At 45.0% G+C, this 72,089-nt stretch overlaps 1 protein-coding gene across 1 annotated transcript; it reads right to left on the bottom strand.

Annotated features, from left to right (window-relative positions):
- Positions 1–27,578: 27,578 nt before the first annotated feature.
- Positions 27,579–62,790, bottom strand: LOC147747827 (tumor necrosis factor ligand superfamily member 6-like). Its single transcript, XM_086936366.1, has 4 exons — positions 62,536–62,790; positions 53,518–53,566; positions 31,076–31,132; positions 27,579–28,599 (listed from the first exon to the last, which is right to left on the bottom strand). Exons 1-4 carry the CDS (start codon positions 62,773–62,775, stop codon positions 28,205–28,207), a joined length of 741 nt encoding a protein of 246 aa, XP_086792492.1. The 5' UTR covers positions 62,776–62,790; the 3' UTR covers positions 27,579–28,204.
- Positions 62,791–72,089: the final 9,299 nt, after the last annotated feature.

Raw genomic sequence — 72,089 nt, 5'->3', positions numbered from 1 at the left:
CAAATTGTGATCTTTTTCCCTTCAGCACATAGGCCCTCAGTAATTGCCCATCTGCCACAAGAATCTGCAGCAGATCTTGTAAAACGTACTCCACCACCCCGTGTTTAAAATAGCCACCCCTGTGTTTTATTTGCCTGAGTTGTAGCAACAACTAGTTATAACCCACATTTTTTAATAAGTGTCTTTGGGACCCCTCAATATGGGTCTCCTGCAGACAAATAATATCTGCCTTGATTGATTGGAGGCCAATTTCTATTTTTTGTCGCTTCCTAAGATCATTAAGCCCACATATATTGATAGTCAAGATTTTTAGTTTAGCCATTTATAGGTATTAAAGATTTTTTTTGTATATATTGGTATTTGCACTTTTTAATAGTGAGCAATACCCATTTTTTCAATTTTCTCGCAACTATATCAGTCATAGATTCTGAGCTGATTTGTTGCCTGTTTGGTTGCCCCCACCCTCTCCCCCTAAAACCCATCTACATTTACCCCCCCCCCCCACACCCCGCCACACCCCTCCACCTATTTGTGAGGCAACCGGGTTCCGTCGGAACCAGGTTGTGGGCATCGTGTGATTCGATGCAGCTGGCATCTCTCTGCGTCCTAACCCCTATTACTATTGGGAGTGAAGGATTAAATGTTCATTTTAAGCAATGCGTTTTCTTGTAGTCATTTGGCACAAACATAACATCTGTCTATGCTAACTAAATTGCCCACGACTCTCTCTCTTTCTCAAAAATATCTTTTCGCTTCTTGCCGCAGGTGTGCTGTTGATTAGCATTTAGTTACACATTAAGTGTTATGTTTTTTTCCCCCTTTTTTAAGTTTATCTTTGCCATCGCTGTTTCTTGTGATTTCCTCTAGATAGGTTTGTGCCTGGATTTCACTAATAAAGGTTCTGGTGTTTCCGTTGTAAATGACCTTCAGTCTGGCAGGATTCTGTAGATATACAGTGGCTCCCAGCAGTTCAAAAGGGGTAAAAAGTTGTCGCAGCCGCCATCTTCTTTCAACTGTTGCATGGGCAAAGTCAGATCGACTGAAGAACTTATACCCTTTGTGTTCTCTTTTGTGTGTAGGACGAGCCAGGTCAAATACTGCTTCCCGTAGAAGAAAGTTGCCAAAATAAACCAAGAATACTCTTGGGTATTTCTCTGTTGAGTGAGATCGTTTATTTAAAGTAAAGGGAAAACGATGAGCCCGCTAAACCTCTTTATCCCAGGCCGTTAATTCCGGGAAAGATTCTTTAAATAGAGAGATCATATAGCCCCTGGGGTCGTCCCCCTCTGCTCCCTCCGGGATTCCCAAGAGGCGTAGGTTGTTCCTCTGGGCCCTGTTTTCATGATCCTCCACTTTCATCATTAAATCTCGCACAATTCCTTTGTGTTCTTTCCCTTGTTTCTGGAGGACAGAAACATCCTTTTCAAGATTCTCTGTCCTGTGCTCAACAGACGCCATTCTTTACGAAATTTCTAGGAAAGTTTGTCCCACCTTGTTGATGGAGCCTTGGAGTTTCTTATTGTCAGATTCGACGATATCTTGAAATTTCTTAATTGAGTTAAATACATCGCCCAGAGAAGGTTCACTGTGACCGTCCCCTTCGTCAGATGATTTGTGTGCGATCATATTTATATCTCTTTGCAAATTGTATTTTGAATTATATTTTGGATCGGACGTTGATTGTCCTTGTGTTGATGGATTCCTATGGCGATAATCGATCCGATCTGTATTATTGCCTTGATCGGTAGTATCCTCATCTATTAGTTTATGATGTCTCCTTTGTCTTCTTTTCTTTTTATCTTGCTTTTTCCTTGCGCTATTTTCTTTAGGAGAGTAATTCGTCTTTTCAGAGTTAGTTGTGGAGATGGAATCAGAGAGCTCTGGGCTTTCAAAATGTATCTGTTCTTGTCTCAATCCATAAGGTTCACTTGAGGTAGACATCCCCGCCTCATATAGTCCGGACTCTGTCTCTGATTCTAGTTCTGATTCAGATCTCGGGTTGTCTAGGAATGGAACTGTAGTATCAAGTTTTAAATCGAGACTTTGAGAATGCTCGTTTTTTTCCACGACTGCGCTGGTCGAGCTTGAGGGCGATGATGATAAGGGGGTTGGAGCGACTAGGCTGGTAGTCTGTGCGAGTTCTACAGGTAACATGGCTGTCAGGCCCTCTGGAGGTCCTTTAAGTTAAGTCGAACCGCACACCTTGGTTATTGGTCCTGTCATGGCTTTTCCATTAGTGGCTACAGAGTATTTGCTCCAATTGCCGGGTATTTTAGATGGATTACTTGAGTTGCTGTCGATTTCTGTTAGCTTCCCCTGGTCGGATTGCCCTTTGGTTGGTGGAGCAAATATGGTCGAGATCCGGGGTTGAGCATCATTAGCCTGGCCACTAGTTCTGGCGGCAGATTTTACATTTTTTATAGTCTGTAGCCGCTTGGCTTTTTTCGCCAATAATTCCATCTTGGCCACTGTCTGTAGATTATCAGAACCAATGTCTGTATCATGCTCCTTATCTTTGATTTTGTCTTTAGCCTTGTCTTTAATATGTTCCTGTATGTGAAGTGGCATTTTGTTTGGTAATGTTTTCGTAGCTGTTTGTTTTATGGTGGGTGGGTGCGTAATATGCATTTTCTGTGTTTTAGATTCTTTAGGTCTCCTAATTGTATATGGTTATGCGATTCAGGTGTTAGTGCATTTGGGGTAATTTCTTGGATTGGTCAACTGCAGTGTTTTTATCTGAGGCCCCTTGGTCTTGCAAATCTTCAGAGCTCATTTAGCGCTTAGAAGTCTGTTCACTAAACCACCAGAATTGCATATTCACAACCTCTTCCATACTTGCATCAGCTGGTCTGCCAAATTTAAAGGTGCCTAGGGCAGTGAAAGACATTTTCCCTCTGAAACCATTGAAATGACACCCATCTGCATGGGTAATCCACTTCAAGAAAAAAAGATTGTAGTTCTAGGTACACAATCCCTGCATCCAGGACTCACTTACAAGACATGCCAATATTTCACGTAAATGAGTCCTGGAGATAGAATGCCAAAGTTACAGTTCTCACATAACGAATACCTTCCTTGAGTTGGGAGGTTTCCACCACTATGTTAGGGGCATTTCACAATTTTCAGAGTGAGTCAGCATGGTGCCAGTGGCAGTTCCAAACAGAATGGATACAGATGAAAGGGGCATCTGACAAAGTGCTCTAAATTGGACAACCTACATTATACCTTCTCTGTTGGTACCCGGCGTACCTCAAGGGTATTTTTGATGTTGGGACATCTGCAATTCTTTGTTTAAGTCCTATTAGACTCCTTCATCTGAATATGGACTTCAGATTCCCGTTAGTGTAAAGTTGATAGATAATTATAATAACAAACTCCAGTAGTCAGTTGAAGTTGCAGGATGAATTTATTATCCTCATCCCCGAACAGCCAAGCAGTAACTGCCAAATCCGAACCATACAGTGTTCTAAGGATGGCATCATAGGTGAGAACAACATTCTAAGAGGCACCAAGTATAACTGAGCAAAGCGATATATCACACATCTCCCTCTTATACAATAACAATTAACATAAGCACAAAAATAAGAAAAAAGATAAATATAATGAAGATACAGAAATCACACTTAAAAGTGAGAACAATAAATGATCAAACATAATCTTTCATGTAAGCGGGTGCCCTACGTAACCTCTGACTTCTCACGCGAGAAGAAGTGGCATTGTTGAAATGGGACAAAGGGAGTCGGGAAGAAGAAGAGAAATCACAAACAGTGTCAGAATCATCTTGAGAAGCATTACTCGATTTAACCACAACAACTCTACTTTTATTTCAGATCCGACCATCTTGAGTCTTAATGGCATTATCAAATACCTTGATAACAGGTCTGACATTGGTATGCTTAGACCATGAACTTCTCCCAACAGGTGCCTTTATTTTTACAAAATCACCTACATGGATTTTCTGAAAACGAACACATTTTTTTTTATCAAAATAAGACTTTCTACATGCTTGCTTCTCCAACTCCCTCTCCCTCCATACACCAATATGATTGTCAACAAACCCTTTGTTTAGATCCATCCAACCAGGACACAATAGTGTGTTGGGTGCTCTTCCTTTGAATAACTCAAAAGGAGACTTACCAGTGGTAGAGTGAGGGGAGTTCCGGTAGGCCTCAATCCTTTCTCTAAGTGCTTCTTTCCAATTTAAGCCATTGACCCTAGCAAGTTGGATACATTCTTTTAGTGTCTTATTTACTCTCTCTACTGCCCCATTAGTTTCAGGGTGATACAAAGAGGACAGCTTGTGTGAAATTCCACATTTAGTGAGATAAGCATCAAACTGTGCAGAACAAAACTGAGGACCATTGTCTGACAAAATACTGTTTGGAAAACTTTCCCTCATAAATATTTCAGATAAAAATTTAATAACAGATCCTGAAGTTATCTCACTTACAGCACACACCTCAATCCAACGGGAATAAAGGTCAATTAGAACAATAAGATAAGGGTGTCAGAAACGCAGGATAGAGGACCCAAGATGTCAATAGCTACTTCATCCCAAGGATGATTGGGTAAAGCTCTACAAACCATTGGCATCTGTCTAGTTTTCAAAATGTTGTCACTTGCACAACATTCTACACAATCTCTTACCATTCGTTCTGTTTCCATATCCATGCCAGGCCACCAAAACTGGGAGCGCAACATCTCCTTAGTCTTTACTATACCCTGATGGCCAGAGTGCGCATGTAACAACAATTTCTTTCGTAAAGTAGTGGGAGGGATTAGTCTCAAACCTCGTGTGAGGAGATCATCAGACAAAGATAATTCATGTGAAACTAATGACCACGGTTTCTCTAGACGCTTATTATCCCTCATCAAAGATATAACTTTACACAACTCATCATCCTTTTTCAACTCTTCCTTCCACTCATCCTTTCCCACAACACCTTCAGTGACCTCACAAACATCCAGAAAATCATCCTCATCTATATTTATTTCATCATTGTTCGGATCATTTCCTTTGACTAGTCTAGAAAAACAATCTGCCGACTTATTTGATACACCAGGCAAATATTGCACCTCAAAATCAAACTCTTGTAATGATATTATCCATCTTCTAATTCTTGATGAAATAGAATCTAGCCCTTTCTTACAAAAAACTTCCTTCAAGGGCTTATGGTCAGACTTCACAACAAACTTTGTTCCCCAAACTAAATTCTTAAATTTTTTAAGTGCCCAAAAAATAGCTAATGACTCTTTTTCAATTACAGAGTAATTGAGCTCCGGACCACGAAGACATCTAGACGCACAGGCAATAAGGGAATCATGACCATTCTTATTTTGTACCAGAACAGCTCCTAGACCCTTATCACTAGCATCTGTATATACATACGTTGGCAGACCAGGAACAAATGCTTGAAGACATGGAGCATTTTTCAACTCATTCTTTATCTCGTCAAATTCTTTTTTACAGTCAACTGACCAATCAAAAATCACATTTTTAGCGGTGAGTCTCCTCATTTTCTTGGTTTTATCTGCAAAATGTAAAATATATTTGCCATAGAACTCAACCATACCAAGAAATGATAATAACTCATCTTTATTCACGGGCTCGACCATGTTATCAATCGATGTGACCAGTTCCGACTTGGGAAAAACACCTTGACTCTTAATACAGTGACCAAGATAGTTCACTTCCTCCACACCAAACTTGCACTTCTCTTTCTTAAGAGACAATCCTGAATCTGATAATCTCTTTAATACCTCACACACACGTTCATTGTGTTCTTGCATGTTGGCACCATAAATTAGCAAATCATCTTGATAGCATTTAACTCCTGATAGATTCTTTAATATGTGAGTCATAATTCGTTGAAATACAGAGGCTGCTGATATTAGTCCGAATTAAGCATGAGCGAATTTTGCGGATCTCGCGTTCGCGAATTTTGCGGATTCGCAATCCGCAAAATCCGCGAATTCCCGCGAATTTGCGGATTTTTTTTTTTTTTGTGTTCGCCCGTGTTTCTGCCAGTTCGCGAGGGTTTTGTACACTTTCGCAAATTGCGAACTTACCTGTCGGGTCGCAAGTTTCGCGAACTTGTTGTTTCTACGTGTCCAGCCTGTTTGGGACACTCTTCTTCATCACTGCCACTCTCTGTCACCACTGCCACTCTCTGACTACTCATGCCACCCTCTGGCCCACCCATGCCACCCTCTGTTTCATCACCACACCCTCTGGTTGTCCAGTGTACATTATTTTCGGCAAAGCAAAGCACACCTTCCCTGCCTCAAGTGACCTGAATTAATTTGGGGCTGATTAATGTGTCACAGAATATTTTTTTAGCTGGCACCTGCTTCCTTAGTGCGCCCTGATTAGTGATCTTTTGCACTTGCTAAGTGCTTTCATTGTTGCAAAATTAGTTACAACACCTGCCCTGCCCCAACTGACAATAATGAATTAGGGGCTGATTAATGGATTTTAACTTCCAGCCTGGCTCCTGCTTGTCTCCCTTAGCTGTAATTCAGGACCTTTGTGGCATATGTGTAACTATTCTGAGGTTCAGAGCAGGGTCACATAATAGTTTCAACTGGCAACTGAACTCTGGAGGGGCCCCTCAGGAAGCACTATAGGAAATGGCTACTAATGATGAGCCTGAACTTTTGAACCTGGTAAGTAGTTACTTTCAGTTTTGCTAAAATCGTATTTCTGCAATTTTGCACTTATTCGCGGGGCGCGAACTCACGCGAACTCACGCGAACAGTGCGAGCAGTGCGAGCAAAATCCGCTGCTCGCGGATTTGCGGATTTTGCGGGAGATTCGCAAATCTCGCGGATTGCGGATTTCCCGAAAATCCGCAAAATCCGCGAGCGGAACGGATTTTCCGCCCATGCCTAGTCCGAATGGCATCCTTTTAAATTGGAAGGTTCCCATAGGAGTAATAAAAGCAGTTAGATCTTGGCATGCGGGATCCAGCTTCACTTGGTGGTATGCTGAAGCTTGGTCTAGAGTGGTAAAGTACTTCGCACCCTCTAATGTCCCTACGATCTCATCAATGTTGGGCAAAGGAAACCTGTCTACGATCACCTCCTTATTCAATGCCCTCAAATCAATACATAGTCGAATTTCCCCAGTGGGCTTCTTAGCAATAACAATTGGAGCCACCCATTCTGTTGCTTCTACTGGTTCTATTATGTCATTACTAATTAATTTCTCAATCTCTTTTTGCACTTTTCCCTGTTCAGCTAAGGGAATCCTCCTTACTTTTGCTACAATTGGCACAGCATTCCTTTTTATTCTTATACTGTGTTTATAACCCTTTAAACATCCTAACTGTTCTTTAAACACCTTAGGAAACTTCTTTGAAAACATTTCAGATAAATTCTCAACTTGTTTTTATTTGCACTTGAGGTGAAGCATTGGGATCAAGTGTTACCCCTAAATCTCGCTGATCTCTCCAACTGATCAAGGCATCACCAAAATTAGTCACATAAATTTTACCTGGAATGATGCGACTGCCCAACTCAAGAGTGGCTGTGAAATAACCATATATTTTAATTGGCTTTTCACCATAACCTAAGGGTATAATGTCACTTTTGAAAAGTTTGACATTATCTCCAAACGTTTTGCGTAATAACTCTTGATCAATCATGGTGATCTGGGAACAGGAATCAAATTTAAATTCAATCATGGCATGATTGACTTTTACCAAATGTGAGGGATGTTCCAAGGGACCACCATTTACTTGGAAAGTCACAGTCCTCACTTGCGGTTGTGACCATTTTTTATATACATTATCTCTCTTACCAGATCTAGTCCTACAACATTTAGAGAAATGACCTCTTCTGCCACAGTTGTTACATATTGACTTCAAAGCCGGACAATTTGGTGCATTAGCTAAGTGCCTAATATTTCCACACCTAAAACACGAAAATTTATTAGAAGAATTAAAGTTAGAATTGGGATTATTCGTTCCATTTTCATTTTTCTCTCCAGACGATTTTTCTTCTTTCTTGACTTGACACACAACTTCCTCTACTTTAGTTTCACCCTTTTTTTCTGGTTCATCTATTTTTTGTTTTTCTTCTTTTAATTCATCAACGCATTTTGTCATGTGCTCAACTTGTTTTGCTATCACGAGCACCTCATCTAGTGGTGGTTCATCTTTTAACCACAGTTCCTTCCGAATACTGTCATGCGCGCACTTCAACACAAATTGATCTCTTATTCTCTCATCCAAAGTCTGTCCAAATTTGCAGGATGACGCTAGCTTTCTTAGCGCAGAAACATATTCTTCAACTGATTCGTCTTTCTTTTGCCCTCTTAAACCGAAATGATATCTCTCCATTATTGTGCTTAGTCTAGGAAGATAATGTCGGTCTAATTGTTCAATAGCAACTTCATATTCGTTTAAATTCCTCTGTTCTGCTGCAGTGAGATCAGGTAAATGTTCCAACACATCTTGGCCTTCTCCTCCAAGACAATGCAAGAGCAACGAATGTTTCCTTTCTGCACTTAGATTCGTGCCACATACTCTTGCGTAGTTAGCAAAAATCTTTTTCCATTTCTGCCATTTTACGTTTGGCTCACCTGGACTAGTTAAGAAGAAAGCAGGTTGTGTTACATTCTGCATTTTCTTTTATTTATGAAGATAAAAACAAAATTGAATTTTTCTCTCTTTTTTAGTCTTGTATAGTATGTTTCTTTGTCAATTTATTTTTTATAATAAAAAATGAATCGGTAATCTAGTATTTATCTTATTTATACAAAGAATATGACAGAGAAGAATGTATTTTTTTTATAAATGTCACAATACATATATTTGTTTAAAGTGTTAAAGTATTCTTCTTATTAATGTTTTCTTCTTTGTTTAAAATTCTTTTGTACTTCACAAAGGCCTCTTTATTCCCAATGAACAGGACGTTCTTTATTGGACTCTTTATTACAATACAATGCTCTCTTTCTCAACCAGGAAAGCTGCGTTCTTATTTTGGAACAAGAAGACGTCACAATGCCTCGAGAAATGATTAGGATCGTCAATGTTCTTTTTTTTTTTTGTCCTTCGCGTTCTATTGCTCTCTCGAAACGAGGCTGAAATATTTTCCAAAACGAGGCTAAGCTTTTGTCTTGATGACACGTAAACGGCGTGTCACTGAAACGCATAGCATCGATGACACGCAAACAGCGCGTCACTGAAACGCGTATCCATTTTGTTTTTCAGAACGGATAGCGAGGGCGAGGGAAATGTGCTGCGTTTTAAATATTTACGAACACGTCTAATTAAATAAAGTCTTTTCCCGCTTTTGGTAATTTAAGTCCCTTCCTTCAAAGAAAACCTCCCGCTTACTCCTCACCGAGTCAGTTTTAGGAGTTGAAGTTCTTTCTCGGCCGCTGGGAAGACAACGCTTCCTTTACTGTGAAAACAGCCGCTGGAGAGGTGACAGGGACGGCCGCGTGTTGAGGAGATGAGGTAGGATCGTCGCCAATGTAAAGTTGATAGATAATTATAATAACAAACTCCAGTAGTCAGTTGAAGTTGCAGGATGAATTTATTATCCTCATCCACGAACAGCCAAGCAGTAACTGCCAAATCCGAACCATACAGTGTTCTAAGGATGGCATCATAGGTGAGAACAACATTCTAAGAGGCACCAAGTATAACTGAGCAAAGCGATATATCACAGTTAGTTGTGGTAAAGATTGTCTAATTGCAAACTTCAGGGATGATTTATTAAGTATACCTTGGTATCCGTTGGCAAAGATGGAACATTTTGTGGTGATGTCCAAAATGCCTACTTCATCTTTGCTATTTTTGGTGATTCTCAGACAAGCATGAAATCATGAATTGATTATGAATATTTATAAACATGGGCGTGGCCAAGATGCTCACCAAGATGGCCATGTAGGTTTGCAGCCCCACTGGCTTCCCCAGTAATCTTTACCACTCCTGAGGGGCATGTCAGGCCTGCTGTAGGGGCGTAGTTGTGTGATCCCCTCGGGATGGGGTTGCAGAGAGTTGCTGCTTCCGAGTAGCAGGCTGCTGGGCCTGGTCCCTGTTAGAGCCTTGCGAAGGGAGAAGAAGTGTGTACAGCATCCCGTGCCAACTGAGGAAAGCCGTCATTCAAGCATGAATGAGTCTGGGACATGACCTGCCCGAGGCCTGCTGCAGCAAAAGGAGAGACAGGAGTCCTGCCGTCCATGCTGGAGAGCAGAGAGATGCTGGCAATCACCTAACCTTTGACAAAACTAAACGCCTGGAGTACCACGCAGCGCCTACAATGGCGGAAGGGGGAGAGAGCCAGAGACATCCACCACACAGCTGGCTAGAATTGACACCTTCATGGCCAAACTGTGCTCCGGATTTCAGGTGATGGAGGACAGCTTCAGCGTCCTTGACAGGGGGCTGGTTGCAATGGGCGAGCGAATAGACCGCCATGAGCATAGGATGGATGCTGATGAGGGTAGGATATCAGATCTGGAGGACGGGATGTCACAAGCCACTAAATAACCCCAGCAGCGAGAAAAAGTCATGAAAATAATAGCTCTAAAAATTCTGATTTAGAAGCAAGGGGCAAAAGGAACAATATCCAAATTCTTGCCCCCATCCAGGTCAAGAAGCGCCTGGGGCACACCGCCGGATGCTCCTTCCAATGCTGATAGGATCCTCGGCTCGGCAACATAAATAGGACATGTTGCAGAGTGGACGCACCCAAGCTAATGCCCAGAGACTCGGAGAACAGCACAGGAACTGGGGAAATATTGCAAAACATAGTTCTGGACTCAGCGTGTGGTGTACCATGATAGCTCTCCTTAGGCTACAAATCCATAACTCTGAGGGGAGACTGGTGAGGTGTTTCCACCCTCCGATAGGGTTAAGCACAAACTCAGACTGATCACGCTTGTTGGGATCCAATTGGAAATGTTTCTGTTGCTTTGGTTTTGGGGCGATGTCTTCGGAAAAAGAAGTCTGGGGATGGGAGGGAGGAGGGGGAACAGGAAGTTGTTCTACAGTGAAACAGTTTGCAATGCTGTTACTGTTGCTCAAGCAGTGTCCTAAGCCACCACCATATCCATTACTCCACTCCTTACAACATGACGAGAGGCTCTGACACGAACCCGTTCGCAGATATCCCACTGCCAACCTGGAATATACGGGGGCTTAATAACCAACTTAACGGCAAAAATGTACTGCATTATCTACAATGCCACCAGGTACACATAGTCTTCCTACAAGAAACTCACTTACCTCCTAAGACATTACACACGTTTGCTACAGCATGGGGACAACACTGTTTTTTTTCTAATATAGCTCATATGCCAGATGGATATCCATATTGGTTCACAAGCGAATACCCTTCCACCTACAGGAGCTCCACGTTGATGTTGAAGGGGGTAGTTAACAGCAATGGGGCAACTCATGGGGCACTGTATCCTACTGGTGAATGTGTACTCCCCGAACACAGACAGCCCAGAATTCTATATCCACCTACAGCTACAAATGGATAAACTTAAAGCAGATAACATCTGCATGGGAGGAGACCATAACATCCTACTTGGGCCAGACCTCGACAGCACCGCACACGCCCCATCCACAAAGCCTCGCGCAAGGAGAGCACTTCAGGTGCTCTGCGACGCATTCCCACTAGTGGACCCTGGCATCAGCTTAACCCTCTCCAAACTGCATTCATATACAACTTCTCACAATGCGACACACGGACCCGTCTTGATTACTGGTTACTAACCCCCGCCCTTCTCCCATGGGTATCCTCCATATCATATCTTCTGCGCACGCTATCGGATCACTCCCTTGTAATATTAAATTCCGAATCCGCAGGGCAGTGGGGTTTGAAAGGCAATGGAGATTTCCGAGTGCTGCCCTTCAAGACGAGGTGTTCCGTTTGAGACTCTGTGCCGCCATAGTGGAATATTTTGAAATTAATAAGGGCACTGTGAACTTGTGGTCTACATTGTGGGAAGAGTTCAAGTTGATCACCAGAGGGGGATCTATTTCTAAGCATGCTGGGATACTATGAGACCTTCGTAGCACCCTGGCCTGAATTGAAGACAAACTGACAACATTGGAATGTGAGCAACGCAGAAGTCAGATTCCACATTATCTTCGGAAGCACATGATTCTGCTCAAATATTTTCGAGAAGCCGCTGAGAGAGAAGCTCGATACCTGGGGAAATATGCGAGAACTAGAAGATAAAGAGAGGGAAAAGACTCAGGAGTACGTTGGCAAGACTACTACGTCCTTCCTATGGGCAATTTTACATCTCCGCTATCAGGCGATCCGACAGCACACTTATTACTGATACCACCACCGGTATCTAATCCGCAGTACTTGCATATTACGCTGACCTTCACACCACCAAGGTATCCCAGATGCCCAGTAACAGATGCAATACCTGGAGAAGATTGCAATAGTGTGGCTCACTAAGACACACCAACAATTGTTAGCCTAACCTTTCACAATAGAGTAGATTCAACAGGCCATTGACTCCATGGACAGCTTCAAAACACCTGGGCTAGATGGATACATAGATATCTTCCATAAAACATACATACATCTCCTGGCACCTCACCTCTTGGAAGTGTGCAGGGAAGCGATGGAACTGGGCAAATTCCCACCTACCCTCCGTGAAGTGGTGATTATCCTGCTTTTTAAACCTGGGAGAGACCCGGCGCTCTCCGGATCGTACCGGTCATTATCGCTGCTGAATTTCGATAACAAAATCTTGGCGAAAATGCTGACCACCCTCCTCTCACTCCTTATGGAACAAATACTATCCCCTGCCCAATCTGGGTTCATCACGCACAGATCTACAGCTCTGAACCTGCACTACCTCTTTGCGGTGATACACAGAATAGATCCCTCGCTGCCTGAAATGGTGGTGCTACTGGATGCCAAAAAGGCATTCATTCGCTGGAGTGGGACTTCCTACAAGCCACATTACAAAAACTGGATGCCCCCCATGGCTTCTCCTCCCTTATCCGGTTATTATATATTTGACCCACAGATCAAGCATGACTAAATGGCACGATCACACAACCATTTCCTCTATCGCGAAAAACCAGGCAAGGATGCCCTTTGTCCCCCTTGTTATTCATTATAGCACTAGACCGATTCATTCAACAATTACAGGTGAAACATGTACACAGAGGATAGCAATTCAAACCCGACCCGTTATTGGTCATAGTGTACGCAGATGACATTGTCCTTTACATAAGACACCCAAATGGTAACCTCGCACCAAAACTCTGAGAGATAACATGCTACAGGGCCCTCTCAGGCCTACATATCAACTGTGGCAAGTCTGAACTGTTCCCCCTGCCAGCTGCTACCCAGGCTCTGGTGAGTGAGTTCCCCCTGCTGTGGAGTGCAAACTCAACAAAATATTTGGGAATACTCATCCATACGGAGAAAGAGCAAATACTGCAGCTTAACTCAGCCCTGGCAATGGTCAGACTGCTGGAATAGATAGAGAGATGGATTAGACACCCCCTGACAATGGCGGGTTGCATTGCCATCACTAAAATGGTAGTCTTGCAGCAGTTTTTATATCTCTTTCAGACTATCTTCATACCGCTAACAAATGCACTTTTTGCAATGCTTCTTTCTAATCTTCAGAGAATGGTTTGGGGGGGGGGGCAAGCAGCCACGCATAGGCTGGGCCACGCTGACCCTCCCATATGAGCGCGGAGGCTTCGGTGTTCCTAACTTGCATATATTTGACCTAGTGGCCAAATGCAGCTTGGCAAGACGCTGGTACCACCGAATGCACTTATACCATATGCCAAACCCGAGGCAGATCTGTCTTTCTGTCTTTTCTGGAATGCCACGCATTCCAAAGGACATACAAACTGTATCTACTACTAGCTGGACATGGATGAGATTGATGCGTATGATAGGAGGGCAACTACTATACTCTCTGGCAATCTCATTAGCAGTCAATCCCTGGGTGCCCATTACTCAGAAAGTACTAGTCCAGCACACCTTATCTAGGTACTCCTTAAAAAGGTTTGGGGACCTTTTTCCAGAGGGACACTTCTTCTCGCGTACTGAAGACACACGTTTCCAAAATGCCCACTGATAGACCATTTCGTCCTGAGATGATTACAAGGTGCGATCAGGGCTCAGATGCCATTCTACCCATTAGAGCTAGAGGCGTTTCCACCACTGACCATGCTCATAAGCGACACAAATGAAGATCACCTCATCCCTAAATTATATCATGCAAGCTTAGCACTAATCCCCAAGCATGATACAAGAATACGAGCCGCATGGGAGAAAGACATAGGGTAACCCTTACCAGATCAGAAATGGTATACTTGCTGCATGCAAACAAAACTAATATCCTTGAACCACCAACACAAACTATTACACTTCGAGTTTCTATGGCGCACGTATGTTACCTCTGCCAAACTTTACCACCTGCACCATAACCACCCGGGCAACTGTCCCAGATGTCCGGCATCTATGGTGGATTTCGCCCATATGACTTTGACATGTCATAAAATAGCCTCGTACTGGTGTGACATATTCCTAACCGTATATCATATGACACAACTCACTATTGAACCTTCCCCGCTTTTGGGCTTCGTCCAGACCATTCCCAAACCCTCATGCAGATATGTGGCAATCGCACTGCTACTGGCGAAAAGGGAGCTTACCATCCACTGGGGAAACAAGTGATTACCCGATAGGCACACCTAGATTAGAGCCTAATACACTGCTACACAAATAAGGAGCTATATGCAAACCTATAGCCCCCTTCATCCAGACCCCGAGATATGTGGCAGTCACTGCGCTCCTATCTTCTTACAGTAGACCCCAACGCGGATGAGCAAACGAAGCGGAAGTCATCGGCCTAATTGGAGGTTACAATGTAAAAAAGCAACATCATTGCTATGAGATGCCTTAAGATATCTTAAATCCCTGCACTTAAGGTAGATTGTATACTCTGCCTTGTGTAATATGTGAAATGCATAAATATACTCATGCGCTCTATGTTTAAATATGAGACACTGGCTTTTGGACCTGGCTTTTCATTTCTATATATGTTTTTCTTCTGAAAATGAAAAATAAAGTTAAAAAATATATATTTATAAACATGAATGGATAAAGGTTTTTAGATCCATCTTTTGTAGTAAAGTTGACTTATTGTATCCAGCAACATTATGGGCCCAATTAACAAACGTAAGTTTATATATGTAGAGCTCACGGGTAGAGCAACAACTACACCTAGGTATACATAAACTCATGGTTGGATATAATTCACCATTTCAATGTGTAGATCTATGCCAATATGAAGACTTATGAGTCTTCACCCCTCAAGTGTGGGGTGGAGACTCCTATGACTGCCTTTACAAGTGTAAGGATACTATTAATGATTGTTCACCTCCTTGGGGAGATTTCTGCCACCAGGATGGCGATCTCCCATTAGTAAGTAAAAGGGAATTAAAAAAAATGAATAATATATTTTTTAAGTAAAAATAAAACGCCCACACTAAGACCTAAAATAGTATTTCATTTTAAATTGTTTTAGTTTATTACTTAATATTTACATAAATTCTTTAATTAATTAAAAAAAAATCATTTTCCCTTCTCCTCCCATTAGAGTTTCATTTGTGTTGAATGTGTCAGTCACAACGTGTGACAATCTTGGATGTAAGTTATGTATTATTTTATTTGTGATTTAATATTTTTTTTAAATAATAATTTACTATGCATTGTATCAAAATGTTATGCATATTAAAAAATCTAATTTAGTCTTCTTAATTTCAAAATATATTAATGAAGAAAATAGAAATAGTTTAAAATAAAGTTGTATTTTAAAAATTGTATTTGATTTATTTTATTTTATATGTTTCCATACGTGTTAGTGTTATTCTGCCTCCTTTGATTTCAGCGGGGGCAGTGCTAGTGGTTGGTCATGTTTGCTGCTAACTCCAAAGCTAGACTGGAGTCCATTTAAGCTTGCTTAGCTTCCTAAACCACTAGAATTTGCCTCAACCCAACTCTTTTTGTAGTAATTGTTCTCCATTATACCCCTCTTTATTCCTCCCACATTTACTAACACTGGTGTTATTGTAGGCTGTTCGTCACTGCAACAGCCTACACTACAAAGGAATGGGGATTTCTATGTTTTGGGATAAAGAATATTTTATTCATTTTTTCTTGCAGTTTATCTAACCCGAGCTTCGACCAAAGGCTTTGGAGTGCTGAACAAGATTACATTTTAGGCATAACGAATTTAGGTAATTTGCCCAGAATTGCAGGACAGAAGGAGGAGTTTCGATCTGAACCCTGTTCCTCTATGCCAGTTAGTACTCGTTAGCCACCATACCACATCTACTCTTCAGGCAGCAAAGATGTGACCAGCCACTCGTGGATTTCCTGTTGAGCTCATATGTTTGACTGCTTGTCCCACATTCAGTCCCTCAACAACCTCTTGAGGCGGTGGGGGGTGCGCCAAGGGAGAATAACATTAAGAAAAACTTACCTGACCGCCTCATCTCCAAAACATGAACCGGAACAGGAACAGCAGCACCGAGTGGCAACCCCTAAGCCAATCTGCAGTGCCAGTATACAATAAAGATTGCCTGGTCTCGGGTTCAGTCGCTGTTTTTTTATTTATCAGCAAGTGTGAGCTCTATTATGTAGTTTTAGAGACTCATTATTAATTAACTCTTTTGTAAATGTTTATCTTACTTATACATTTGCAGTAAGAGGTTATAACACAACCTGAAGCAGTTCTTACACATAAATCAAAATTCAAAAAACAATTGTGCATGGTTCCATGTTCCATGCACAATTGTTTTTTGAATTTTGATTTATGTGTAAGAACTGCTTCAGGTTGTGTTATAACCTCTTACTGCAAATGTATAACTAAGATAAACATTTACAAAAGAGTTAATTAATAATGAGTCTCTAAAACTACATAATAGAGCTCACACTTGCTGATAAATAAAAAAACAGCGACTGAACCCGAGACCAGGCAATCTTTATTGTATATTGTAAATTTGTCCTGCCTGGTCCTGTAGGACAAAACCCCTCTAGCGAATACAATCTGCAGTGCCAGGGCACAGTTAATCCTCTCCCGCAGCACGCCCATTAGGAGACCGAGGGGCTCCTAATGGGCATGCGCTAACAAGTTAAAACACAAGTGTGCATGAGTGGGCCCGGTGCGAAAATTCACCCTCCGTCCCCACTCATGCGCACTTGTGTTGTGCTGCTGCCTGCTGCCCCCATGTCTGACAATGCATGTCAGTCAACATGACGGCGGTCTGACGTCATGCTGGCTGGCATGCATTGTCAGTTCTCCCTCGGCGTCGGTCTTTGAACTTAAGTAAACTATTCAGTTTACTTAAGTTCAGAAACGTCGGAGCTGCGGGCGGGGGGGCTACGCCCCTACGCCCTAATGGACGCACCGCGCCTGGTTTTAATGCATATTTAGTTGATAGACCATCATGGTGTGTCATGCCAAGGAGTAATGAGTACAAGAAAACATTTTAGCTGATGGGGCTATTTATAAGAAGTTAGCTACATGGTGGTATCTTTCAGGTTTATGTGAGTATCAAAAAATGCTGGAATTTCTTTAGTGGTGTTCAGGTCTACGTAGATTTGAGTAATAGTAAAAAGAATGTATCTTCATTTCTATATCTAACATGGTATTCAGTCTTTGTTTATTATGTTAGATGTATTGTTCTGTGGAACCATCCTGTTTAGGTCATTGTCCGAAGCATGTGATCTTTCTAATTTCTCAATGTTACACTAAGTCACCACTTCACGTAGACAGGGAGATCTTTACTCTGTTTTGCACTCTGAGGTTCAAGTTGAGGGATATCCACATTTTCAGCATCCTTATGAAAGCTTGTATCTTTGCTGGGTGTAAATTCCATACTTCTGTAGTTTTGGCAAAGAAAGATGTGCGGCAGACAGTACACTTCTAACATGTTGGAACAACTAGCTATTGGGTTAATCAGGAGCGTAGCATCTGTTTCTGGGAGTATTTCCTAAGTTTCAGACCTACAATATTGGACCTTTTCCATGTATTGAATTGTGTATTATGCACAGGAGTTTGAAGGTAGATCTTCTGGTAATAGGCACCAGTGTAGAGCCTTCAGACCCAGTGAGATGTGGTAACAAATCTTAAGGTGGAATAGTTATCTTGCAGCTGCATTTTGAATCCTTTGGAGTTTCCGTGTTGTGAGTATTGATACTCCATGGTATAGTCCATTTGCATAGTCCAGATGTCATAAAACGAGGGAGGTGGTTGCCTAGACCTTCTGCAGAATGCAAGGTCAGCGTCATCATGGTGTGAAATGTGGATTTGGTAAATTGGTTCCCCTGAGGGATCACAAAGAGGGCTAAATTCAAATGCATTTTTAAGTTGTGTAGTTTAAATGAGGTCATTGTCAGAGTACCTAGTTCTTCAGCCCACTTTGTTGGTGGGTTGTAGTTTTTCATTCCCCAGATTTTCTGTTGTTGAGGCATTGAATTTGAGGTAACTATCATCCAGTCAGTCAAAAATAACTTTATTTCACCAACACGATGATGGCATAAAAAGAATTCTACAAACACATCAATTTCCACTGTTATTACAATTTAAAATTACATGTATTAAGACAGGTTTGCTAAAAGAAATAAAATTAGGTTAAAAATGTATTCATCATTTAAGAAGAGATTATATAATTCATAGATGTACACACAAGTATTGCACAATTCAATAGCTTAATTTACACTTTAGGTATCAGAATGACAATGTAATCTTCTTTTTCTCAAGACAGATAAAAAGAATGAGGCCAAAGCAAACATGTAAAAGAATAAGACAATAACTGGAGGTAGTATAGGGCCACTCGACGCTGGTTGAAATTTTTTTTGCGAATAAGGGGGACAATTAATTTTTTTCTTTCTTCGCCATAGAGTTTGCAGAAGAACAAAAAATGAAGATAATTCTGGACAAAGTGGCAGTTCGGAGATCACATAGGTTTGAGATGGAAGACGTAACATCAAGGGGATATAATTTAGGTAAAATCTCATTAAAATATATCTATGTTAAAGATTTGTAACAAACAATAGATAAGTCGAATTAGGAAGGTGGTATGTAATATAATTTCGGATGGTGGGAATCATCTAATTTCGGATGCTAAAGGTCAAGTGACTGACCCAGTCTGATGATTAAATATGTGTAATCATTTTTTGACTAGATTTTTTATTTTGTGTATGAAAAGATTTATTTTATTTTATTTTAACTTATTTATTTTTTGTGATTTTTGGGTTTATAAGGCATTAGGTAGTTGTTTTATTATTTGTATTTATAATTTTAAAAGAAAATAATTGAATTTAGTACATTAAGGGGTCGATTCCGATTCGGGAAACAAATCCGTACGACGATTCTTATACGTAGCCGTTTCCGTATGAATCGTACAAATCCGTCTGAATCGCGTAGTACGATCCGTTGCGAGAAAATACGTCCGTATTTTTGCGAACCGTACGAAAATGAAGGTGAAATCCATATGACATCAACCCGCACAGTGAACCGTACGATTAGTAAAAATGCCATACAACGCGCCAAGTACGAACCGGACCGGGGAATGATTACGCGATTCGTACGGTAAATGTCGCATATGAGCAATTCGTACGGAGGGCAACACTATCACAGAAGCACCGTACCCCTGAAATCAAGGGGTGTGTGCACGGGGTGTACGCACCATACACCTACGACCTTGGGGTGTATGAACCATACCCCTACGGTCCGTAGACCTACGATCATGGGATGTACGCACGGGGACATACGCACCGTACCCCTGAAATCCCGGGGTGTACGCACCGTACCCCGATGCACCGTACCCATGCAATCATGGGGTGTACGCACCGTACCCGGGGGTGGGTCCGTTTCGTATCCATTTCCAGGCGAAATCTGCTTTTACTGACATTTTAAGTTCCCGTAGAAAAAGAGTTGTGCAGATTGTTGTCGATACGATTCGTACTTGTTGGGTCGGAAAATGCAGCTTCGATCCGTACGGACATCGCGTACAGCGCGTTCCGAATGCGATTCGTACGGATTAGTGAGTTGTACGGTCTTCGGTATGATTCGTATGGAGAACTGCTTTGGGTACACATCGTACTACATTGTACGTACGGGTATGGTTGGGACGACTCCTGGTGGCCCCCCGCCCTAGGCAGCGCACCCAAACCAACAGACCACGCACGCAACCTGGGCTTCATCCTGGACTCCTCCCTCTCCATGACCAGACAAGTCAACGCCGTCTCCTCGTCGTGCTTCAACATCCTGCGCATGCTATGTAAGATCTTCCGGTGGATCCCCACCGAGACCAGGAAGACGGTCACCCAGGCCCTCGTCACCAGCCGTCTGGACTACGGCAACTCCCTCTACGCCGGAACCACCGCCAAACTCCAGAAGAGACTCCAGCGGATCCAGAACGCCTCAGCACGACTCATCCTGGACATCCCCCGTCGCTGCTACATCTCCAGACACCTGAGAGACCTGCACTGGCTCCCGGTCAACAAGAGAATCACCTTCCGACTCCTCACCCACGCACACAAAGCCCTACACAACCAAGGCCCATGATACCTCAACAGCCGCCTCAACTTCTACGCTCCCAAACGCCAGCTTCGATTGACCGGCCACGCCCTCGCTGCCGTCCCCCGCATCCGAAGAGCCACCACAGGGGGACGGTCCTTCTCCTACCTCGCCGCCAAGACATGGAACTCCCTCCCGACCTACCTCCGCCTGACCCAGGACCACCTCGCCTTCAGGAAGCAACTCAAGACCTGGCTGTTCGAGCAGTAGCGGACCCCCCCCTAGCGCCTTGAGACCCTCTGGGTGAGTAGTGCGCTATATAAATGCTATGATTGATTGATTGATTGCATACAATTCATATGGGAAAAAAGCTCTGTACGGCTATTAGAAGGGCATTTTACCGAATCGGAACACATTTCAATATTTTAATGTTATAGTATTCTTTTTTTTAATTAATGTATATTGTTAATGTCTTCCTAACATTATTTTGACCTGTTTTTGTGGGTGTTGGAATTTTAAGGTGCTAGAGTGGGAAGTGTTGTCAAACAATTTTTTTATATTTTAATTGGTAATTTTTAAAAATATAACTTGAAAATTGTAATTGCTCGTTTAGTAATAACATTTGTAATATTTATATAATGTTACAAATAATATATAGATATATAGAGAGACATAGTTATAGATATATCTTATCTTATTTGTTGAAATACATTTTATGTTGATTTATTTTATTTATATTTAGGGCCTTATTATATGTTTGGTGGTCCGACTGCCATAGAACCATCCTCACCAGTAGCCTACGGCACTGGCAGTCTAAAGACTGCTGTATTTTGAGGTGACCACAGTGCCGGCAGTGTGGACGCAGAGATCTTGCGGAGATGGCGAGTATTTTTTCCAAATATATCAATGCCTGTGTGCACATGTCCACTGCATATGTGTCAGATGCACACATATGCATGATACATGTGGAAAAATACCATCTACCCATTGCTGGAGTTCGGCACATATGTTGGCAGTCCTGGCGATGAGTATATGGTACGAAAAGGGCTCACCTGTACATTGTTGCAAATATGGTTGTATTCTTCGGGGTGAATATCCTGCAGTGAAGGTGGACCAGGAGAAAGGGATCCACATATAACTCTGCCAGGAAGAATAAGAAAGGGGTGAGTAGGCACCCTAAATCCTTGGTCATTGCCACCTTAAAGCAGGCGGTGGGACCGCCACGCTCTGCTCATAGAACAGGCAACTCATGATGCTCACGGCGGGGCAGCTCCCCTGTACTGCCCCATGGCGGCTGGCCTTTCCCTAACTGCAAACCCAGCGGTCAGCGGTCTGCTGGAGGTTTCAGCAGTTCAGCTGCAGTCTTCGCAAAGTCTATCCGCCCTACTGGTAATTTGACGGTTGGACTGACGAACTCTCCATGTCAGACCGCCACTGCCGGTACAGTGGTCCATGGGATAGCCAAACTTGTAATAAGGACCTTAGTGTTTTTCTTTTACTTTATGAGTGCAGATAGTGAATCTGGGCTTTTCGAAAACCTACTATTTCCATACTACTTTTCAGGCTGTGCTGGGAATAGTTAATCTTACCCATCCAAAGTCGAACACTTTCTCAGGTTGGCATGGGAATAGTAAAGTGACACCTTCCACAGTTCAAAACATTCTCTACTACTGTCCAATGTGGAGTGGTAGTAGTGAATGTGACCACTTGTTGTTTACTTTTTTTAATGCAAATTTATTTTTGATTTTTCTAACATATTTTTTGTGATTTCATGTTAAAAGTTATTGGTATGTAAATAATTTGTAACTATATATTCTGTAAGTAATATTATGTGCATTAAATTAGTTTTGTAGTTGTAATACTTTTATTGCATTTTTTATAATTTTTGATATCATGTGCCCATAACTATTATTATATATTGGCATTTTTTGTATTTCTTATGCTTAATATTTGTAGGTATTTAAAAAATATAGTTACTTTTTGCTTTTTTTTAAAGTATACATTTTTTTGTACTTATAAGTTATAAACAGAATTATATATTGTAATATAATAAATCGAGACAGAGTCTTTTTAGGCATATTATTACAGCTTTGGATTGGTAAAATATCATCCAGGCCAACCCGGAACCAATAAATCAACCCCTGATGTGTTACGCTCTTATTTGGGCTCCTCAGAGAGGTAATGCTTTGTCAAGACACAAAGGGAGGGCCCAGTATAAGTACAAACAATGCCCTTTCACGCTTAGGGACCAACTCAGGTCCGTCCAACATCGATTTGGTACTGGGACTGACCAACCTCCTGTCGGCAGTCCCAACCCAGCAATTAAGATGCGGCCGGACACTGTTCAGTCTAACTGCTATTCTTTACAATGGGAACATGCATTCCGACCAGAATGCATGTTCTCATTGTAAAGTGAAAAGATAGAGTTCATCCCTGCACCCATTGGCAGGCACCTCAAGGTGCCTGCCAGGTGGTGCATGGATCAACAGGGGGGCACCATAGGTGCCCCCTCAGCCTCGAACCGGAGGCCGTGCACCCACTGGGGCCCAACTGGAGGCCCCGGAAGTCGACTTCCGACAGCCTTTCTGTGTCGGAAAGGCTGCACAGAAAGGCTGTCGTAATCCGACATTGTAATCCCTCAAGTGAAAGAACAGCCCTTGGGATTACTTAAGTCATTGGACTGGCGGACGGGCCCTCTGAGCACATCGGTAGCCAGTCAGAATAACCAATTGGATTCCTTTCCGACCTCCACCATCCTAATGGGTCGGGTGGAAAGGAATCCAATCGGCTGATTACAATGCTTTAGGAAGAGTTCTGACTGACAGTCTGGAGCTGTTTCCTAACGCTTCGTAATCATCCACTTAGAGTGCTGCATAAATTATGCAAAAAGGAAACAGTAAACCCTAGGTAGTTCCCAATGTTTAGGTGGAGATTGGGTCCTTCATGTGGGGCACACTGCAACACCACCAACACTCTGAATGTGCTTCCCTCAAATATCTCTTCTCATCCAAGCCAACCGGGAACGGATAAAAGCAACCCCTGACGTGTTTTGTTCTTATTAGAGCTCGTCTGAGAGGGAAATTGTTGTCCAGACACAAGGAAGTACCCAGTATAAGTTAAGACAATGCCCTTTCAGGCTCAGAGTTCCCATAAGTTATTCAAAAAAAGTGAGCAGGAAACCCTAGGTGGTTCCCAATATTTAGGTGGAGAAGGGATCCGTTATATCGAGCACCCTGCAACACCAACAGGCAAAATGTGCTCCCCTCAACTGTCTGCTTGGCTACCAAAGTTTTTAAACAAAGGATTAGCACACTGCCACCCACATCCTACTAGAAGTGACAAAGCATTTGCCATTTTTTCAGCAAAGTCTTTAAGCATAGAATTAGTTAGTGCCATCCACGCACACGCCTCCTTACTTTTTTTTTATATGTCTATTTCTAATGTAGTCGTTTTTAAGCTAATATATATTTATAAAGGTAATATAGTGTTTCATACTTAAAATTTGATGTATTTACCTATGATTCCCTCCTCCTCCAGGAACATCCTCAAACCAGGCCCTGGAGTGCGATTAGCTGCTGGCACTGAGGCTTTTACCCTTGTTAAGACGCATCCCAGCAAAAAGAGTTTTGTGAGATTCACATTTCCCTGTCCCTTTGTCCCTTTAATCCCACTGCTGCTTGAGTCTTAGGGACTCACTGCCCACTTTCCAATGTTCACACAGTAGACCTCCTCCTTGTGTGTCCTCTCCTTTCACTAGCCAGTTGTGGGTTTCTGTTTCTTAGTGCCCAACTGAGGGGAAGATAAACAAGGCTATTCTGCAAACCCTCCAAATCCTAACTGGCAAAGTGTATCATTGTTTGACTCCCAGCAGTGTCTGTTCCAGTGGCATTACAAAACTTGATGGTGCCTTCTTGCAAAGTACATAGAGCCCCGCCTTCAGTCAGGAGCTCTCAGTCTAGGGTACTGTCCTGAGGAGCCCCCTGGGGGCCATCTGAAGCTTGGACCCTCCCACTGCCCCGCTGGGCCTACGGTGGGCCTATGCTACGCCAATGGTCTGTCCAAGGAGATGGAGACACCCAATAAGCTCCAGGCTGAGTGTTGCTGCTCATATAACTGGATCCTATTGCCAGGTCTAGCAGTTTAACCCAGGGAGAATCCGGTAACTACCAAGCATGGACCCTTGCTCCCACTTCCCCAGCCAGTCAGTAGGGTGCGATCACTCCACCAGAGTCACACACCTGTGCAAACTGGAAAGCTTACTCAGTCTCCGCCCCCCCCCCCCAAATTAGCTGAGGAAGCCCATGCTTTCAGGCCCACTTCTCCTTCAAATTCTTTGTTCCCAGGCCCTATATCTCCGACAGCAGGACAAGGTGAGGCCTGTTCTGTTCACTGACTACCTTGATGTTATGGCCCTTCGCTTCGGTCTCCCATCACATCTGCCGAGAAGCGGGAGCAGAAAACGCTAAAACACTCTATGGGTTGGTGTATGTGTTCTTCTATGGGGGCCTGATGTATTTTCTGTCCACTATTCATGGATTCTGGAGGCTTTTCACAGCTCACTGCCCACCGGTCAGTATATTGGCAGTCACCTCCATTGACCAGAAGTAGCCTGGCCCAAGTTTCGGCTTGAGATGTTCAGCTTTATATAAAAGAGACCAGACACCACTCTAACCCCTTTATGAAATTACAACTGGGCCACCTGTGCTGTCACTAAAATGTACCGCATACCACATATTAATAGAATAAGTAGGTGAGTGCTATACTTTGATCTTTCACCTCAATTTCACTCATTCACATTCTGCATTCATTTATTGTGGTAGACAGTCCTGGTTGAGTACGCTTCAAAATCTTCACGTAAGTTTGCTTTTAAGACGTAGTATTGCTATATCTAATCTAATTACTAGTCTATCTGCACTGTTTAATTGAGGCCTTTCTTTACAATATCTTTTTGTGGTGGTGATTTCATGAATCAGGGAATTTTCTTGCCCTTGGCTCTTTTTTGTGATTTTTGGGATTTGTGAGGCTGAGGCACCCCTGCCAGGCATGTGGAAGAGGTCTAGTATGCAAAATAGAAATATAGGCCCTGCTGACAGACTATCTGAGGCCAAGCTATAAGTCTCTATGCTCTTCTCATTTTTGGCCCTCAGTGCATTATCAAGTCAGTCACCGAAAATATAAAAAATGATGAACAAGTAACAACTACCTAACCAGCATATTATGGAATAAAACAATGCAGTCAGAAACTAGAACACACATATTTATTTATATTTATAAAAGAATATATTAAACTGCATAAAAAATACACCAATATTTAAAGCATTTAATACATAATAATGATATCCATCCTCTTCCAGTTGAATTAATTACTGCTCTGACATACTTGACCATATGGCTTTCAATAAAATATTGCACTCTTCCGTATACCTGAGGGAGAAACCTATTTGTTGGGAGCTGTATGCATGGTGTATAAAGATGGAGTTTACATGGCTGGACATAGTTTGTTGGTGCTCATGTAGGATCTTCCTGGCTGCCACAGTTAGTGTGCCCATGGAATCGTGAGGAACGTTTTAGCCGGTATGCCCTGAACGAAGGATAAACTGACCTGTGCCTGGGCTGGGACTAGAGTGAGCACCAGTGCCTGCACGTAAAGGATTGAGGGACTGGCTGCAGGTGAGCAACTGGTTGTCACAGAGGTACAAGTATTCTGGAACATTCCAAGGCAGAGCGATTGCACAAGAGCTACCAGTGGGGCAACCCCAGAGGGCTCTAGGCTTGGGCTCCCAGGGGGACAAAGTCCTACCAGTGATGTTCTACTAGTTCTTAATTTTTGCTCCAGTATGTGTAAGGCACACTAGTACCACTTTGTGTAGTTACAACAAGGAGAATAAATAGAAAAATAGTTTGAGGACAAAATATGAATGGCTGTCTCTAGGAGGTCAGATTTGACTCTTGTGAATGCTTCTTCTAGCACAAGGCTTGGTCTGATACAGAGTTGCTGTCACCATACATTCTTAAAGGTGCATTGATTTGCATCTGCAAAGGAGGATATGGAGGGAAGCCTGGACCTGACAACTCAGGAGCAGTAAGTGGGCAGAGTGATACAGATCACCATTGATAGAGTTAAACAACACTGGCGAGGAGAATATGTAAGGTAGAACTCTGCTCTATTAACTTTAGGGTGGTCTTGCCCAGACATGATGTTCTGCTAAGTCCCAGCCACAGGTTTCTTGGCTAGGCACTCAAGGCATGCTGACCTTTTCAATGGACCCATGCAGGAGGCATGATGGTTCCACCTTCTTACTGGCTATCACAACCCTCCTACTCTTTCACTTCTTAGTGTGTGAAACCTCTAGTGAAGGTGGGAAAGAACCCTGAGATGCTGCTAGGAAGGATAAAGTGTGCCTTAGTCCCTATGCAAGGAAGATACACAAGCAAAATATACTACCTTGTTGTCCAACTCAGAGATGGCAACAAGAACCAGATTGAGTGAGGTCGGTGCACGTTTCCCTACCTCATTGTCATTTCCTATCTCTGACCTGGCTTTCCATATTTCTTGCAGTGTCTTGTAAAGCATTTGTAGCCTCCAAGACATGTAAAGAGCCACTCTGGCTCAGCAGCCATTTGTGACAATAAAAGCACGGAGCATGGCACAAAGCTGGCTGTGTGGGCTTTCATTGGTGTATAGAGCACTAAATTTGGATTCCTGGTCCAGGGGGAGGCAAAGCTCAATAACAAGTTAAGAGTGAACTTGGACATCTATGTATGAGTGTGCACATGTGAGAGTGACGTGTGAACATATATCAACCTGTTTATGCTCTGAATTAGGACACTGTGCTGCGAAGAGCTTTATTGGTTGCTCCACATACCTAACTAAATTAATTGGCCCTGTGAGTTGAAGCCCCACTGTCTGCCACTGTGCGGCCAAGTGCTGTACGTGTTACTTTACTCATACAGCCCCACTCTATGCCATCTATGTACACCGAGGACCTATGCTGCCAACTGTACTCATACAGTCCTACTGTCTGCAACTGTGAGTTAAGGATACCTGGCCCTTGCTCTCCATACAGTCCTGTTGCCTGCCACTGTAAATTGAGGGGCTCTTCTCTTTACTCTCCATATTAGAATACTCTTGTCTGTCCCTGAAAAAGGAAGACCCATCCCTATTTCTATATTCCTTGAGTTCACTCACCCTACTCATTGCTGTCATAAATGATGTCCTTAGAGTGAAAGTGTGTCCCTTATCTTCCATCATTATCATCCACTTGAATACTATCAGTAGACAGTAAGGGCACGCTGTCACACTAACCCTCGCTGTTCAGTCCCGATACCCACCTATGAAACAAAAACATATCAGTTAACCCACCTTATCAAGTCCTCATTTCGTGTCACTGTACGGCAAAAGCTTTCCCCTTTATGCCCTAGAAGAACGTCAATTTTCTATAAAAAACTATGCAGTTTCATCCCAGGCTTATTGGATCCCTGTAGTGACTTTTGTGACCAACAGCTTTCAAAGAGAAGGTCTCCACATCTAGCACCTTTAACGATATCTGCATTTCTCATCGCAGTTCATTTCACCTTCTCCTGGGTTAGCAATCAATGGTCTCTCGCTTTCCATCAACCCCAGTGCTCATTTGATCAGAGGTCTCATAAGGAGAAACTCTAAAGTTTATAAAGTCCAAAGAAGGTCTTGGTTTCATCAAAACCCACTAGACTGATGTCTGACACGTTGACATATAGACTTTCAAACCGGGTGAGATTGAAGACGGCAGCCAGGGAGCTGCTTCGCGCCCACAATCGATTGTTGCCACAGTAGTTAATTTTTCTGCCCTCAAGTAGAATCACATCATTTCTGGAGGCTTGAGTCCTCTTGAAAACGGTATGAATGAGAGGTTTGTTTTCACAAGTCTTCCACCGGAAGTAGACCGTGGAGTAGACGAAGTATAGTCCGGTTTCATTGATGACGAGGCCTCGGTTTATGTAACGGACTCCATCCAGGAAGGCTCGTCCATGGGTGTCCTCCCAGTCCAGTGGTAGAGAGTTTGCATTGGATTTGCCTGGGGAAATACATGCAGATGTGTCATCAGAAGCAGCACAAACATGAATATTCTTGACCTCTTCTGGATAAAACAACGGTAAACCATTGTTTCAAAGATTTATTTTTACTTTGCCACCCCCTTTTCTCCTTTATACTCATTTTTACTTGATCACATATCCTGACATTTGGAGCATATCTGCTGGCTGCCTGTTTTTGTATGATGTTAAGCAACATTAATCTATTATTGAGCAACACCTCCATCAAAGTACACTGGCAGTGGGTAATGCACAGAACCATTATTTTTGCTAATAAATTTCACTTGGCCACCAGGTTGAGATCTGGTTGTCAATTAGGCACTGTAATTAGTTGATTTGTTCAACTGGAGAACCTGTGAAAGGAGGCTATAAGTCTTAGGTCTAAAACCTCAATTATGTAGTTTAATTTACCGTCCCGAGATGCTTTTCCCTAAGTGGAAGAATGATCCCCATTTTGTCAAGAAATAGATGTCATTGCCTTTACAGTTTAAGTACAATGCTTGCCTGATGGGTGCATTTTATATCCCTGTGTAGGTGCACTGTCTGGGCCAATATATGTGACTCCCTGCCCAGTTCTCCAGTCTCAATCTGAATGTCACTGTGTCCTAGGGGGTACAAAAGGGGGTGGTAATGGACGGAGCATCTGAATCAATCAAACACTCACACCCAGTCAAAAGATCTGGGTTTAATCCATCACTGTTCTTTAGCCCACTCTGTCACCCCAGTTCAGACATGGCTATATGCAAATCAGTCTGACCCTGTGCCTCATTGGAACAGTCCAGCCCGAACTGCCAAGCCACGTCTTCCCTGGACCGGAAACAAGCTTCCGAGGACCGGTTTCTGGCATTCCAGCCGTCTTCAGCCCGGCTTGCTTGAATCCAGTGGCAAAGTGAGCAAGGGACTCACGTCTGAGCATACCCTGCCAACTTATGGTGAACATAGTGGCACAAAAGGGGGTGGTGATGGACGGAGCATCTGAAACAATCAAACACTCACACCCAGTCAACAGATCTGGATTGAATCCATCACCGTTCTTTAGCCCACTCTGCCACCCCAGTTCAGACATGGCCATATGCAAATCAGTCTGACCCTGTCCCATGAGGCACAGGGTCAGACTGATTTGCATATAGCCATGTCTGAACTGGGGTGGCAGAGTGGGCTAAAGAACGGTGATGGATTAAACCCAGATCTTTTGACTGGGTGTGAGTGTTTGATTGATTCAGATGCTCCGTCCATTACCACCTCCTTTTGTACCACTGTGCCCTAGGGGCTGGGTAATCCCTGTCCTTTGCACAGTAGGAGAAAGTTCCCAGTGTTAGTGGTGGTGTATTTCCTGGCCCAATGTTGGTTTATTTCTTGGACCAGTGCAGGTGTATTCCTTGTGCATGTGTAATTGCCCCAGAGTGTTTCTGTCGAAGTGTCAGTGCATTCCCTGACCCAATCTGCTTCTCTTCCTATGCCAATGTCTGTGTTGCTATAAATCATGGGTGGTAACAAGAAAGGGGTTCCCTCCTCACCCATGGGCCAGTTGGTGTCTATCTGAGTCAAAGGAGCTCTGGGTCCCTTAACATCCACTCACTGAAGCAATGTTGTTTTGTCTTAAGAACATCACCCTTTTCCAGTGCCATGGTTAGGGTGCTGCTGGCCTGAAAGGCATTCTGGTCAAAGTTTACTGACTGGTCCTGATGGCCAACTGGAGTTCCTATTGACCACTGCAGTGGTTGATAGAGTAGAATCTGGGGAGTAGTATGGGATTAGGGACGTGTGTGTAGATTGTGAAGTGTCTATGGGTGGCTGACCACTGCTGGGTCCCACAGCCCTGGTGTTGGATTGAAATTGATGTGTGGGCAATGAAAGAGTTAGGTTTTGCCAGGTGCTGGTCTTGTGCATTTGGCAATTGGATAAGAATTTAAGCAAAGATGAGTAGCGTCTGCAGGACAGTACTGATTGATGTAGGATTTGTATAATTGTAAATATAGTCCTAGCTAGTGAAACAGGGATGCATGTAATGTCACTGTTAGCTGGTTTGGCTTTCTGCGTGGATTACCATAAAACAAGAGGATGGAGGTGCATGCAAACGAAACAAGACAAAATGGAGCCCTGCAAATTGCTGACCAATGGGAGAGTGAGAGAACGACAGGACAGGTAAAAGGCAGGATGTACCATCTGGAGGGGGTGGCACTTCACTGCAAATTAACATCAGCAAGGATAAGGCGAACATGAATATGAGAGGGCGAATCAATTGATCCCAGATTCAAAGATCAAGAGGCACAATAAATTACTCAGAAATTCCAAAGACTTTATAAAAAGGAGTTTTTCTTTTACACATTCTATTAAAAGAGGTTTCTGTACGAAATGTACTCAGTGCGAAAGGTAGTTACTGAGTTTCTGAATTTGACTTTATTAGGAAAGAAGTAGCAGAAGACGACATACTAGAAAGGTTTTTGAAGTGTCACTTACCCGTTAAATGGGCTGCTCTCTTTGGATGTTGCTTTGCTGTTAATAAACTAGGCAGGCCTGTGAAAAGGAACAGAGGCTTTTATAAAGTTCAGTTGCAAAAAAAGAAAACGATAAAACTATTAATCACAAGCACTACTATCTCAGGAGAAAGCGAGCGAGATGGGAAAAAGGAGAGAAAGCGTGTGCGTGTGTGTGGGAGGGGATATATCACCTGCACTATAAGGAATGACATCATTTTGGCAAACATAATAGCATCAGACATAACTACATAATAAACCATTAGAACCATGAAATAAAGTCAAACAACCAAAGACAGCCAACATAGCTGCACAGGAGTACATGCTTTCCCTCTCCCCGTACTTAGGTTGATCTAGGCGCCCATTACAGCCTTCTCCAAAATCAAGAAGGAGGGGGCATCTGATGGGCAAGGTGTTTTCTTTTATGACTGAGCGACCCAGTGGGGCTGGCTGCACAGTGCTGTCTTGTGGCTTCCAGAAGGCTGTGTCTTTGGTGAGCTTTGAGTAGAGGTCAAGTGGATGGAGCTGCAGGGGCCTAGGGATCTACACCCTTGAAAGTTGAATATCCCTGAAGGGTTATAGCAAGGGTCCCCAACCTTTTCTGTAATAAGAGCTATTTATGTTAAATGAAAGATATCCCAAGCTACTGATATTATTAGTGTTGTACTAATGACCACACCGGACACCATGTGCAAGATTACCAGCTGTGATCACTTCAGTGCGTCAGGCAGAGTTGTTAGCAGTAATGTTAACAAGCATTCGCATAGCCAATAGGTCTCGCTTTTGGGAGCTTATAAGTGTTTAGCAATGCAACAGTTGATTCTGTTGCACCAAGGATATTGTGCTGTGTAACTAAACACTTATAAGGTCCCAAAGGCCTGACCTATTGGCTATGCCAATGCTTGTTTTCCCGGCCACGGTTGAGGGGTTGGCACAAAAAACTTTCCATGATGGAGCAGTGGTGGATGAACTTTTTGGGGGTTAGTTTTGAGCAAATTTATCAAATGGCGCCACAGTTATCAGTGAAGAAAAAAGCACTCTTCCTACGGAAACAGTAGTAAGTGGTGCTGTGTAAAAATGTCACTAAAATGAAGCGTTATGGGCTAATGCCAGATCTAAAAATATATATTGTGTGACTGAGCTTGATTATTAGGGGGGTTCTTTGAAAGACGTTAATAATTTAGGTGACAAACAGGAACATTGGGGAACAGTTTCTTGACTTCTAGAATATCTACTTAACAGTCCTATGTAACTCCTACTGCTGCAGCATAATCAAACAACGTTGCGTTTCATGTGTGATAATTAGGATTACAGCTAGTCTACTCACAAAATCCGTTGCCAATCTAAACCATAGCGTGATAGTGCATCATAGATCACATTGGACCATAATTGTTCCTCAAGTAAATAAAGAACCCAAACGAACGGATTTTAGCTAGATTTCAACACTTTAAATAGGCTTAACGTATAAATGTATATGCATGATGTTCTATATTACTTTGAATGCAATACATTTCAGTCAATCCGGGGCATCAGTAACGCGCGCCTCTGAGGTAAATCCACTATAATTTCGAAAACACAACTTTGATCAGACGGCACTCAAAAGTGAAAGATTAAAGGCACATTACAAGTTATTTGCAGATCTTGTACATTTCTGCAGCCCAACAGCGCCATCATGTGGACAGTTTCACCCTCATATGAAACAGAACAAGGAAGCTATTGGCTTAAGGAATGTGAAAGAAAGCTTTCGTATCTTGAAAGCTGATCACCCATGACGATAGAGGAGCCATATGGCGCCTCTCCTCGTAATCGCGAGCCCGCGCACATGCACTCAAGCTCTAGGCCACAGTGGTAGCATTTTCTGAAGCCCTTACTATAAGTCTCGCCAGAGCACAGCGCTTGCATGCGCTGGCTCAGGTGAGACCTAAAAAGGCTGTAGAATTGAAAATGCATCTACATGGGCGAAAGGTAACATTGATAGCAGCAATGCCCTGACACCAAGGTACAAATATGATAGATAAATAAATAGAAGTGTGCAAAATGTACTTAGTGTGCTATCACATAATTACGTATACAGAAAAGTATAGATTTACTATTATTAATTCCATATATATGTACCTTCAAGATACACATATCATCAAAGGGCATATATGTGGCATTGGGTATAGAAAACCTATACATGCTTATATGTTTATATATTTGTCCTCAATAATTTTGCTAAGATATTAGGAAATAACGCTATTCCCTACTCAGTAGTCCGGATCCAATCCAATTGAAGCCCTAGGACTACTGACATAGATCACATTTACACTTGAATTGATCCTTGATTCAAATCAAACCGTACATCTCTTCTCCAGCCTTGACTTTTTCATCATTCCTACTGTGATGACAGTCCCATCTGCAAAAATCTATAGCATATTACTTGTATTTATTTTGAAATATTTCATGACAAAACAAGACAAAGATTCACTCAAGAATCACCCTCAAGCGTTCCTTAAGATGAAGACAAAATGTCAAAACCACTCCGAGGTTGCCCACTGTTTTTAGCTTAACAATTAGTTCACAGCTGGATCAATCTCAATTCAAACACAGAACCTTCTTTGATGAAACTGAGGCTGGCAGAGGCATTTTAAGGCATTGGCAAAGTGGGCAAGTGCCCAGGCTCTCCAGCTTCCAAAGGGCACCTGGGAAATGGAACATTCTCTCTGCTGAACATCTATTTATTTCTCCACACCGCGCCATTCCTTTCTACTGATAAGCTTGGACCAGATTTTTGACTTGTGCCCAAACGCCATAGACGTCTCGATGAGGGTTTTTTGTATCCCGAGGAGCAGCGCTCTCCGCCCTATCCCGGCCAGGTCGTTCCCTCCCAGGTGTATGAATAGAACGTCAGGGTGCCGCCCCGCTTCTTCCCGTAGGCCCTTGAGGGCCACCGCCAGCTGCTCCCATCGCATGCCAGACCGTCTGAAGCACCGGATGCATGTGTGCCTCGGTTTGTCCTCGAGTGTGCGGCCAGGGTTTTTCCACCAGGCTTCCATCTGTCTGATATAGGAGTGGCCCACCACCCATACCAGGTGCGGTCTTTACCCTGTTGGAGCAATGGAAAAACGTCCAGTCACTTCCTATGTCGCCCCACATGCCCTCCGGTCATAGCAGCTGGGGTCTCACGTGCGTTTTGTATGCGTGCGAGCGCCACATTCCTACCGCCAGTATTCCTGCCTTGGACATCCCATGTTGCTCTGCAGTCGTGGCTGCCCCTATCCGGAAAGAATGGGACCCAAAGCCCTTCGGGGGTAGGCCCGCCCTGCTGAGTGGAAGGCGCATCACTGCTGTGAACTGAAACTTGCTCAGCTGGGTGCCGTTCCTGTGTTTGCACAGGGGGCCCTCCTCCTCTGGATGTACTGCCATGAATGCGAACAGGCAGCATACCGCGCAGTGTCTCTGATCCTGGATGCATTGTAATCTGACTATGGCCCCCTTGCCCGCCTGATCTGTTTTTGACCGCAGTAGCACCATATTCACTCCCTTTGCCTTGGGAGTCATGTTGCTGGCCTGAATGCAGTGCTCGGCCTGTCCCTCTCTGGCAGGGGCCACTATCTCGCTGATGCGGAATGCCCTAAAGAAGGCCGTGGTGAACGCTGCCCTGAAGAGCAGCAGCTCGTATCTGTCTGTTGTTACGCCCTCAAATGCCTCCAGCAGCGCTCCTAGCTTTTCAAAGTCTATTGGGCGCCTTGTGTCCACTGTCTTTCCTTCCTTCCTTCTCCAACCCTTCATTGCTATCCTGATGTAGTGGGATGCAATTTGAGTTATGACCTGTTTCCAGCTTTGTGTAGTGTGCCACGGCCGCCAAGTGAGCCTGCGCCCAAGACCTAGATCTCTTCCCCTAGTAGGCCCAGCCAATGAACTGCTCTGCCGCCCTGAGAGTGTCTACCTCATTAGCTAGGGATTGGATGCCCCCCAATCTCATCACCGTTGCTACGTATTTACTGTAACGTTTGGCTGCGGCTGGGGCGAGTGCGTGTGTAATCAGTTCTGAAAGGTCTACCCTGCCAATTCCCAGAGCTGGGTCGGGAAGGGGGTCATGTTCGCCTCCACCCTTGGTGCCAGTTCCCTGAATTTGTACATCTTGTCTCTTGATAGCGTGTCTGCTATTTCGTTCTCCAACCCTGGCACGTGCCTTGCTCGCAGCTCTTTGTTGCCTTCCAGCTGTAAGGTAACCTGACGTCGCATTAGTCTCAGTGTGTCTGGGCACCTGGCCGACCCTCTGTTAATCGCCTGCACTATGCCCTTGTTGTCAGACCATAGGGTCAGTTTCATGTCCCGGAGCTCCCTTTTCCAAATTACTACTGCTACTACGATTGGGAAGAGTTCCAAAAATGTTATGTTGCCTGTTATGCCTCACCTATGCCAGCTGCTGGGCCACTGTCCTGCGCTCCACTTCTCCCTCAGGATTGCTCCAAACCCTGTGCTCCCTGACGCATCGGTGTACAACTCAATTTGTTTACTGGTCAGCCAGCCTTTCCTCCATATCAGCACCCCGTTGAAGTCTGCCAGGAAAGTATCCCACATCCGCAGGTCCCTTTTCACTTCGGCCCGAGCCGCACGTGGTGGTGTTTGTGCGTGAGGCCGCGCGTCAGCTGTGTCAATCGCCTAGCGAACACCTTGCCTGCTGGTAGGACCCTAGTTGAGAAATTTTATTTCCCTATGAGCTGTTGTATGTCCCTCAATGTGGCCTTGTCGCGCCCGCATAGGTTCCTTATGTCCTATATAAAGTCCTCTACTTTCTCGGGTGGGAGCCTAGATATCCCTGTGACCGAGTCCGGCTCGATCCCCCGGAAAGTGATCTTTGTGGTTGGCCACTCCGTATTATCTTTGGATAGTGGGATCCCTAGCTCGCCTGCTAGTTTAATGAATGCCCTCAGTGTGTCCTCGCACTCGGGGGACACAGCTGGGACGATAAACAGGAAGTCGTTTAGGTAATGATGTTTCCCGCCTGTGGGGTGACTATCGTGTAGTGCCCATTCTATGAATGTGCTGAATAGCTCAAAGTGTGAGCATGACACTGAGCATCCCATTGGCATTGCTTTGTCATGATAGTAATGTCCCTCCCACTGGAAACCTAACAAGTGGAAACTTTCGGGGTGAACTGGGAGTAGGTGGAACACCGACTCGATGTCTGCCTTTGCCATGAGAGTCCCGCTGCCTGTCGCCCTTATCAGGTCTATTGCATCGTCAATCGTAAAATAGGTTACTGAGCATACCTCTGCTTCAATCCCATCGTTTACTGACATGCCATCTGGGAATGATAGGTGGTGGATCAGTCGGAATTGCCCCTGTTCCTTTTTTGGTACCACTCCAAGTGGTGACATGACAAGCTCCCTAACCCTTGAGGCTGGGAGGGGGCCCTCAATCCTGCCAAGTTGTCTCTCCTTCTCTATCTTTTTAGCCACCACCCCTGGGTGTTGCCTTGCTGATTTAAAATTTCTCTCGCAGCTGGGGGGGAGGGGGCCGCTGAAGGGGATGGGAAAGCCATTGTCAAAGCTGTGCACCAGTGTCTCTGCATCTGATTTGTTATGGTATCTGTTGGCTAGCGCGTGTAATCTCTGTGTGTTAATGGGGGACCACGCTAGCGGGGCGCCGCCTTGTCTCGCTCTCTCCTCTCCGCCCCCCTCCACTTGCCTCATTGCTTTTTTTTCTCCCTTTTGTCACACTTTGGGTCGTCCTTGCGCCTACAGCTTGACGTCGAGTTGTTGCTGCAGCCAGTCGTCCCCGTGCACCGCCGAGGCTGCCCGTATTCACCTCAGTCAGGTCCTCCTGACCCTGTCGCGTGCCCCCTTTCTTGGCCATGTGTCCCGAGCGGGGTGCTGCCGCAACTGTTGTGCACCAAACTTTGAGGTAGGGCGGGGTGCTGCCGCCAATGCCTTTACACCAAACTTGACTGTTGTTGGGGAGACATTTGCTGACTGCTGAGCGTGAGCCCTGCCCGTGCGAGGTCCTTTCTGCTGGGGCTGCATTTCCCACTGCCATACCTCGCGGAACCCACTTCGCGGGTCCCGCTTCGCCCGTGGGCTTGGGCGCATCGTTGTTGCTTGCTTGCTGTGACTGGGAACTCCTGGAACTGCGGAGAGCAGAGCTGCGAGCGCCAGGTGAGGACCAGGGACTCCATTGCCCAGGAGTCCCTGCGCTGACATCATCTCCTGCACCTGGACGCTCTCCCTGCTTGCCCCGCCTCCTGAGCACCGCCTTCCTTCATTAGGAGTAGCTTTACCCGCTGCGCGGGAGCGCGCCGGGAGAAGCCCGGGACAAGGGCGGGACCGTCTGTGGTCGTCCGGGGCCGAAGGAGGCCGGGCTGGGCCTGCCATCTTGCTTGGTTATCTGAACCCTGGTCCTATTAGTTGATACAGCCACTGATCGATTACCATCAAACATTCGCTGTTATGCCGTCTCCGGCAAGGGAGGGCACCCCTTTGAAGCAGGGTGGAGCCAAGAATAGGACTTTAGAGAACTACTTTCCCCGGGCGGTGGGGGATGGGGACAAGGAGAGCACTTTAAGCCGGCTAAGGGCAGAGCGGAGACGCTCTATAGATAACCTAAAAAATAGATCCCTTGGAGAAAATCCCACAATGCCTAGCGAAGAGTTGACCGCAATAGAGGACGTCCCACTCCTGTTGAGGGAATGCACGAACACCCCCTCAGCTTCATCCATGAGTCCAACCCCAGCCATCAGTTCAAGCCCTAGTAGGGTGACTATCGACCTCATCTCGCAACCTCCCCCAGCCCCGAAAGCGAGGAAAGCTAAGCCTAAGCCAGCCACCGCACAAGGAGTACATGGGCCCCCCCCCAAACAAACGCAGGAGAAAGTCGAAGGGTGCCCAAGGCAAAAATAAACCCAAAATCCCTCATTCTGATTTTGGGAGGTCATTAAAACCCCCCACATTGTCTGTGAGCCTTGCAGAGGGATTACACTCCAAACCTACTGCACAAGATGGCTTGGCGCCTGTCCAGACAATAGATACAGGAAATAATATAGCTTATGTCCCCCTTTCTGTTGTCCCGCTAGGTAACCTGGAATTCCTGCTCAGGTCACTACTATTACCAATTAGAGAGAGTATCAAAAAGGTCGAGATTAGACTTACCATCCTGGAGGCTACATTAAGTAGCATGAAAACCCCGTCTGGTCTCCAAGGAAGGTCTCCGGAGCTTATCCCCACTCCCCCGGTCCCCCATCAGCCTCTAAATAGCGCTACGAGCTCAGCCCCCCAACAAGTTGCGAACGCTGTGGCCCCTCTACAACCCACGAGGACTAACTCGGTACCTTTTAAGTCCCCGATTCCCAATAGGCCCATTCCCCCTGTAGATCCCGTCCTTGTGGTACAGCCTGTAGACAGCGCTGCACCGACTCCCCTAATGAATCTTCCCCCCAGGCCACGCAGGCCTAATTTACCACCAGAGGCAAATGACTTCACTGTAGTTATGGCGGGTGTCCCTCCACTTGAAGTAGGTGAAACCGAGGATTTTTGTTCCCTAAAAAGCAGGGTCATCAAGACCCCTCCCGGTACATCTAAACAATGAAATAATAATGGTCAGAAGGGTGCCATGGGTGGGAAGAACATATAAATCCATAATAGGGGATTGTATACTGGTGAGCTTCAGGGACGCTGGAACTGTCTCTCACATATGCCAAGGAAAGAACAGATCTCGGGAATCTACCATTCAAACCCTTCAGGTGTCTTTCTTCTTTCCCCCCATCCCTGCTCCTATACACCCGTTCCAAATCCATGATAACTGGGAGAGGGTTGGTCGGAGGGGGAGACATCACGAATTTAACCCCAGGCCACTATTCAGTCGCCCAGAGCCACCCTTTCATACTTTCAACCGGTTTAACTGCTTGAATGGTCTTGAGGGGGTGGATTGACAAATGGATAATGTCCCACTGGGAGACGGGGAAAGGGGAGCTTTGTCTGAGGAGAAGGAGGAGCAATGTCCCCTGGCTCAGCAAATACCTCCGAGTCGTGACGGGAGGTTTTTGCCAGATGGACCTGGGGCTATAGATACAGAACGCATAGGAGGGGGTCATGGCCTGGTTATAAAAGATCCTGAGCGAGGGACACAAATGAGGTCTTATGGGGGACTAGGGCGGAGCGGTGAGGCACTGAGTTTGATCTCTTGGAATACAGCAGGATTGGCAGGCAAATTTGATAATAAAGAGTGGCTTGATTACATTAGGAAATTTCATGTAATCTGTGTGCAGGAGACATGGGCCCCGGAGAACAATTACCACTTACAGGGGTATAAGTGTTTTTTTGTACCTGCTCAAAAATCCAGATCAGGGAGAGCCATGGGTGGATTATCCATTTACATAGATTTGGATCTTCCGGGTAGTTGGTCCTCCCCAGATTGGAACTACCATGGGATTCAGGCAGTTCGGTTCTCCGGGAAGGGGTTAAGATTTACAGTCTTTAACATCTATAATAATGAGGCAGCGGGAAACCATACCTCACTAGTGGCTGAATTGGATCATAGGTTGGGTCAAGAAATAACAATCCGGAAAAAGGGGCAGTCATATGCGTTGCTGGTCATGGGAGACTTCAATTGCCACCTTTGTCCGGCACTGGTCCAAATAAACACAGACTGGTCCCAATGCCCCATGGAGAAGGGGCCGCATTTTTCCCACACATCGACAGGGTCAGCCTTTAGTATGCTTCGGCTCAAGTATGATCTTGAGAATACTATTAATATAATAGGCACACAGAAGGATGGCACACTCCCACCTACATTCAAGGGTAGAGGGTGCTCATCCGTTATAGACTACATCCTGGCCTCAAGATCCCTGCTAAACAAGATAATTAGTGTAGGGATAGAATGGAGCAGTTTTAGCGACCATAACCCCCTTGTTTTGGAGCTGATGTATAGGGTGGGTTTAAGAACTAGAGACCATCGCACAATCACGGAGAGGGTAACAGATCAAGGCAGGAGACTGAAGTGGTCCAAAATAGATGGGGAAAAGTTTTATAAGGCCTTGGTGGACACTGGCAAATCTGCCATTAATGACTGTTTAGATACAGAAGTCCAAGGAACAAGGTTACTGGAAGCATTCGATCAGATTGTTAACCTGATCGATGGCCTGCTTAAAACTAGTGTGCCCATAAGGAACAATGATAACCCTCGATGGTTTGATAAAGACTGCTCCAAAGCACTGAGGGAGCTGAAAAGCTGCCTTAAATCCAAACCAAGGGAGCCCCAAAAAATTAAGTTGTGTAGGGAAACATATAAAAAAGAGCCCAAGAGGAGGAAACTCGCCCTGCAGGCAGAAGCGTGGGCAGAATTAAGAGAAGCAGGGGAAAGAAAGGATTTTGCGGGTTTCTGGAGAATTATCAACAAACCAACCTTCCAGGAAAATGATACTCCGGAGATAGGGTCTAACATCCTCCCTGAACAGTGGGTCACCCATTATAGGGGTTTGTATAACTATGAGCCTGGTACTCAGCAGAGCCACCCGTAACTTTTACTCAGGCGTCATCGGTGATATTTACCATCAAGGAGATCACTGCTGGGATAGAGAGCCTGACTAAAAACAAAGCCCCAGGCCCTGACGGAATTCCCCCTGATCTGTTCCTGAGTAGCACAGAACTATGGGCCCCTTTAATGACCAGGGTTATAAATACTGCAATTATTTGTGGTCTGCCACCGTCCTGGTCTAAAGCGATCATTGTGCCTATCTTTAAGAAGGGAAATAGGGACGATCCCAAGTGCTATCGCCCTATCTCCCTGATCGATGTATCGGCCAAACTCTTGGGAGGGCGATCCTTAACAGACTGTCCAAGTGGACCGAAGAAAATAATACCTTCTCGGACACTCAATACGGATTCAGGACAGGAAGGTCCACTAGTGATCAATGCCTGAACCTTTATATGCTGACTGCCAAATATACCCTGGCCAGCGATGAATCGATCTACTTGGGATTCATGGATTTGGCAGCGGCATTTGATCACGTTAATAGGGAGAAACTGTGGGATATGATGTCAAGTATGGGGATCGAGTGCGGCTTAATTAATATACTGAGGGAATTGCATAGTGACACCACGGCCAAGGTTCGATTTAACAGGGAGGGGGGACTGTCCGACTCTTTTCCTTGCAAGAGTGGAGTCCGGCAAGGATGCATTCTCGCTCCTTTTTTGTTCTCCCTTTATATTAATAATTTGGAACAGTTTTTGTTAGGTTTAAAGGCAGATTGCCCAAGGGTGGGGTCGCGTCACATTCCTGTTCTGCTTTATGCAGATGACGCGGTCCTGATTGGGCGTACACCCAGGAGCTTACAAATCTTGATCGACGGATTTGTTAAGTTCATGGGCGCCCTAGATCTCTCTGTTAACCTGGGTAAATCGTACGTGCTTCTGGCGGGTAAAAAAACTTCCCCTAAATTCACTTATGCAATAGGAAGTCACGTAGTAGAAGAGGTCAAAACGTTTCCTTATCTTGGCGTAACCTTTGATGGCACCTTACAGTTTAACTCTTTGGTGGAGGAATGTTGTAATAAAATGATTGCCTCCAATGGGGCAATAGCTAGCTATGGTAGGAGGTTAGGCAGATGGAGCCCGGAACAGGTGATGAACTTGTACTGCTCCGTATCATGCTCCAAAGTAATCTACGGGGCAGAAGTATGGGGCTTTGCTAACACTACAAGAATTCAACGGGAAGAAAACAAATATCTGAAATCCATTCTGAGGATACCCCCAAGTACTGCGGGATTTGTAGCACACAGGGAATTAGGGAGGCCATACCTAGATGATTTGGTAAAACTCAGGCCAATTGTGGCCTGGTTAAAAATCTGGGTTAATCCTGACGCGTCTCTTAGCAGAGAAATTCTATCGGACTGTTTAGAGAGGGACAAATGTATGCGCATTCCCTGGCTCACTTACGTAAAGAACACTCTAGAGGAACTAGGCTTTGGGAATCTCTTCACTAACCCCGCAACAATTGTAGCCCAGCACAAGACACAAGTAGGGAAAATTTTCCTAGAGCGGAAAAGCCTTTGCAGAGCTGAGGCCGAAGGGGTTAAAAAGACAGTGAGGGCCCATAACCTGGTGAAGAGCGTGGAGGGTATGGAGCCCTATCTGTACCTTATGCATAACGCGCAGGATAGATTCCTGATATGCCGTCTCAGACTGAATTTACTCCCATTTATGTTGGCATCACCAGCAGGATTCACATCACAAATTGAGCAGAAGGGACCCTGCGGCTGCGACAACAGGTCTCCGCAGGATTCCCTTCACTTTGTCTTACTCTGTCCATTTTTTACAATGCCCAGGCGCAGATTTCTTGTAAATATTTAAAAAAAAGCCAAACAGGAACACGCCAGGGAGGCATTAGTCTTTTTACAAAAAGCATCGGACCCCTTAACTTTGTGTTGTATATTGAATTTTATTAAGGTAGCGGTCCGGTTAAGACTAACTAGGGGAGAGGAATGAAACGTCTCTGATTTTATAATCTTAATAGTGTTACAATTTTTTCCCTGCCTGTGTTTTATGTTAACACTAACATTTTGTATAAGGATCTTGAAAATGTTTAATGACTTTTTTATTCATGTAAATATGTGTGTGCTTTTATGGTGTTTTTTAATCACCGAATAAAGATTCTTTGAATTGAATTGAATTGACTGTTGTTGTTAGCGCTGGCGGGGTGCTGCCGCTGTGTCCTGCACCAAAAAAGGCCTCCTTGCTGTTTAGGCTGCTTTCTTGCCGCTGCTTATGCTTGTTTCCCTTCTGTGTCCTGTTGTACGCCTTCTCTCCTCTAGAGGGCGCCTGGCGCTGCTTCTGCTGCCTCCTCAGCGCTCCCAGACCCGAGGGTGCTATATCTTGCACTTCCTCGACCTGGAGTGCTTGTGTCCGCTGTGGGCTATGTAGTATTCCATGTTAGTACATTCTATGTTAGAGTGGTAGGGTAGCATTCTGTGTTAGAATTGTTATCATACATGTCTTCTGTAACATTCTATGTGATGACTGTTCATTCTCTACTGAGCCTCTGCTGAAGGTGGTTGTTCAAGCTGTCTGTTACAATAAACCAACAGACTTCTACCTGTTCTCCTTGAATCTCATTACCACATAAATTTGGCGACGACCGGGATCTTCAACTAACCATCAAGAATCTGCAATTATTTTTTTTTCTCAAGAAAAGAACCCGCCTTTTCAAGGATCCTATTTGGTGAAGTCAAGGGATACTGACAGCGTTCACCTTTACAGCTTAAAGAAAATTAAGGTATTTCCCTTTCTTATGTGTACAAAGATTGCACCAGCGGCTGTTTGTCTCCTTTCTGTGCCTTGATTGCACCAGAGGGAGTTTGTGTTCATTGTTTTTATATTCTCCCTTGCTTAAATCGGCTATATGTTCTCGTTTTCCCTTCAAAACTGACTAGCGCTTATTTACCATCCACTCTGTTTTAACGCGATCTCTGTCTGCCAACGCGTTATATTTTTCTGCTTTTTTCCAATTTTTATTGACTGTTCAACTTCATCTGCATCATTTGAAACTTACTGAACGAGCGTCTCTCCTTCCACGAGCGTCTCTCCTTCCACGAGCGTCTCTCCTTCCACGAGCGTCTCTCCTTCCACGAACGTCTCTGCTTCCACGAGCGTCTCTGTTTCCATCATTCGAGTTTCTTCGAACGAGCGCTGCAGCCTGTGACTCATCACCACGTCACTTCCCTACTGTCATCACGCACGCATCACGCTCTTGCGTATGCGTTCCAGCGGCCATTTTGTTTCTCTACGTTTCCATGGAAACAACCACGATCGTTTTCCAGTGACAATCACAATCATTTTTCAGTAAATTTGCCTCTCATAAACCCTTCGTTTCAAAACTATTTTTCTGCATTCCTCATTGTACAAGTTGCCTTTACTGATTATACTATTTTTTCCACATCGTTTTTTTTTCTTCAAAAAAAAAAAAGAGAGCTTGAAATAAGAAGACTTGGAATTCTTTTGGGACTTCTGCCTCATTGACAACGGTGACTACTTTTATTATTTTGTGTAATTAGTCCTCGTTTTTATCTCTTTGAATTTTTCTCATTTATGTGAAATTACAAGTGTAACTATTTACAATGTCAAATAATATTCTTTCCCCTGCACATTTTTTACCCACAGCAGGTGATCCAAAAGTAGAATGGGATCTTTGGTACCCTACATTTTTAGCTTATGTAGACGTTGTTGAAGAGGATGGTTGTTCTCCTAAAAGGAAGTTAGCGTTGCTAAAGAATTGTCTGGGTGGTGCTGGACTCAAAGAATTACAAAGTTTACCTCCCATAGAAAGTACAGGTGCTGGGAATTTAAATGTTTTTGATATTGTCATAAAACAACTAACTACTAGATTTGGAAGAAAAATCAACATTGTAATGGAAAGGTTTAAATTTTATTCCAGAGTACAAAAAGACGATGAGTCTATCGAAAATTATGTAGCCTCTTTGCACACCTTGGCTGGGTCCTGTGCTTTTGAAACCATCAATTTTGAACAGGTCTTGAGGGACCAAATTATGATGCGCACTAAAAGCAAAAAAATCCAAGAACGCCTCTGGATGGGTACCGATTCTTCTCTTAGTGCTGTGCTGAATATCGCCAAAGGCATTGAACAGTCCGAACTATTCGTGAATGAGATTAGAGGTCAAAATACTAAATCAAAGGTAGTTATTCCTGAAGTCTCGTTAGTTAAAAATTTCAATAATTTTAAGAAGAGTTCTTTTCCTCCAAGAAAAGATTTTGCTGAGAGAGAAAGTAAATTTCCTGTGAAAAAATCTCAGATTATTTATTATAGGTGTGGTGCTAATGATCACGTAGGTAACTACAGAGGTTGTCCCGCTTGGAGCAAGATTTGCATAAAGTGTAAAAAATCTGGTCACTTTAGCAAAATGTGCAAGTCTGCTCAAAGAGTAAATTTTTTGTCTTACGAAGAATATGATGATACTGAACAACCTTCTGAGATCAACACCTTGTTATGCGTAGGTGATTCAGAATGTAAAGGTTTTCCTACTGATATCATCACTATCAATGGTAAGGAGATCTCAATGTTGATTGATTCTTGCGCTTGGTACACTATAATCGGCAAAAATGTTTTCAACCGATACTGGCATTCAACCAAACTATTACCACCAGATGTACATCCTGGTGGATACACGGGTAAGAAAATTGATATTGAGGGTTACATGTGGGCAGATATTAAATTCAAAGATAGAACCACTAAAGGGAATGTTTATGTATCTTCCAAAGGGGCATCCATTTTGTGTTGGCCTCATCAATACGATCTAGGCATTAAGCTTGACCCCAATGCTTCTCCTCCTGTATACGTAGTCCCTCCTGAAAATGATTTCATTATCCAATTAAAAGACAAATTTTCATCCATTTTTTCAGACAATTTGGGGACCTTTGTGAACTTTAAACACCGTATCATTCTCAAAGACTCAGCCATACCCATTCGACATAGAGTAAGGAATGTTCCCTTAGCATATCGTGAAAAATTAAAGGGTATTCTATCGGATTTGGTTGATAAGAAAATCATTGAGCCGGTTGAGTCTTCTCCATGGGTTTCGCCAGTGGTTTTGTCACTTAAGAGCAATGGCGAACTCCGTCTATGTGTTGACCTTCGGAGTTTAAACAAGGAAATCTGGATTGATAGACACCCTTTACCCCATATCCATGAACTCATCTCCACCCTGTCTGGTGCATCGGTGTTTTCCACTCTAGATTTGACTAGTGCATACCATCAGGTTTTGTTGCATGAAGAGTCAAAGTTCTTAACAACTTTCATCACGCCGGAAGGCATGTTTCAATATTGCCGCATGCCTTTCGGCTTAGCCAGTGCAGCCTCTGTGTTCCAAAGGCTTATGAATACTGTCTTAGAGGGTTGTTTGGGTGCAATTGCATTTCAGGATGATATCCTCATTTATGGTAAGAATCACCAAGAGCACGATGCTAATCTAGAGAAAGTTCTAAAGTCTGTCCAGGAAAAAGGTTTAACGTTGAAATTGTCCAAATGTAAGTTCAGACAGAGCAAAGTAGAATATCTCGGTCATGAGATTTCTTCAGAGGGCATTAAACCTAAGTTTAACCATATACAGAGTATTTTGAAAGCACCGGCACCGTCAACCAAGGAACAGTTAGTCTCTTTCTTAGGTTTAACCGAATTCTATAGTAAATTTGTTCAGGACTACGCCTCCAAAGTACACTCCCTAAGATCTTTATTAAAGAAAGAGGTAAAATTCAGTTGGTGTAAAGACCAACAATCTGCTTTTGATGCTATGAAACAAGAGGTAGCTAATGCTCCGTTTCTCAGACCTTTTAACCTGGGTAAAGAATGCATAGTATGTGTGGATGCAAGCAATACTGGTTTGGGTGCTGTTTTAATCCAGAAAAGTGAAGGTGTAGAACATGTAGTTTCGTACGCTTCCAGGACATTGCGTGGTGCTGAATACAACTATTCCACCATAGAGAAGGAGCTCCTAGCATGTACTTGGGCTTGTGAGCATTTTAGGCAGTTCATTTGGGGTACCAGTTTTCGTTTAAGAACCGACCACAAGCCTTTGATACACATGTTAGCAGCTGGTGGTGGCAGAAATTAAGCGCGCGTTTGGCCCGTCTTGCTGCGAAACTACAAGAGTTCCAGTGTATTGTGGAATATATTCCTGGTCGTTTGAATGTACATGCCGACTGCATGTCCAGGTTACCACTAATCAATTCTATTTGTCTCCACTTATCTGACTCTGATGTAGTTTTTAACATTGATGATGTCAATGAATGTAACAGTACAGGTCTGTCTACTGGCATATCTGAGATTGCTTGGAGAGAAGCAATGTGTAATGATACTTGTTTATCTGGTGTTGTGGATTATTTACAGCATGGTTGGCCCCAAGAAAGGTATTTGTCTGGTGATGTTCTCTCCTTCTTTAAAGTCAAGGATGAACTTATGTTTAACCAAGGTTTTGTGACTCGAAGTGACAAGATTGTCCCTCCTTTTACCTTGAGAGAAAAGATTGTTTCTATGGCACATGAGGGCCATATGGGTATGTCCAGTACCAAAAGGCGTATCCGCGAATTTTACTGGTGGCCTGGCATTGACAGAATGGTTGATAGGTGGGTAAGTTCTTGCTCTCCGTGTGCCAATAGTGACAAAACTGTGAAACCCTTGTCCACGGACATTTCTCCCATCGAGTTTGTCAACTGTCCCTGGAAGAAACTAGGTATTGATATTGTTGGACCTCTATTTTTGTCTCCAAACAAAGAGGTTTTTGCATTAGTCTTAATCGATTACTTTTCCAAATGGCCTGAGCTCAAGATTGTGGACAAGATTGGCTCTACACAGGTTGTTCAGTTCCTGGACGAAGTCTTTTGTAGAGAAGGAATTCCAGCTGAAATTGTATCGGTCCGCAGTTTGTCAGTAAAGAGTTTGGGTCTTTTCTTGAAAGATGTGGTATTGCCCACAAAAGAGTGTCCAATTATAATCCCCAGGCCAATGGTCAGACGGAACGCTTCAACAGTGTCATCAAGGAGTCCATCCAATTGGCAGTTAAAAGCAACCTTGATTGGAGGAAAACCCTATGTGCTACACTATTATCCTATCGCACCTCCCCTAACTCTGTTACAGGCCTGTCTCCCTTTGAGATGCTTAGAGGTAGGAAACCTGGTTCAAAGCTTCTCCCTTGGTGGATGAAAATTAAATTTCCAGTTGAATCTTCCTTTGACTGTGATGAAGTTAGGGATAGAGTGTTGAAATACCAAGAAAAAATGAAAAACAGTTCCTTGTCTCTAAGTAATCGCAGTAGGAAAATCAGTGTTGGTGATTTTGTACGTGTTAAATTTGGAAGGTCTGTTGGGAACAAGTGGAACAAATGGTCTGATCCTTGCAAAGTTATTGAAATTTTCTCCAAAGCTGTTCGTGTTGAAGGGGGTTAAGTATGGAATTTCAGGAGAGTTTCTCTGTGTAAAAATCCGAATCTCTTATCTCCTCTTCCACCTAAGAACCCCATTATTAAGGATCATGTACCTTACTCTGCCATGGTTGACACTTTCATGCAGGAGAGTCAAGATTCAAATGTTCCTGTTCCTGTGGGTGGTAGTCCTCCTCAGAGTGTTTCTCCTACACCTGTCAATGAAAGCAATGTTCCTACACCTGTCAATGAAAGTAATGTTGGCAATGCCAGTTTCCAAGAGGCTGTTTCTATGTCTCAAAGCCCTGTTTCTCAAGACAATGTTGTTCCTGACTTTGTTCCTAGGAAAAGTTCTTGAGTTAAGCAAATTCCTGTGAAGTTACATGATTATTTGTGTTGAACTTTCTTTCCTTAGTTTTTTTTTTGCTCCTCTCTCCCTATTATTCTATTACTTTCTCCTCTTTGTATTAGTTTTTTTTTGTTTTTTTTCCAAAGGGGGAAGGTGTGTAGTATTCCATGTTAGTACATTCTATGTTAGAGTGGTAGGGTAGCATTCTGTGTTAGAATTGTTATCATACATGTCTTCTGTAACATTCTATGTGATGACTGTTCATTCTCTACTGAGCCTCTGCTGAAGGTGGTTGTTCAAGCTGTCTGTTACAATAAACCTACAGACTTCTACCTGTTCTCCTTGAATCTCATTACCACAGGCTACTCCCCTCTCACTTCGCGGGGTCTTTGGTTCCCCGGGCCGCCCTCTCATCTTCGACGTCTGCCTCCCGAGCCTTCCGGTGGGTGTCCTTCTGATGAGCCGGCTGACGCGAGGTGAGTGGGAGCCCCGCGCTCGCGTTCCCAGTCGCGCTGCCTTACTTCAGAGGCGCCCTGGGGAACGTTACATGCCGGTCGTTGTTCTCCCCAGTCCCGCGCTGACCGGGTGGGCTCCGGTGGTGTTGGGCGTGTTCCCTTCGCTGCTCACTCACCGGGTGGGCTCTGGTTGAGTCGTGCCTGTTTCCCGCGCCGTCCTGTACTCTCCGAGTGGGCTCCGGCTGACTCAGGTGTATTTATCGCTGTCCTGTACTCGCCGGGTGGCCTCCGGTGCAGTCAGGTGCAGGCTTCACATCATCCCGTACTCGCTCGGTGGGCTCCGGTGCAGTCGGTTCTAGTCGTCGCGCTTTCCCGCACTCGCCGGGTGGGCTCCGGTGCAATCAGGTGCAGGCCTCACATCGTCCCGTACTCTCCGGGTGGGCTCCGGGCAGTCGGTTCTAGTCATCGCGCTTTCCCGCACTCACCGGGTGAACTCCGGTGAAGTCGGGAGTAGGCCTCACATTGTCCCGGACTCGCCGGGTGGGCTCCAGGGGAGTCGGGCGACCCCCTGTCCTGGTGTGCCACGGGGTAGGCTCCCGCTGGTCACTTCCCAGTTGCCGCCGCCGCATGGTCCAGCCTGCCCCGGGTGGGCTCCGGTGGCGTCGCTAGTGGCTTCGAGTCGCCGCGAGGTAGGCTCCGGCCGGTCACTCCCTTGTCTCGTAGCTGCTGGGCAGGTCGTGGTTCACGGTCGGGGACATGACCACAGAGATGGCGTCCGGCTCGGATACAGCAAAGAGCAGTGATGATGAGGGGTCTGTAGCCAGCACGGCAGCCCCCCAGTAATCACACAGAAGGAGGAGCAACGCGGTCAGCAACAAGGATGGTAAGCAATGCGAGCAGGGTGTCGGGAGAGGGCGCAACAAGGGGTGGCGCAAGTGCCCGTCCGATGGGGGCCAGGGCAAATTGTGAACTTGGGCACGCAGCTAGGCGTAAGTAATCTAGCAATGCAAAGGCCCTGGCCCATACATGCTCAATGGCAGTCAGGACATTGAAGGGACCAGGGGGGTTTCCGAGGGGAGGCATGGGGGCACGGTCCAGCACACCCAGCAGCATGGATGCTCTAGGTTGCAATGGCCTGGGGCAGGTTTTCCCTTCGGGGGAGGCCCTCCTATGGGACACCGAAAGAAATGGGGCTAGCCAGGAACCAGATGAAAGACTGAATCGAGCTGGGGACCCGGAAGGGGTGACAGAAAAGGAAAAAGACAACCCAAACAGGCAAAGCGCAGGGAAGGGCAGCAGCCCCCAGGGGCACTAGTGCAGGGAAAAACAGAGCGGAAGAGGGGCGAGAACCAAAAGGGAAGCCAGCCAGCGAGTAGCTGTGACCCTCCCCTAGACCCCCCATCACGACGATACTGGCCAATCTCATCCCATTAGTAGTAAAGGAAAGAATATGGATGAAATAAGTTATATCGACATTTTTTCCCTGCTAGAATTGTGACAGGCAGGCTTGGACCTTTGCTTCAGTGAAAAGATGCAGACCTGGCCAGTGATCGAATGGGACTGCCAGGACATGGTGGGGTTCATGACACACATGGTAGCTGCCAGAGAGGGAGTCAGCCGGGGGCTTCAGCGTCATCCTAGGGACGTCATGGACAGCGGGGGCATGGCATGAGACCTGGAGAAAGGCAGGGGCTCACGTAAACATCTCATTGCTAGAGTTGTTCCCCATTGTAGTGGCATTTCATATTTGGGCAGAACGGCTGGGAACAGACAGATGATGCTATGGTCCGACAACCACGCAATGGTGCAGGCGATCAATACAGTGACAGGAAAATGCGCGGCGGTGGTCAGCTTGTGGCTCAGACTAAAAGACTACCAGCTGAGGGCAAACATCGTGCTTAGGGCACAACACATCCCAGGGGTAGACAACTCAATTGCGGATGCCATTTCTCATTTTCATTGGGCAAGATTCCAAGAAGTCGCCCTAGGACGCAGGCCAAGGTATTACCTCGGTGCCCGAAGATGCTTGGGCATGGATGGACCTGGGTTGGAGGAGATGCTGGACAATGCACTGGCCCCAAAAACAAAGAACCATTACCATAAGTCTTGGGCAACATTTACTGCGGCAACAGGGCTAGCAGGGGGCCATCCAGCAGGGCACAGGGAGGTTCCGATCTTCATACAATGGGCCTTCCTATCGGGAAAGACAAAATCCTGGGCCCAGGGCCACCTGAATGCTGCAGCATATTACACGAAGATGGCGGCAGGTGAGGACCCAAATAGGGTTTTCCCATGTAGAATGGCATTGAAGGGCTGGGGTAGGTTCAACAAACAAGGAAGTCACAATAAGGCCCATCCACTTCGACATACTACGACATATGATAGGGGACCTTGGAGGAATATACACCTCAGAGAGAGAAGCCATACTCTTCCACGCAGCGTTCGCTTTGGCGTTCTTTCGGGCATACAGAGTCAGAGAGTTGGTGGCCCCAGCAGTGGGTGACCCGGTGGAAGCGTGCATTCACAGGACTGACATAGAGCTCATGGAAGGGCATATGTATGCCCTGCTGCGGAGGTCAAAGACAGACCAGACAGGCAAGGGGAGGTGGACCAGAATAAATTGCATTAAGGAAGAATCCTGCTGCCCAGTGTGCCTAGTTCTGAGATACATGGCCACCAAGGAACCCAAACACAGGCCACATTTCAGACATAGGGACGGTCCGTTCCTGAGCCGGTTCCAATTCATAGCAGTAATGAGAAAGGCACTGGAGATGGTGGGGCTCCCGGCCAGGGCTTTCGGGTCCCATTCATTCTGCAGGCCTGGGCTTGGGCAAAAAACAAATCAAACAGATTATCAAATCCCATTAAAGGGGCTGCATGGCATACAAAGGCTACTGAGCTAAAATTATGGAGTTTTAGGTTGTTTGCCTCTAGTGTCCTGGGTTCTATCCTACTATGTCTTTACAAACTGGGCTAAGTAACCCTTTCCAATCTTGACTCTCAGGAGGGTGATGTTAAGCAGTCAAGGGCTACTCAGGGAAGTAATTAGGGAAGGCATAGACTCCCAACACAGAATGTCAGGCAGACACTTACCCTGGTCTCACAGCAGCATTTCGAGTACTCTGGAGCACTCCCTTACTTGCTTAAGAAAAACCCAAACTGGAACCAAGTGGGGTAGTTTGAATACTACTTTTCAACTTATTTTTCAGATACGGGATGTTGAGCCACTGTCCAAGGTCCTGGGGCCAGTTTGAAGTGGTTTCTTTTTAAATGGCATTTGTGCCTGCAATTCAGACACACATGTTGTGCAATGTGATAGTTCTCATATCAGATATCGATAATGCTGGATCCAAGCAGGAGCATCCCAATACATGGACAGAATAAAGTGTGCCGATTTACACCTGATTGTCATCAGCCTCTACTCAGCAATTCCCTGCTGAAAGGTCTTCATCAAATGTCTACGTGTAGCCCTGTCACCCAGTCTTCTTCACTTCACTGCCAGGGTCTCCATTCTCCAGCTTCAGGAATGCAGGCAATAGCCTACCAATGTCCAAGGAGTTGGATCCCATCCTCCATCTTGTGCCATGCTAACCAGGGGTACTCCAAAATGGATCCAACAGATCAGAGTAGGAGACCCTCACCATAAAACAGAGTGTTTCTACCACCTTCATCATGCCTACACAAACTCATCACACACACAGGAAGTCACAGCAAGAATGTGACTATGTTACATATGCAGAAATTTACATGAATGTGGCTGGTAGGAAGCACTCCCCAGTGAAGCAGAAAAACCTCTGCTCAGAACCATTAATCCACAAAAATTGGTATGGTGTCACCACTCCTTCATATTAACAACCCAGAGGGTGGAGGCTGCAGCTCATGGAGCCAGGGGAGGCTATATATGTTAAATTGGTTACAATGCTGTCTGCGGTAGACAGCAAATGCTGGTTATAGAAAGACTACAAAAATGTATCCCCTGGAAAATAACGAATGCCAGGCCACGATTTTGTTATGAGAGTGTCTACTGGGGCAATTGATTCAAAATTCAAACCCAGAAAAAATGCAACGTTAAGACTGACCTTCATCCTAAAACTCATACATTTATGATTAATACTTGGCTTGACCCAGCCATAAAGGTACTCCTCTTCTTCAACTTGATGGCGTGGTTAACTCTAGCAATAATTTTCATTTCAAACTCTGATATGAGACCAGTTCAGGATCAACCCTTAGTCTCCAACCCTTGGACAGTCAGGCAATCCAGGATTATTGGTTCAAATGCGACCATTTGGCACTCTAAGCATTATCCTTTTTTAAATCCAGCACTAACACAGCTAGAATGCCACTTCGGATACACTGCATGGGAAACAGATACAAAATATATTTAAAACCGTGGGAGGAAAAGAAGAAATGGAGAGAAAAGGACCACTGCACACAGCATCAGAAGGACAGAAAAATATGGGTGTTTATGTGGAGGGCAAGTCTTCAGTGAGGTAGCTGGGACACTTCCGGCCATACAGCAAGCAAAGAAAATGGGGTCCCCTGCCCTCCAGTTGGATAATAAAATGCAGTTATATTTTAGGATCATCCTTGATTCCTATGGACCCGGTGTCACTGCACCTGCTGCACTACTCATAGCTACGTCGATGCACGTCTTGGAAAGGCCTTGTGGTGATGGTTATATTTGCAGTGTTCGTAGTGCGTAAAGTTGTACTCACCGGTGTGCTTCTCTAGGAATGACGTCAACCCATCGCTGCTGGCAAACGGCTGTAAATATAGAAAAGGGACATCCAATTTATTTAGATGTGTATTTATATTGTGCAGACAAGCTGGGCCTTCAACGCCAGCATGAAAATCTACCTTTCTTGTCAGCACTTCCCACGCAGATGTCTACTTCATCTCCATTGTCACATCAAAGCAGCAGAAGTGATAAATACAATTATCAGGAGAGTAATTTAAACAACCATTTTTAATGCAATAGGTCTTGCATTTGCAAGAGTTTAAGCTAAAGGCATTGTACGCGACAATGCCTTTTATTTATCTCTTTTGATAATTAACTCATAAATAAAAGACATTGGGGCATATTACCAAGGGCCTTATTGCCGCTTTAGCTGAAAATTTTCCCGCTAAAGCGGCGATAATTTTATCGCCCTATTACCTAGCTGTCGCTAACATCAATTAGCGACAGCTAGTAGGAGATAGCGATCATCTTGGGCCCCACTTTGCATGTCAGCGATAATTATCGCTAATGACATGCAAAGTGGGCGTGCCAAGATGTTAGCGACTGGAAACAGTCGCTAACATCGCTATCTCCTATTACCAACTTTTGGAAATATTCGTGCTAAGCGCGAATATCTCCAAAAGCTAACGCCTGGCCAGAGCAGTTCTTAGCCATGTTATCCACTGGTAGGTGGATAACATGGCTAAGAGCATTAGCTCGGTAATGCATGAATTTCGCTGACTTTTCAGCGATATTCATGCATTTCGACCGATTTTTATCACTTAGGAGATAAACCTTGATAATAGCAAGGCTCCTAAGCGATAAAAATAGGCGATGCACGGCATTAAAATAATAGCCGCTAACCAAGCATAGCGATAATTATCGTTTATGCTTGGTAATATGCCCCATTGTCATTTACAATTCTAATAGCTCAAACTCTTGTAAATGCTAGACCTGTTTCATTTCAAAGAAGTGGCTGCCATTGTCCCGGGCTGCTTGGAAAGTGAAAGCTTGCATGGCGCGCTGAATGGTGCAAGAAAGCATGTCCTCCTTGCAGTAGGAGAAATGTATTAAAGAAAATAGTGCCTACTGACTAAATAAGACATACTGTGTAACAACAGAAGTAAAAGGGCCAGTCCTCATGGAGGTTACAAATAAAGACAAGGCAGTGCTAAGGAGGGACTAACAAGCCTAGTAATGTACCAGAAGCCAAAATTTAAAAAGGACAATGACACAAGCCAATGAAAAATATGGGCAGAGATTCAAGTCCATACTCGAATACAGCATGCCTCGCAGAGCAATGCATGCGCTGCCCAGGCTCGACCTAACAATAGCAAGACAGACACACGCAAGCCAGTGATCCCAAGTTAAAAGTGTTGAAGATGGAGAGCAAGAAGGAATCTGTGCGAGAAGAGCTAGCCTGAAATGAGCAGATTTTCATACACAGATATTGTTGACAAAATGTGGGCAGTCTACCGTTTTGGGGGTCTATTTTTGCGAAAATGTGTTTTTGTGGTTGATGTTTTTAAAATGGCAGGCTGTTTCAATTTTAAAAGCATCAACCACAAAAACACATTTTCGCAAAAATAGACCCCCAAAACAGTAGACTGCCCACATTTTGGCAACAATATCTGTGTACAAACATGTCAACCTGTATTTAGTTCTCCAATACAGCCAGTATCACTTCCCACACATTTTTCGACTGTCGGACTGGCATAGTTTAGTCCAGCTCTGGCATGTTTGGGGGGGGGCAAGTGTATGTTAGTATCAGTGGGTTTTTACAAGAGATTACTTTGAGTCAATGTTTTTCACGTTAGGTGTAACCTCCTTCTGTGGAAAAAAGTTGTGTAACATTTTCCTGAAATTCCACACCCCATTCTTGCACCCAAAACTCTTACCTTGATCTCTAGTCTAAATAACGCTCTCAGTGAAAAAACATGTCAACACTCTGCAGATACTCCCTTTTAGGAATGTAAATGTCATTATGAGGGTTCATGTGAGCAGACAGCTTCCTGAGCAGCCATTAGCAGCCTGGGCTTTTGTGAACTCTACCAGAGATAACAGGGAACAGTCTAGGAACAGAGACACATTCCATGAGCTGTTCGGACACTAAAACTTGGGATTCATATTTTTTTCGCTATTAATCTAAATGCCGTTTTTAGGTCGAGGACTGCGTCGCACTGCGTAAGCAGTGGGCAGAGCTCCGAGATTTTATGTTTCTTAGTGAGGGGGCTTGAACCCGCCCCTCTTCTCCATTGGCTGGCCTCGTAAATGCTGGACACCCATTGGAGGAGAGGGGCGTCACTCCCTTTAAGCCCCGTCTTTTTCGGATTCGGTGGTGTGTTTTTTAGGTTCTTTCTATCTGTGACGTCATCCGTCACTCACCAAAAAACACGCCCCCCATTCCGAAAATTTTGGAGCTTTGCGGCAGCCATTTCTGGCCGACCGCGCCCGGCCCTTGTCACTTAATCTTACAACTTATAATTGATTCATCTGGCACCACCAAGCAGTCCTGTTAGAACTTTTGTTTACCACACTGCAGCCCAGACCAACAGAGTTTAGGAAACCCAGTCACAGGCACAAAGGCTTCTCGGCTGTTATTTTTAACCAGGAATGTTTAAATGCGCTGCTCTTCCACTGAGCCACCTAGTTAAAATTAAAAATGGCAGCAGCTCTGCAGTCTCGAAAGGAGGCTCTTTTTCTCATCTCTCGCAAACAGTGGTTGTTTTGTTTTACTTGTTGTAGTAATGTATTTGGTCTTTAAACTGTTAACTCTGAATTCCTGTTTGTGCCAATGCACGTCTATGCTGATGGCTTGATTTCGTACATCAAGGTTTTCCCTTCACACACGAGCAGTAACTCCGGCTACTGCACATATCAGAGGGACATGTTTCATGGCAAGCACCGCTCCTCAGCAGTTATCTGAAGGGCAATGTCGGCAGGTCAAACTGCCAAGATTTACCATAGGAAAATGCTGACTAAATACAGGGACGTGCTGGCTATGATGCAGAAAGCACCAATGCGGAAGCCCTCTCCCCGCGGCAAGGGATGAGCTGACCCGGTCTCCAGCCCACCTCTCCACACCAGTGCGAGAGTGTAGAAACAACACCCCACGCTCTCCGCCGCTTCCACCTTTTGGTGCTGAGCAGCTGGTGGGTCAAACGGGTGTGCGGAATGCGCAGCTGTTTCTCCCCTCTGCCCTGCTTAGAATGCTCTCCTCTTGAGGATGAAGGAACATGGCGGCTAGTTGGCAGGGCTCCCGTGAGCTGAGGGAGTCCTGCAGCATCTGGAGGAGAAGCCGGCCGAAGAGAAGCGTCCCGGAGCCATGAGTGCTCCACACTCTGAGTCCCGGTCCCGAGATGGGGGACCGGGAGAAGGAGCACCTTGTAAGGGCGGGGTTCTCATGAGGAGAGACACCCGGGAGTGCCGCCGCATAGCTGCCCCCGCCGCGAGTGAAGGAGGAGCGGAGACCGGCAGCGTTCGGAGCCGGTGAGTAGGGCTCCATGGGGGCAATGGCTCGTGGATATTGTAATGCCCATGAGGACCAGAGTCCGGGCGGCCCCGGTCGCACAGTGTGCCACAGGGGTGCTGATCTCGCCGGCTCACTCGCCCTGCTGACCCCCAGTAGGTATCACAAGAATTACCAGGGTGCCATCAGCTGCCAGAAGGGTGACTAAACTCATTAAACCTGTCTGTTTCAGTAATCTGCACGTTTCCGTGACACAAAATACCTGCATTCCTGCCCCCTCGCTGTGCTTGCTTCCCTGCCCCCTTGCTGTGCTTGCTTCCCTGCCCCCTCACTGTGCTTGCTTCCCTGCCCCCTTGCTGTGCTTGCTTCCCTGCCCCCTCGCTGTGCTTGCTTCCCTGCCCCCTTGCTGTGCTTGCTTCCCTGCCCCCTGGCTGTGCTTGCTCCCCTGGCTGTGCTTGCTTCCCTGCCCCCTCGCTGTGCTGGCTTCCCTGCCCCCTCACTGTGCTTGCTACCCTGCCCCCTCGCTGTGCTTGCTTCCCTGTCCCCTCGCTGTGCTTACTTACCTGCCCCCTCACTCTGCTTGCTTCCCTGTTCCCTCGCTGTGCATACTTCCCTGCCCCCTGGCTGTGCTTGCTCTCCTGCCCCCTGCCTGTGCTTGCTTCCCTGCCCCCTCACTGTGCTTGCTTCCCTGACCCCTCGCTGTGCTTGCTTCCCTGCCCCCTGGCTGTGCTTGCTCTCCTTCCCCCTCACTGTGCTTGCTTCCCTGCCCCCTGGCTGTGCTTGCTTCCATGCCCCCCGGCTGTGCTTGCTCTCGTGCCCCCTGGCTGTGCTTGCTTCCCTGTCCCCTGGCTGTGCTTACTTCCCTGCCCCCTGGCTGTGCTTGCTTCCCTGCCCCCTGGCTGTGCTTGCTTCCCTGCCCCCTGACTGTGCTTGCTTCCCTGCCCCCTGTCTGTGCTTGCTCCCCTGTCTGTGCTTGCTCCCCTGCCCCCTCGCTGTGCGTGCTTCTCTGCCCCCTTGCTGTGCTTGCTTCCCTGCCCCCTCGCTGTGCTTGCTTCCCTGCCCCATCACTGTGCTTGCTTCCCTGCCCCCTCAATGTGCTTGCTCTCCTGCCCCCAGGATGTGCTTGCTTCCCTGCCCCCTGGCTGTGCTTGCTTCCCTGCCCCCTGACTGTGCTTGCTCCCCTGGCTGTGCTTGCTCACCTGCCCCCTGGCTGTGCTTGCTCCCCTGCCTCCTCGCTGTGCTTGCTCCCCTGCCCCCTGGCTGTGCTTGCTCCCCTGCCCCCTGGTTCCCCTGCCCCCTCGCTGTGCTTGCTTTCCTGCTTCTCGCTGTGCTAGCTTTCCTGCCCCCTCGCTGTGCCTGCTTCCCTGCCCCCTGGCTGTGCTTGCTTCCCTGCCACTGGCTGTGCTTGCTTCCCTGCCCCCTGGCTGTGCTTGCTTCCCTGCCCCCTGGCTGTGCTTGCTTCCCTGCCCCCTGGCTGTGCTTGCTCCCCTGCCCCCCGGCTGTGCTTGCTCCCCTGCCCCCTGGCTGTGCTTGCTTCCCTGCCCCCTGGAAGTGCGTGCTTCCCTGGCTGTGTTTGCTCCCCTGGCTGTGCTTGCTCCCCTGTCCCCTCGCTGTGCTTGCTTCCCTGCCCCCTCGCTGTGCTTGCTTCCCTGCCCCCTTGCTGTGCTTGCTCCCCTGCCCCCTGGCTGTGCTTGCTTCCCTGCCACCTGGCTGTGCTTGCTTCCCTGCCCCCTGGCTGTGCTTGCTTCCCTGCCCCCTGGCTGTGCTTGCTCCCCTGGCTGTGCTTGCTTCCCTGCCCCCTGATTGTGCTTGCTTCCCTGCCCCCTCGCTGTGCTTGCTTCCCTGCCCCCTTGCTGTGCTTGCTCTCCTGTGTGTGTATGTGGCTCTGGGTGTATATGTGGCTCTGGGTGTGTGTGTGGCTCTGGGTGTTTGTGTGGCTCTGGGTGTGTGTGTGGCTCTGTGTGTGTGTGGCTCTGTGTGTGTGTGGCTCTGTGTGTGTGAGGCTCTGTGTGTGGGGGGCTCTGTGTGTGTGGGGGCTGTGTGTGTGGGGAGTCTGTGTGTGTGTGTGTGTATGGGGGTCTGTGTGTGTGTGTGGGGGGGCTCTGTGTGTGGGGGGGCTATGTGTGTGTTTGGGGGGGTTCTGTGTGTGTGGGGGGCTCTCTGTGTGTGTGGGGGGCTCTGTGTGTGGGGGGGGCTCTGTGTGTGTGTGTGGGGCTCAGTGTGTGGGGCGCTCTGTGTGTGTATGAGGGGCTCTGTGTGTGTGGTGGCTCTGTGTGTGTGGGGGGCTCTGTGTGTGTGGTTGCTCTGTGTGTGTGGGGGGCTCTGTGTGTGTGGGGCTCTGTTTGTGTGTGTGGCTCTGTCTGTGTGTGTGTGTGTGGCTCTGTGTGTGTGTGTGGAGCTCTGTATGTATGTGTGGGGCTCTGTGTGTGTGTGTGTGTGTGTGTGTGTGTGTGTGCGTGGGTGTGTGTGTGTGTGTGTGTGTGTGGCTCTGTGTGGGTGGCTCTGTATGTGTGTGTGGGTGGCTTTGTGTGCGTGGCTCTGTGTGGGTGTAAATGCAATAGGTCATGCATTTGCGAGCGATTAAGCTATTGGCAATGTAAATGACAATGCCATTTATTTATGATTTTTTTTTAAAAAGTCATGGGCAATGCCAATAGCTCTACCTTTAATAATGCTGAGACCATTGCATTGTAAATGCTTGTTAATATTGTGTTTAATATTTGCTGTTTACCCCTTCGCAAAGGCTCTGAATGCTGGCAATATAGAGATGTGTCCAAGGTCACACAACTTCAGCAACATGAGGCATTCTGGATTGGATGTTCTCCTTGTACTCCCCTACATGATTTTTTCTTTGTAGTGGTCATTATATCATTTCTTTTAGATTTCTATGAGTGTATATTAGGAAAATGTGAAAATCCTTTAGAGAGCAACAGGAAAATAGGACTAGTATGTGTTAAGATTTCTGTGACACACACTCTAAAGTATTCTTCCAAGAGGTTCTATAGAAAATTAACAGGACCTACTCAGACAGCAAAAAGACAAAAGAGACAGATAAATAACGCTAAGGAATTCCATTGGCATCCTGTCATTTAGACTAATGCCATAGGAAAATAGTGCACTGGTACCCTACGAGTTTTCCATAACATTTTAATTTTTAATATAAGAAATTATAAAATTAGTTCCTACAGGCTCAGCCAACAGTAGCTGGTGAAACAATCTCTAATTGCGATAATAGTTTACATTAATTCACTCAACAGCCCACAACATAGATGTGTTAGAGCGGAATATGCTTCCTATGATTGATCTTGGTCCTATCTTAAGAAAGTATCAGGAAGTGGCTGTGGCTTTCAGCCCACTGCACGTGCAGAGAGGCATGGCGCGGCTCCCTGACAGGAAGCCTCACTGGTATTTCCAGTGCTCGCGCCTCACAGAGTCCTTGTCGACGTGAAACAGGTTCTTTGATGACTTTCCGTTGTCTCGAGCCTTGGAGGTCACTAAGGGGCAGCCAGGGGTGGCAACGGCCATTTAGGTTTACACCCACTGCCTCTGCTACCCCTGGTCTCATGTGTCCCCAAGGCTGCTGTATTAAGAGGTGGTTAACCGGGAAAATAAGAACCACTCAACTCTCCCGCTTTTGACGGGAGGGGGGGGGGGGGAGGGGGGGAGGGGGTGACACTCCCCCGGGGGTTCCACGCGCCCAACTGCCAGCCGTCCATCTTCACCCGCGGAGGTCCAGGACATTAGCAGAAAGGTAAAATAATATAATTGTGAGGTTTGCAACCTAAAGTAAGCATTGCCCTGAGCGAGAGGACATTTTAAATTCGCCCCCGCCGAGCTGCTACAAAATGTTGGGTAATATACAAATACAGGGCTGTTGAGGGGCTCAGGGTAGACCACCAAGTCAAATCAGTGATGCTCCCAGAGATCAAAGAGTGCAATGTAGTTTCCATTTCCGTAACATTTTGGTGAACCAACAAGAATGAATCATCGTCGGAGGGAGCCTTTCTTCCAATACGGTTATTAGAAGGCTCCAGGCCTGATTTCCAGTGCAGGTAAAGGAAAACCATCCAATTTCTTGTGGATTCTCGTCGAGATTTAGCACTTCCGCCGGAAATTGCATCATGTCTTCGTTTTACAACTCACAGTTCTTTGCAGCTTTAGGCCAAATGCTTCAATTACAATAAACAAAATTACAACTCCCACAGTGCATTCTCGATAGTCTCCAAAGAGAGACGAGGCACCCCCTAGGGCCTAGCCCAATGCCCAGCCAGGTGGAACAGACTGAGGAACTCAAAAACACCGCCTCACCGTGAGAAATTCACTCAAGCCTCGACTCCCCCGAATACCTCACCATCTACGCAATACCTCATAAACTAATTGCTTGCCACCTTATGGTCATAGTGCTAGTGCTAATTAAATGTTTAGAAGCATTTAATACAACATAACATAAACATCATATCCTAACAAACACAACATAAAATAGCAAAAAATAATATATAACATACTCCAGCACATACCATACACACCGTATCTAAAGTATGTGGGTAAGAAGAGCTAACAGAACTTGGCAGCCCAACCGCTTAAATTTCCTGAAGAGATGTGATGCAACGAGCCCTGAGGTACAGGATGTGGGCGCCCCGATACGAAACAGACTGAGGGCCTGATTCACAAAGGCACTTTGCAAATTAGGCCTTCAACATGTTAAATGTTAAAGGACACCTATTCGAAGCAGCATTGTGTTGTAAATAGAAATGAGATCCCACCACAGTAATCTAGAGTGCCAGCCCAAAAAGAGAGCTAAGCACTGTACAACACATTGCTTGCATCATTCCTATTTTATTCTCTCTCACACCAATGCCGGATTTCAAACTGAGTTCTCGTTTTTGTTTTTTATTGAAGAACTTTTTAAAATGTATTCAGCAAAAGGCAAGTGCATCTCATTTTATCAACAGCTTTTCTAATCTACTTATGTTTACCTATTCGGAAGGTATCTATCTATCTATCTATCTATCTATCTATCTATCTACCTATCTATCTATCTATCTATCTATCTATCTATCTACCTACCTACCTACCTACCTACCTACCTACCTACCTACCTACCTACCTACCTACCTACCTATCTATCTATCTATCTATCTATCTATCTATCTATCTATCTATCTATCTATCTATCTATCTATCTATCTATCTATCTATCTATCTATCTATCTATCTATCTACCTACCTACCTACCTACCTACCTACCTATCTATCTATCTATCTATCTATCTATCTATCTATCTATCTATCTATCTATCTATCTATCTATCTATCTATCTATCTATCTATCTATCTATCTATCTATCTATCTATCTATCTATCTATCTATCTATCTATCCATCCATCTATCTCTCTCTCTCTATATATATATACATATACATATACAAATTCCAAAAAGTAACATGGTTAATTCTGTGACATCCTTCATGGTTGCACTGTCCCACAAAATCCCCCTGAAAACAGATGAAATCACTTGCAGGATTATGAAGTAGAGGTGGACTTTACCTTCTTCATCCTATCCAGGTCGTTTTGCAGCTGGACGATCTTGTAGTACCCCAGTCCTACTCCTGTGAGAGCTAAGAACACCAAGACAGTAACAGCAAAGAGGCAGAGCCAGGTCCCAGCCGTTCTTCTCTTCACTGGCCTCCGCAGATGTAGGGGCGGCCCGGTGGATGCAGGTGGTGCACCAGCCACGCCATCTACCCAGAAGACGGGTGGGAAGACATAGTTGAGGTTCTGCTGCATGATGCGGTGGGCTATGTCTCTGCCACCCCCAGAGCAATGCCTCTTGCCCAGTGGTTCTGCAGGGAGGTCTTCTGATCACTGCCTCAGGATGTGAGAGGTAGTCTTGCTTTATACGCCTATTTTTGTACTTGTCCGCTGAGCTCTTGCTCTCTCGCGAAGGGGACACCTACTTTGTTCTGTCTGATGCTGCAGACACTAACCACATCAGTAACACCAAATGTTTCCACCCACTGCTTGTTTCATAAGAGGTTTGTGTCAGTCACTGAGGTCTCCATGCTTAGAGGAGGTGCATCTCACAGAGCCCCCGGTAAAGTGTGCTGTTGCCAGGACCAGTGTTGCATCGACTAATTAGGTCCAAAAGGGATATGTGTATGCAATGACATTTTAGGTGCTCATTTCTGTTTATCAAATATGCTTATTGTGATTAATATGTTAATTGTTAAAGCTTAAGGTTTGTTTATCGGATTTTATCGAAAAACCAAGATCTCAAGATATAAACTTGTTATTGGAACTTGTCTGCTAAAGTTGAGGTGCCTGATATGATGTGCCACTTCCACACTATTATAGGGATACACTAAAGGTCTGGAAGTGAATGCATAATAATTCAGATTGATACATGTTGGGGGGTTTTGGTGCACGGGAGATCATAAGCACACAGGTCCATAGTAATTTACTGCTGGCAGCGATCCGCTTTCCCTGTTCATGTGATTTCTTTTAGAAGAGATTTGATTTTCCCTTTTTTTTAGGTATAGCAGACAATAATTGTTTAATTATTTTAAGTGTTCTGAACCTAGATTTTAGATAGTGGCGAGTTGCGCTGTGGTTTCTTGGTTGTTGCATGGCTTCATTCAGAGACGCACTGTCATTAGTTAACCTTTGAGCTGGAGGTGCTATAATTGGTTAATTGTATTGTGATACACACTGTGGTTGGTTCTTAGTTATCTCAGTTTGCTGCTGGAGATAGGTGGACTACTGTTGTTCATAACACGTGATTAGAGTGTGTTCAGTACAGGGAAATGGGAACTGTACTTAAGAAACCTGCAATTCCCATTTTTTAAGAGAGAGGAAAGACCAACCAAAGACGCCTGCCTATGACATGGCCATTAAAGAAATAATGTATGCTGAGGCGTATTATTGGCATAGAGAAACAGAATACATATTATAAGGCTGAGTTGAAAAATGTGAGTAGAGAAGCTGATAGACAGGCCTACGAGGCACATGAGGCATTGGAAAACTTGGCTGAAGTACATGAGATTGGTTTAAATAGAAATAAAAACTTGCAAAACAATTTCAGAATGGTAATGAGTGATGAAGAGATAGAAGAAATAAGATCACCATGTTTGAGAGTGCACATAAAGGAATTAGTAAATTTCACAATGGAATGGGGAAAACCAAAGAAGAGCAAGGATCAACGGGCAAGGAAAGTAGGAATTGAAGTGAGAAAAAAGTCAACAAACGAGATTGTAGATTAAATCCTAACAGAGCACTAAATGATGCTCCGGTAAATTCTCAGTTTCAGAAAATGAATGTGATGTCAGTGGAGTCAGCAGAACATGCAGATTGAGAGGTCATACAATGCAAAAATGCTACGAGCCCCAATAATGCTGAAAAACATGCAAAACAGAGGATTTAATTTTAAGCAAAATCGTAGAATAAGCAGAACCTTTTAATATCCAATGACAGTTTAATTCACTTTTTTGTCGGTTCTGAACGTCCCATTGGACTTGACCCCAACCAACTGCAATAATGGTGCCTCAGTGGAGCGAATGAATGCATGCTCGGTGCAGTCTTAAAAGTTAACCAGAGTTGTCCATCTTTAGAGATGTGAACGGCCACCCATTATAATTTTTGATTGATACAGGTGCCACCTGTCCCACGGCTCATCCAATGGAGGTCCCAAACCTACCCCCCTGAGAAAAGAAATCCAAGGTGTAGGCATTTCAAACAGGCAGATCACTAATCAAATTTCAGCATGAGCCACTGTGTACATTGGCCCTATTGAAAACACAGATACATTGCTAATATATGACACAAGTCCTTTTAAATTATTAGGACGAGACTTCTTGTGCAAAATTAATTGCACAAATATCTGTATACCAGATGGATGGAGTGGCAATTCATACTCAAGACGCAGACACTGACTTCGAAAGGAACTCACAATAGTCAGATGTCTGTTTGTTCTCAGTTCTGACAAAATAATACTTTCCTCCTAATTTAAAATGTACAGTAAGGGAGGAAGTTTGGGATTTCACAGGCAACGAAATTGGACTGATAAAGTGTGGAGACAGTGAAAATTAAACTGAAACCAAATGCAGTTTATCCCTGAGAGCCTCAATATAAGTGTCAGAAACGACACCCGTGATTCAACAGTTGAAAGACCGAAGGGGGCTGGGTGCAGCATTTCCGGATTGCGGCAGCGTTGCCCAGGGCAGAAGGGGCAACATTTCAGGCTTGGTTGCCAGCCCGCCCCGACATTGCCCAGACCGCCTCCCGCCCGCCTCCCGCCTGCCTCCCGCCTCCCGCCTCACGCCCCGCCTTTGCCTTTGCGTTACCCCGCCTGCCCGACATTGCCCAGACCGCCTCCCGCCTCCCGGCCGCCTCCTGCCTCCCGCATCCCACCTCGCCTTTACCTTGCCTTTGCCTTACCTGAGCCACCGCTCTTCCCCTTGGTCCGGACTTCACCGCCACTCCTCTCTGCTCGTCACCGCTCCTCCCCGCCAGTCGTCATCACGCACGTTGCAGACATCGCTAGATCGCGGACAGAGCTACGTCTCGGCCGGCGCTACTTTTGGGGGACTACTTTGTTTTTAAAGTTGAAGTTTTTTAATGTACGTTTTTATTTTATTTTATGCAGCCTATGTCCATCTACACACCCTGAGGATTACAACAATGTATTGGGTGTGTGGATTGGCGCTGTGTTTCCCGAGTTTACCTTGCCAAAAGGTTTCTGTTCTCTCTTTATAATAGTAGTACAGATATATATTTTTAATTTGTTTGTAGGAAAAAACTGTGATCATTAAGAAGAATTGCTATAACATCTTTCACTTAATGTTGTTGAATATGATATTAATATTAATAGTTGGCTTCTTAGTGGGACTCATTATGTCATCTGGGCATGCCCCACCTAAAAACAGAATTATCCATACCTTGATGAGAAGTAGAAATGATGAAATTAACAAAATGATGTATAGAGATAATACAGTATACAATTTTAACAAGAATGTATAATTTAGTTTTTTTAGAAGAGTATACAAATTGTATGAATGCCATTGATTGCTATATATGTACTTTACAACCTGCATTAGCAGCTATGGGTGTGACCTAACAGTATCATCCTTCTACGAAGCCATTGTCATGTCATATCTTTATATTTATTTATTTATTTGAAGAGTTATATATAGCTCTGGCTAGACCCGGGGGTATCAGAGCGCTTTACATAAGGATCAGTGTGTTACAGGTTACATAAGTTACATCAGTTACAATTACAAGTATAGGCATTTCTATTTTTCTATTTAGGGGGTTTTATAGAGCGCTTGGTGACGCACAGCGGCGTGTCCCCGCGCTAAGGAGCTAATACCTGGCAGAACTTACAAATACAGAAAAACTACTGTGTGAATAAAGCAGTCTTCAGCTTGGCTCTAAAGATTGTTTCTGAAGGTTCTAATCGCAGCGCCATAGGTAACTTGTTCCATCTGGATGCTGCGAGGTGCCTAAAAGATCTTCCACCCATCCGGGCTCTGGACACCTTAGGAATTGCCAGGAGTCCTGAGCCGGAAGATCTCAGAGAGCGAGAGCATAGGAGAAAGACATGAGAATATATAATAAAACGTTATTAGAGCGTTGCATAGCCAAGACTAACATTTTTAGGGGAATGGAAGGAAGAGGTAGAGAGGAAAAATAGGGGGAAAGGAAAGTAGATAGAGTAAGGCAGACCAAAGGGGGAAAGTACTTCACGAGGAATAAAGAATTTAAAGCAGTCAATGTGAAAGATTGAAAAAGCTGTGAGGAACCGTTTGAAACAATGTCCGACGTCCAACTGGGTAGGTGACGGCCGAGGGGATGAGCCAGAGCCAGACTCCTCTATAGCTGCATAGGACAGCTGCTCTGGGCAACCTCCAATGGTTCTCGGGCTCCGCTGAACGCTAGTGCTGGCTAGACCCGAAGGTATCAGAGCGCATTAAAATAAGGAAATTATTGCAGCAGAACAGTGATTACAAAGATTACAATTAGTTTCGGGAGGAAAAAAAACCAAACAACTGCATGTTGCAAAAATACATCTGTTGAAATAGAGCACAAGATAAAATACTTCAGTTTTTAGAGAAACAGAAAAGATGGAAAACAAGACCAAGGAGCAAAGCTGGAGAAGGGAGAAAGAAAAGGACAAGGATACCTATCAAGCCAGGAAGATCGGGCATGGAGAAGAGATTCTTAAGTGGATGCCAAAACTAAGAGTAAGCAAGTCGAACAGAACAGGAGAGGGTCCAGGTAGGGTGGAAAGGGGTGCTGAACCAAGTCCAACCAGAAGCGAGAAGTGTAGCAGGCTCCGATGGGTCGATGAAGGGCGCAGGCCGCTCCGGTGGCAATGGGCATCGTGGGGACAGTCGAAACCGCAAGACGGAGGAACCAGTGACACGGACCCAGAGAGCTAGGCAAACAAGATGGCGGGCATTAAGGGTAAACAAAAATCTGATCAAAAAAATCCGGTATAAAATCAACTAACCATTATAACTATGCTTTATCGACTGGAATTATTGATGTTGTTTCTCTCTGGTTATTATGTTTCTATGGAGAAAGTGTTTATTATTAGGACTCTGATTGCATTTACAGAAATCAAGAGCCGGTAGACTGTGTCAAAATATGCAAGGCTGATTACACAACTTGAACAAAGTAGCCTCATTAACAACAGGTTTATATGCACATTAAATAAGGATGAAAAGGAGTGTATGGCAGAGTTTAATGAAAGAAGGGTAAAAAGTAGCAGAAATTGGAAAAAGGGAAAAAAGTTTAAATGAGAAAGGGAAGAGTAGGAAAGGTTTGGAAATTCAAAGCGGCACCCAACACTTAGAGCATAATTTATATCTTGGTAGTATAGGTACTCTATCACAATGGTGACAGACTACATATACTGCCAAGATAATGGACCATCCTGCTGATTTAGGTGTGAGCGGACCATTGGTTTGGCTATGGTGATAACTCGTCAGCCACCCACATTGACAAACGCCTCTGATGGCTCAACAGAGTAAGGGCCGTGGGAGAAATGGCTAGATGTCCACCCACCGAATTAGGATGTTCAGACCAAAAGCCATTTATTTACTGTCCATCACTGCCAGGCAAACCCTATTGGCGAGGGAATGTAAAAAAAGGAATAATGCCTCCCTCGCCATGTGAAATGCCTCTCATTTGTTATTATTAATATTAATATTATTATTATCAAATGCTTGTATAGCCCATAGCTACCCACCAGGGTTTTCCAGCACTTCGAGTATAACTAGAACCAGTCTGAAGGATCTAAAAGAGCCAAGGGCCAAATGTATCAAGCCCTTTTCCCGTTTGCAAACAGGCAGATTCTCAGAATCCGCCCGTTTGCGAATTGGAAAAAGCCTTTTGGGATGTATCATCCCAAAAGGCCATCGCAAAATAGAGAATTGCATAATTTGTGATTCTCTATTTTGAAACTACAATTAGGGAATTGCAAATTACGATTCCTTAAATGCAATTCTAGAAGCACCAGAAATGTGATATTTAGCCTTAAGGAATTGCAAATTACCACAAATTTGCAATTTTCTTTAAACAAGATTTTTTAAAAGTGCCATATGTCGCACATACATGCCCTGGGGGCATGTATGTGCACAAAATGTGCACACATGCATATTTCAGGGGTGCAACAGGATGTCCTTTCAGCACCCCTGCATTCTTGAAATTGCATTCTCAATTTTTGACTCTCTATAATTGGTAATCGCAAATTGAGAATGTCTTCCCATTCATTCTTATGGGCCTCCTAGCCCATTGGAATGAATGGTAAGGTATTCCTTATTTGCCAATCTCAATTTGCGATTCGCAAATACGGAGTATGTAGGATTCACAAAATTTTTTGCAAATCCTACATACATTGCATATTGCGATTCGCTAAGAATCGCATTTTGATAATCGCAAAACTCTTTTTTGATACATATGGCCCCAAGTCTTTAATTCTTTGCAGAAGTTGGAAAGGGCGGTACAGCATCTCACGGACTCGGTATGGGAGTTACATAACTTAGGGCCAAGGAAGGAAAAGGATCAGCCACCCATAAGGATGAGTTTGACTCTCTGAACAACAAAAAGAAATTGATTGCTTGAGCACAGATGTGTGTGGTAAGACTGCTTATTTTAAACTCCCTCATAACTGGGTGGGAGGCTGCAATTTAGCTCTAGTATTTCTCAGTATTTATCATGTTAATTGAGACCAGTGACAAGGGTGACAAAAATCTGAGGAGGGAGGCATATTTGGTGCTATGATTCCTTCTCTTGGTGTAGCTTTAAATGATTTGAAGATTAGAAAATTGTTTTAGGGTTTAATACTACTACTGGAGTTCTTGGGGCTATAGTAAGGGGGCATGAGCCTGGATATTGACAACAGAGGGCAGAGACTCAAGCTGGCCATTGAGGGTAAGTGGAAGGAGCAGAACCTCCGTCCATGAAGGGCAGCAAGCTAAGCACTGAGGCCAAGCGGGAGTGTCGGTGGCAGCACAAAAGACCACATAGGGCAGGAGGGAGGGTGCGGGCACAAACCTTGGCAACAGAGCACTGGCAGAAGGGGGGCAGTTGAAGCAATCTGGCTATGGGAGGTAGGGGCAAAGGAACACACTCCTCCCCTTCTGCACCTCCAAACTAAGCATCCCACACTGTAGGCTAGGGTGTCATCCTAAATGTGCCCAAACGCACTCCAGCTACTCCTCCTGCCTGTGGTTTTGTGAGGGGTGAAGTCCTTCCCACTGCAGCTCCAAACAAAGCATCCCCTTTAATCAATGCCATTTGCAACTGGTCCTTGATGACAGCATTCACCCTCGACACTAGACCGGGAATGGTACATAGAAGTCCTAATATGTTTTACTCCCACAGATTTCTAAAAATCTTGCATCTCTTTGGAAACCAGTTGGGTACCATTATCGTTACCAACCCTTTGGTATAGGTAACCTTCTCTCAAGAAAACCTTTGAAGATGTTATGATGGCTCATAAATGCACATGCTCTGCAAACTTTTTTTGCGGTCACTTGGAGAAATAATGAATCAAAACCACCTCAAATGTGGATCCACCACCCCCCGTCCCTTCCGAATGGGTCCCGAATTATCCAAAGACAATTTATGCCATGGCAAATTAATGCTGGCTATAGGCGTAATAGGACTAGGTACTGCTACCTGCATCTTATCACTAAAAACACATGCACCACGATCCCTGCCAAAATGCCTCCTTATTGACCCAGGCTATCAGAAATCTTCCCTTAACCTGTGCCTACACCGAATTCCATCCCAAAATGATAGTTTATCAGCCACTATTTTGCAACGAATTACATTTTCCTGCAACAATCTCAAATCAGGCCATTTTTGAGGGATGTATGACGTTACAACGCATACTTTTACCACACATACCATTACAATGCGGTTTTTACAATGCATACCATTACAACGCATAGCGCTTTGGGGTGCTGGATAGTGAATAGTTTAATTTACTATTCCAACTCCAGTCCCGTGGGCACTAGGGAAGGTGTTGGATAGTAAATTAAACGTATTCCCTACCTTAGAGCGCCCCCCCCAGCGCAATGCGTTGTAATGATTTGCATTGTAATGACCTCGTTGTAATGGTAGTGCGTGGTAAAAGATTTGTTGTAAGGGTTGTATACCACTTTTGAGACAACTATGTCATGACTGTTTGTGCATCATTCTCATCCAGTAAGGATAACATCCATTCTTCCTCATTCAATGCTCCCTCCATGACAGCCTCTGTAAAGCTAGTTGCACACACCATCTCAAGATCAACCAATGATCCTGATGATAACACACTAGAACCTGGTCCCAACAGTCGGCAGCCCTCTGGCAGATCATGGCTGCCAGCTAAAAGTTTCCAGCAGTAGATCCCGATCAGGTTCTGCCATCAGTAATTGTCAGTTTCCTGCTTCTAAATAACCAGTACAACAGCAACTGGCTGAATGCAGTGCCGAATCTTCGATATGCAGAAAAGCCCGAAGGGTTTACTGTGAATGGATTTTCCAGTAATCCTACGAACCCCGGATACAATGACCATTATCCAGTGCTTAATTTGTAAAAATATAAGTGCTGGAACCCAAAGTTTTACTCAGAGGCCTGCGTTGAAGCTCCGAATATCGTGGAGAGGGTCTGGATACCAAGACTGCGTAGTTTCGATCCCACCTCATTCCTCTTTCATACATCATCAGACACCCCTAACTCTTGAACTCACTCTTGCAAGTCTTTGTCATACCTGCTTTCTCCTGTCAAAACTGTTCTTTCTTTCGCCATGTTTTTTGTACTTTCTTTTGTACTGGGTGAAAGTCTGATGAGAATAAATAAGTGTCACTCCCCAAAAATAAGTGCAGGTGGGTCCCACCTGCAACCACCAGATCAAATTAAGCACTGTCTATATCTCAAGAATGGACAGTTTCCATGACATTTAAATGACTCTGTGGACGGAGTTGGAAGATGTTAACATTGATGGTAAATGACATCTATGAAAGCATGACCCACTCTGTGAAGTGACGCGTGTGGGAACTCTTTATTAACCTACTTTCGTTCTTGTCTCTAAAACCCCACAACCCACTGGTATGCCACACAGAGGAAATCCTTTGTCTACCCCGTTGATCATGGAAGACATACCTGTCACAGTCTTCTAGCAGCTGGGCTTATATCTCGAGTCGAAGTAAAGGTTGATTTAAAGTAATTTACTTGGGGGTGTGCACGTTTTTCTTTGCCCTCCCCATACCTCCTCAACCGAAGTTCGGTGAAGAAAGCAAAATATTGTAGGACCAATACAAGTGGTGGCTGGGAGGGAATGGGGGTGGCGGGGGAGACAGGGGGGTGATGAAAAATATCAAATAAAAACCGACGTGCCATTTCCGCCACCACTCCTCTGTCTCTACTTCTCTTCAGGACTTCAGCCCAGAAGAAGCTGCAGGAAGCACTCGAGCTCTGGATACCCTGAGCCAATCATAACCCTGCAATTTAGAGTTGTGATGGATTGGAGCTCAGATGGGTACAGGGAGCCTGTGCATATTGCCCTCCAGGCTGTAATGCACAGCCTGGTGGGAAATCTGCAAATTGCGCAT

The sequence above is a fragment of the Lissotriton vulgaris genome, chromosome 1_1 (genome assembly GCF_964263255.1).
Source record: "Lissotriton vulgaris chromosome 1_1, aLisVul1.2, whole genome shotgun sequence".
Classification (NCBI taxonomy): Eukaryota; Metazoa; Chordata; class Amphibia; order Caudata; family Salamandridae; genus Lissotriton; species Lissotriton vulgaris.
Note: the sequence above shows the minus strand (reverse complement) of the source record. Positions and strands in the feature narration are given on the sequence as shown.

Coding starts and splice junctions, on each gene's coding strand:
- LOC147747827 (XM_086936366.1), bottom strand. CDS start 62,775: ATGCAGCAGAACCTCAACTATGTCTTCCCACCCGTCTTCTGGGTAGAT. Junction 31,133..53,517: donor ATTCCTAGAGAAGCACACCG/GTGAGTACAACT, acceptor TCCTTTTCACAG/GCCTGCCTAGTTTATTAACA. Junction 28,600..31,075: donor GAGAGCAGCCCATTTAACGG/GTAAGTGACACT, acceptor GTATTTCCCCAG/GCAAATCCAATGCAAACTCT.